At 36.8% G+C, this 62274-nt stretch overlaps 2 protein-coding genes and 1 long non-coding RNA gene across 3 annotated transcripts; 2 read left to right on the top strand and 1 right to left on the bottom strand.

Moving 5' to 3' along the window:
* The first annotated feature begins 8431 nt into the window (after window positions 1-8431).
* On the top strand, window positions 8432-14362 carry LOC110460399. Its single transcript, XR_002464008.1, has 4 exons — window positions 8432-8582; window positions 8822-8876; window positions 11207-11524; window positions 12772-14362. It is a non-coding gene; the product is annotated as an uncharacterized LOC110460399 (long non-coding RNA).
* A 13236-nt stretch (window positions 14363-27598) lies between these two features.
* LOC110460400 lies at window positions 27599-36935 on the top strand. Its single transcript, XM_021513276.1, has 7 exons — window positions 27599-27755; window positions 28326-29373; window positions 30051-30343; window positions 31916-32053; window positions 32405-32503; window positions 32899-32990; window positions 35374-36935. The coding sequence occupies exons 1-7, from the start codon at window positions 27602-27604 to the stop codon at window positions 35491-35493; spliced, it is 1944 nt and encodes a 647-aa protein (XP_021368951.1). The 5' UTR covers window positions 27599-27601; the 3' UTR covers window positions 35494-36935.
* A 5680-nt stretch (window positions 36936-42615) lies between these two features.
* Window positions 42616-57802, bottom strand: LOC110460394 (alkaline phosphatase-like). The gene is made up of 10 exons (XM_021513269.1): window positions 57363-57802; window positions 50795-51015; window positions 49916-50090; window positions 49063-49232; window positions 48391-48513; window positions 47356-47452; window positions 46808-46948; window positions 44913-45104; window positions 44238-44360; window positions 42616-43470 (listed from the first exon to the last, which is right to left on the bottom strand). Exons 1-10 carry the CDS (start codon window positions 57415-57417, stop codon window positions 43187-43189), a joined length of 1581 nt encoding a protein of 526 aa, XP_021368944.1. The 5' UTR covers window positions 57418-57802; the 3' UTR covers window positions 42616-43186.
* Window positions 57803-62274: the final 4472 nt, after the last annotated feature.

Consider the following 62274-nt stretch of genomic DNA (forward strand, 5'->3'; position numbering starts at 1 on the left):
AGATAATTTTCACGTATCTGTATTCATATACTTAACTCAAATAGTATTTATGCATTCAAATTTAAGTACACAATAAAATTGTAATACGGAGAAGCGCACTAACAAATGTATATCTTAACCGTTTCTGGATGAATTGAGCAGTATTGACATAACTGTTGCATTGATCTACTACTTATGATGTACTTGAACTATTTATTTATATGTATACGGTTTATTGTAATCAGACATGACTCAACACGTATGACTCCGTTTATAATAGAAATCTTATTTTAACCATGAAACAACAACAAAATGAAAAGAAACAAAAAGCTCGCCTAACGCGAAAGTATTGCTCTTAAAACATAATGTACCCAGAGGAAAAAAAATCTGGTCTGGTTTCATCACAGGCACACAATACCGTTTTGAGGGAGATCGGGTAAGAACATCATTTTGCTTGTTAAAATGAATATAAACAAGGAATTTCATTACCCAAAACGGAAATGCATTTTAATGTGGCTCAGCGCAGGTTGAAAATACGTATTTTCTTAAAAAATCATCTTGTCTTCAAATTTGTTCATTTAAATACCTATTTTCAACCCCAGGCAAGCCCCATTGGAAATACATTTCCGTTAATTTCGGGTATTGAAATACATTTTTATCACGTGTACAATGTATGTAAACAAACAAAACTGACTTTCCTCACCCGATCTTTCTCAAACTAGCTGTGGTTTAATGCGATGTTTAAATCTGCAATGGAACAATGGTGACAACAACCATATATCATTCGATCCTGCTTTTTTATGGGATTTTCATTGAAATATTCAGCTGTGTATTTAACAAAGAAACATTTAGTTACTTAGAAAAGTTGTTAATTTCATAACGTGAGGAATCAAATGCTATTTGCAGCTCGTCCTAATTATTAAGTCTATCATTCCCCTATAGCTAGTTGATGGTTTAAATACCTAGAGAGCAACCCAGTTGCTTGCCTGCCGTTGATAAACTAAAACAGAAAGACCATACATCTCTTTCTACCTCTTGCATAGGGTGATTACATGCATATTTTGACGTGGTACTTAATCTTAAGTTTCCATATATAATTGTACACATGGAGAGATTGATTCCGCTTAACAAACCGTGTGTGGCAACACATTGACATTTAAAAATATTGATTATTTTAATCGCCGTAGTTTCGACATGTTATCTTGCGGTTTCCTGTGCTTTAGTGACCCCCCACACACAAGTTGGTAATCGCTATGTTGCACCTATTCATCCTAAAAAGATAACATTTTTGATCTGTCAAGATGTAGTCAAGATAAACAAAGAAAGCCTAGGTGTTAACCGGAAAAACGTGTTCAAACAGTTGATGCTATAGTTTTACTTTCACTTTTGGTTAATTGAATTAATATCCATGCATTAAATTGCATGTAAAGCTAGAAGGTTCAGGGATCTCGCTAGACAATACAGTCCACTGTAGTTGCATACATATACAATCTCCTCTTAATTTTGTTTTGGATGTAACTGAAATAAGACCGGGTAAGGTCACTGACCTCTTTTATCATTTGAGAACGATCAATTTGTAATCGGAGTTTAATGTTTCAAATCCCGTTGTGTTTTTTTTGCTTTTTACTCTCGAGACACTTTTGTTAATTTTTTTTTTTTTTTTTATTTTTTTTATTATTTGTTATTAAAAACAGTTATGGAAGAGAAAAGATTAGTTTAACTTTTTGCCATAGCGGTTAAAGAAAGCTTTAATACATTTTAACTGTTTTAGGCAGTATACGTGGAATCTTCACCGGTAGAGATCTTACTGCGGTATCTAATTCAGCATTGGACTGTTTTTGTATGGTATTTATGATCTATTTGAATGACTCAGCTTTGCAAGCAAACAACATAATGCGCGCTAGCGCACTATGATTTGTTTGCTTGCAAAGCTGTGTCATCCAAATAGATCATAAATACCATACAAAAACAGTGCAATACTTATATTTACGTTTTCTCTGCCTCTTATGTTCTTTTTTAAATTATATTCTATATTTAGAATTAAAAATGCCCGCCTTATCGACAGTCCACACAATTTCGTTCAATAGTTTGAACAGCGTATTGTCGCGTGCTGATTGGCAAACAAAGTAGTATTTTGAAATTTTAACAAACACTTCAATTTTATTCCACAATTCCGTATCAATACAATTGCGTATGATATGTCTATAGGGAGATTTAAGTTTATCAATAGAACTCTGAGCTGAAAGCTAGATTTGAAATTGTTTCGATTTTTCCCCGGAACAAATTTCGCACATTGACAAATACAGTGAACACCGTTAATCCGACCTTACCCTCCACAAGGGAGTTATTTTTTGAAGTTAATTCCTTGCCATCCTTGTAGCCGCATATTCAGTTGCCTTCGTTGTCTCCCTTGCATTCGAATCACCTATGATGGGCTTGGAGAAGGTCATATTTAAAAGGACACAACGATAGTTAAAAGGCAAACACTGCCGCAAACAATGATATGGGATGTAAGGACTTTAATCCATACCCCGTGTACACCAAAGACAGCAAAATAACACTTGTTCACTGTTTTTGTGTGTGTTTTCATATAGAGATAAGTAAGACATGTATCAGATTGTATATGATGAAAAAGTTCTAATTAAAGTGAATATCGAATATTTGTATCCTTGTTATTGACAGGAAAATATGAACGTTGTAGGAACGATGCAAAGAACAGTTTATCTGGTTGAAAATCTTATCTGAAAGCGCTATTAATTAGATATTTTAAGACAGTTTATGCCTCGTTACTGTCCTGTTTGATGACATAGTTTTATACAGCTTCCTTCGATACTACGGTGGGGGAATAACTGTCTATCCTTTTTTTAGATAATTTTCACGTATCTGTGTTTCATATACTTAACTCAAAAAGTATTTATGCGTTCAAATTTAAGATCACAATAAAATTGTAATACGGAGAAGCCCACTAACAAATGTATATCTTAACCGTTTCTGGATGAATTGAAGAGTATTGACATAACTGTTGCATTGATCTACTACTTATGATGTACTTGAACTATTAATTTATATGTATACGGTTTATTGTAATCAGACATGACTCAACACGTTTGACGCCGTTTATAATAGAAATCTTATTTTAACCATGAAACAACAACAACTTGAAAAGAAACAAAAAGCTCGCCTAACGCGAAAATATTGCTTTTAAAATATGATGTACCGGGAGGAAAAAAATCTGGTCTGGTTTCATCACAGGCACACAATACCGTTTTGAGGGAGATCGGGTAACAACATCATTTTGCTTATTTAAATGAATATAAACAAGGAATTTCATTACCCAAAACGGAAATGCATTTTAAATGGGCCTAGCGCAGGTTGAAAATACGTATTTTCTTAAAAAATCATCTTGTCTTCAAATTTGTTCATTTCAATACCTATTTTCAACCTACGGCAAGCCCCATTGGAAATACATTTCCGTTAATTTCGGGTATTGAAATACATTTTTATCACGTGTACAATGTATGTAAACAAACAAAACTGACTTTCCTCACCCGATCTTCCTCAAACCAGCTGTGGTTTAATGCGATGTTTAAATCTGCAATGGAACAATGGTGACAACAACCATATACCATTCGATCCTGCTTTTTTATGGGATTTTCATTGAAATACTCAGCTGTGTATTTAACAAAGAAACATTTATTTACTTAGAAAAGTTGTTAATTTCATAACGTGAGGAATCAAATGCTATTTGCAGCTCGTCCTAATTATTAAGTCTATCATTCCCCTATAGCTAGTTGATGGTTTAAATACCTAGAGAGCAATCCAGTTGCTTGCATGCCGTTGATAAACTAAAACAGAAAGACCATACATCTCTTTCTACCTCGTGCATAGGGTGATTACATGCATATTTTGACGTGGTACTTAATCTTAAGTTTCCATATATAATTGTACACATGGAGATTGATTCCGCTTAACAAACCGTGTGTGGCAACACATTGACATTTAAAAATATTGATTATTTTAATCGCCGTAGTTTCGACATGTTATCTTGCGGTTTCCTGTGCTTTAGTGACCCCCCACACACAAGTTGGTAATCGCTATGTTGCACCTATTCATCCTAAAAAGATAACATTTTTGATCTGTCAAGATGTAGTCAAGATAAACAAAGAAAGCCTAGGTGTTAACCGGAAAAACGTGTTCAAACAGTTGTTGCTATAGGTTTACTGTCAGTTTTGATTCAATAGATTATTATCCTTGCACTACATTGCATGTAAAGCTAGAAGGTTCAGGGATGACATCTTACTATTATGTTAATGACATAAACAAGTGTTATACACCGATTCTCTTAAGGACCCCTATCTCGCTAGACAATACAGTCCACTGTAGTTGCATACATATACAATCTCCTCTTAATTTTGTTTTGGATGTAACTGAAATAAGACCGGGTCAGGTCACTGAACCCCTTTATCATTTGAGAACGATCAATTTGTAATCGGAGGTCAAGATTTCAAATCCCGTTGTGTTTTTGTTGCTTTTTACTCTCGAGACACTTTTGTTAATTTTTGATCTTTTGTTTTTTTACAATTTTTATTATTTGTTATTAAAAACAGTTATGGAAGAGAAAAGATTAATCAAACTTATTGCCATAGCGGTTAAAGAAAGCTTTAATACATTTTAACTGTTTTAGGCAGTGTACGTGGAATCTTTACCTGTAGAGATCTTACTACGGTATATGAATATGTTTAAAATGTGAAATGTGCAAACATACATCCTCGGTCCTATGTTTAAAAACGGAAGTGCGATTTGCACTTGCTGGGACTGAGAATAGAACAACGCATGGTGACATATCTATAATTAACACTTAGTGTTAGACTCAGAATGTTAGTATGCTATTGTAGGTTTTGTAGGTATTGTAGGTATTGTAGATTTCAGTATTAGCCAATCAATATCCGGTCTTTTTATTTAAATTTTCGTTAACCGTGTCATCATTAGACTTAGAGCAAGTTAGGTTTTCCTAAAATGGACATCACAGTTAAAAACTTTATATATCACTAACAACAAAAATATGTTTGGGGGAAGACTAAGCTGGTGGATTGTTTTAGTCCCCGAGGTTTGCCGTGACCTTAGTAGCCACAGTAATCTGTTTGGTGTATTGGAACGGTACACAATTTAAACAATTTGCTCATTATTATGTTGAAATCAACCAGAATTCTTTTAATTATTGAAACTCTTGATAATAAGGCCCTTCTTAGTTCCGCCCTTTTTGTTTCTCCATTAATTTCGGACAATTTCAACTACAAACTCATTTGCCCCTAGTATCACCAATGAGTTCCAAAATATTTTTTGGAAACCATATCTAAAACCATTATTTTCAAATGTGCAGTTTTGTGTAAAACGTTCATCTAGCATAATGTTAAAAAATAAGAATTTCCAATACTGTAAATTTCTGCGAGAACAAATCACTTAGAATGGACGTATGTAGATTATGTTTTAAATCGTTTAAACCCATTGAGACTTGTTTGTATCAACCAGTATTTTCCTTTTGTCAATGGAGGTCAGACGGGTCCTTATTGAATAGAAAACATAAGATAACGGTCATACTATAAATTATGGTCTAGTCTGTTTTGTTAAGGTCTTGCATCATTAGGCTGGTCTGGTCCTATCTGAATGGTGCCGCCTCATGGATAGGATACCACATCGTATTCTATTTTACTTTATCTTTTTTTTCATATCACTTCATATAGAAAACATAAGTTAATGTCAATACATCCATATTTTGTTTATTGAATCGATTGATTAGTCTGTTTACTGTAAATCTAATATGTATGCATCTTTGTAGCCTTTGTCTTAATCTGTTATCCGATATCTTTGAACAATCATAAGACGTTGTGGAAAGGATGGGCAGCAGCACCATGGGTAACTTGCCTCTTGTACCAAAGCCCCTTTATTATGGTGATAGGAAAAATAATATTTTGCATACAAAATTAAGGAACCGTTTTAGTACTTTGAAAAGTGACCTGTTTCGTGTTAACCTTTTTGATTACCAACGTTGTATATGTGGCTTCCCTATTGAAGACACACACCATTTCTCTTTTACCTGTGATAAATATAACGAACAAAGAATTAAGCTTTATCGTGAACTGAATGAATACATGCCTCTTAATTTAAATCTACCTTTATTTGGAGATACATCTGTTTCGGAACAGGAAAACATAACGATATTCATGCATACTCAGCAATACATTCGTGACTCTAACAGATTCTAGTACCCCCCCCCCCCTTGTCCCCTCTCTCCCTCTCTCTCAATTGAACCATAATATCCACTCTCTCTAAGAGGAAGATACTATATGTCATACATTAATAATGATGAGGATGTATGTATTATAATTACAGACTATTATCCCCCCTGTCTCTTCCCCCTTCCCCCCTTTTCTCTCTCTGTCTCTCTCTTATAATTTCAATTTATAAATTAAAGCATTTAAAAATGAAATAGTGTATATATGTATATTAATTCTGCCATCTTGTTGTACTATTGTAAATATATGCTTGTAATTTGCTGGGAAAGGGCTTAAACTAAAAAGCAGCACCACAAAACACTCATTGTTGATACATACCGCTACATGTATTAATATTGGCACAGCCACCTTTCTCAATACACAGTTAAACATGTCTTGATTTGAAAGAAATCGATGAAGTAAAATGTCAGGTTTAATTCAGAAGTCAAATGAGCTATATCTCTCCATCGGAGTAGCACGCGTGTACCAGTGAAGTATGTTCTAATGCCATACCTTGTTTAGTTGTACGCTAAGATAACAAAATCTTTCTGAGACCAAAATGACCTACAGTGTACAGCCCATCCTCGATACTCCAGAGTTACGCTCACTTTCGCTCTTTGCACCCCTGGAATATATGGCAAAGCAAAATTGAAGTCGTGTGGTCAGCATTTTGATTGGTTTCAGAAAACAAAACCTGACCAATCGCTAGGCTGATACCTACCCTTAGAAGGTTTCAACGGAGCGACACCCACTGATACGCCTAAGGAAAGAGGATGCCTGCAACCCAATATATTGCATCCACTGTGACCATTATAACGAAATAATAGAACGACCGTATTCGAGGATCTGAAAAACCCGTCAATCCCAAAGGGTCCCAAAGCACCGAACGATTGTACGAATGCACTTAAATGAAAAGAAAACGATCCCAATGTCAAAGTTAAAGTTACACACATACAGTATATATGTGTGTGTCACTTAATCTGTCTGTAACATATATGGTAAAAAAAATGTTTAAATTATACGTATATAAATTCAGTCCAGAGAGTACAAATGGTGAAAAAAGGTAGACAGATTTAGGTTTCTGTAACACACTAGTAAATCCGCGGACCAGACAACAACATGAGGTTTGAATGAAATCTCACATTAGTTTCCTTATTCAGAGGAAACAAGGGGCCAATATGTATATCATGAACATAAAGATGTCAAGACAAACAAAAGTCATTTACAGCGGTAGTCCTTATTCCCTGCTGAACGTGTAGGATCATATCAACAACCAGCTTACCAGATGTGTGTTTAATATGACCGGGTGAAGTGCTATCGGCGTGGTATTTCTAGAAATTAGCCGCCCCGCAAACACCTACATTGCACACATGAGGGTGCGTCCTTAAGGATTCCCATACCACAACCAAAATGTTACAAGGCATCCATTATGACCATTGATTTGATAAACCGTTTCTGAAAAAATATGCATGAATTTTTTAGCAATAAAAAATGAGGTCGGAAAGATTCAAGGGAAGTAAATTAAAGTGGCCTAGGCGCAACACAGTCACTTTTGCTAGGAAATTAAGAAGAGGTTATTTACATGTACGAAAACGTACAGTTGGCCAGGAAACTTTGAATGACATCTGTTAATATGACACCAAACCCAATTATATTAAATCAAACAAAAAATGAAGGCGAAGAACTTGATATGGTAAACGTATTTGATTTTCACTTGAAAAGCACAATCATAACTGAATTGCAAATTGAGGAACAAAGACAACACCAATTTGAGGGAACATACACACAAAAACGAGGTTCTATAAGGAAAATTGAATGTAGAGATCCATTGAATCATTGTGTTTCCACTCACCAGGTAGGTCAATTGGTTAGACCCAACATATACAGATCTGAGTTCCAGGGTCATTGCCGTCATGTTTTTACTCAGAACAAATGCATTTTTATTCTTATCAATTATCGTTGTAATTGTTTTTTTAAAGTTCCACGAAATGTGTCTTTCTTAACAAAAACATGATTGATCAAAGCGGTCGGGTAAGCATATTGAAAAACAGAAGGTCGACAAATATTAATTAAATATTAAATAGTATAAATAAATATTAAAAAAAGGGTGATAATCAATATGCTTTCAAAAGAAACATATGAATTCTAAAACGTTTATCTAATGGACCTACTCGATTGGACAGGAGGTGTTTGTTTGCATTGTGATTGGATAAGAGGACTTCCGTTATTGTTGTCCAGACTGCCTTGGCAACGAACACTAGACACTTGTTATGAGGTCTGTATTATATCCATTACTGATAGCAGCCACAACACACGAGACGCCTTACAAAGGTATGTTAACAACTTCATCATTTTAGGGTACGATTGATTAAGAACTATGAATTCGGGTGTGTAATTGTATCTCAATGTACATTTAAATGTAAATACCTTGGTTTGTGGTACAAGTTATTTTTATATATATCTATTTCTTTTTATTTGCTCAAATGCTAATGTAGAATAACTGAATTTCATTCCCATAAAAAAGCACGGGTATTGGTTAACATTCGTATGAATTCCTTTCTATGTTGTAGACCAATATGAAATTGACGTGTTTCGTGCTAGCGGCAGTGTTCGGAACCGTCGTTTGTAAGTTTCGACTTGTAAAATATAGCTTTGCAAGAAATTCATGTTTTATTTTTAATTTGGATAATTAAAACATACAGGTAGTTTGTGAATATTTAACAGTCTTTTCTGTCCAATTGGTATGTTAGCTATTAGTATATGTAGAAATATACTTAAAATTCTTTGGACAGAAATAGCAACAATATATATATATATTTGTCAGTGTCAGCCCAACCCAAAAAAATACAGAAATAAGTAAGATATCTTGTTGTTTTGTTTTTTTGTTTCGAAAATAATGATGAATGATTATTTATATGAAATGTATAACTATGTGTTATACTTGCTCGCCTGATATAAGTGATAAAGAAGATGTAGATTCAGTTTCAAAATAATGCTATAGATTAAGATTATGGCGAAATATAAGACAAGACAAACATTGTAAAGCACATGTCGCAAAATAAAACGATAACTTTATGTATAATGAATCAACATTGATGTAACACAATCGATTTAATACAGTGAAGTTAACATGAATCTGAAAACACGCTTGTGACGCGCGTTACCACTGAATTCACTATCTTATCAGGATTTCAAGCACAGGGACCAGTTTATTGGAGCATAGACAGCTTAGCGACAAAACAATTTAATATTTGTTTGCTCCAACATGTTATCAAATTAACATCTCCAATCTATGGTATTTTATCAAAAATTAAAACCATTCGTACCAAAGCATTATGAACAAAAATAAATTATAATGCTACCACATATTGCAAGATTTAAAAATAAAAACGGTTTTATGAAAATGTTGTGAAGCTAAGGTCTCGATAAACAACCTTGGCCAGCTTTGAGATTTATCGAATGCTAGGTCAGTAACTATAACAACTTTGACGGTTCTTATCGCTCGTAATGTCGTTTATATAAAGCCCTATTTTCTTCCTTTAGTAAAATCGTACCAAGAACTCCATCGACAAAGAAATGTTGTTATATTTAATGATAACGATTTATTGTTTATTTCGGTATTGATGCAAACATTTATTTATTTAACGGAACAGCATCGATCTTCCAATTTTTTCTTCTTACTACGTTGAAAAACCCCAAAGTTTACACAAAAAAGTAAACACTAAGGGTTGCCCAGAGATAATTAATATTCATAAATTGTTTCAAGATGGTTCTTAGGCCGGTAGTCTAGTGTTTATACAAGCATACCCATATCTTCGAAAGACCTATGAACTATTTTTTTCTATTTTCGTTCCTTTTTTTTTAAAGTGTCTGTTTTCTACCAATATCCACCAACGTAGATCAATTTAATAACCAATCTGAAAAAATGCATTTACATTATATTTGCTTGTTTGCAAAGATTGCAATCCACCCAATCCCAATTATTATTTCTTTACACGATAGAGTTATTACGATTGTCGGTTTGGTAATTACTCAATATATACGGGATGGCAAATGCCATATCTAAGTCGTTGAATTTGTTTGGTCAAGCCCATAAATGTAGTTTTATTTCTGTTCAATTTTCGGAGAACATTAAGGAATCACCATAACGTCATTCCGGAAATATAGAACGGAACTGCTTTCTAGTCTACCCTTAACACTAAGCGTACCTACAAGGCGTCCTGTCTCAATGTAACATGGTTTATGTAGGACTTTTGTTTTGTGGACCAATAGAAGAATGCATTTAGCTTTCATGTAAGGACTCGGTAGATATGGGGTATATCTTGCGTTAAGATAATGAACAAATTAATATGTATTTTGTAAATGTCCATGAAAGCATAAAAGGAAGGATAAGTGTCATCGACAGGATCAGCCATCTTATGTAATATATTGTGTGTGATATTGATATTCTACGCGAAGGTGAAGAATATGGGTCAGACTAGAGGAATCCGAAGTCTGAAATGACATCCGGCACCTGAGGGTAGAGAATCCATACCCCGTACACCTACATCATACATTTTCTCCTATCTTGTAATCGAAATTTTAGAGAAACACAACAGGCATTGTAAAAACTATGCTAAACATACACAATTGTAGCAAAATGTATCGATAAGGTATATAAAAAATAAGTTCATGTTTGAAAGTAAGGTATTATGTAGAACATAGGTTTACCTCACATTTGAAAATACCTACAAAACCTTCAAGGCAAGCCTTTGCAATAACTCGTATGTTCTATTTACTTGTTATTTGGCGGAGGCCTGAGCCGGAGGGAAAGGTTGTCAAAGTCAGTCAAACAACGTCTTAACGATCATTCGATTAAGCCGTCGTTATAAATGTCGCCATCTGATTATGACGTCAGAGATGTAAAGATCAGGGTATGAATTGAGCTGATATTTTATCATTATTGCCCATAACAGCCACAACAAACGATACTTATACGACAACAACAACGTCAATACCATCAACAACAGGTGCGCCTTCAACAACACCTCAAGCGTCGACCTCAAGTAGAGGTACATCTTCGTCTTCAATTGCAACTATAACTACGTCTATACCATCCACAACAAAAACTAGATCCCTGTCATCAGAAACAACCAAGACAACACCAACTACTACCTCAGCACCAGCTACAACTTCAGAACTTGCTGATACAACAATACTAGCTAATACAACAACACCAGGAAATACAACAACACCAGGAAATACAACAACACCAGGATATACAACAACACCAGGTAAGGTGAACAGATAACATATATATATATCAATATGTGTTGGTGAAATTATAGTAAGTCCCCTAAACACAGTTTTGTAATTTATTTGTTTTAATCCGTTCGAAGAATTCCTTCTTTTTCTTCTTCCTCCATTTTCGTTTACGGAACACAAGAAGGTGGATCTCTGAAAGATGGTATGGGTATTCGTGAATAAATGGTCCTGATACTCCCTTCTATACATTCACAATATCGACATGCATCGTTAAATACTTATATTTGTTCTTTGATATGTTCAATATCTCCTTTATGGGAGCATTATTTAATTCTGCTGTTCATTCAAATAAAGTTGAAAATAGAAAATGTTGCAGACAAGCGCGACAATAATTACACAAAGATGATAAGATCAAAGTTAAAGTTACTATAATAAAAAAGCCATACCGTAGCGTCATTACACAAGGAAAAGTCTCCAACTCATTGTCCATAATACAAATTACACTAGTAGTGCTGATACATCAAAATAAACTCAAGACAGGAAGAACTGCCATAACAAATATAACTTATGATAATATGCATGAGATATATATGCAAGACTCATTTAATGCGCGGACGTATATATTCACTCGTGCGCTCCGCGCACTTGTGAATATATATTCGTCCGCGCAATAAACCCGTGCTTTCTGATTTGTTAGAAAAACACAAGTGTGTGGTCTTGCTTTTATCACATACCTTCCGTATTTGGTAGAGATTGATACAAAGATTTTATAAACTTTGATATTTTGTGAAAATACCGGGAACTTTTCAGATCGCCATGACAAGGGGATTCCCATAAAAAGTAGTTCCGGCTAGTAGGTAAATACAACATTCCGTATTGCACATGTGCAATACAGAACGTTGTGTTTCATGGTCTGAAAGTTGCTTGTATTCTTATAACAAGATTCAACAGGTATGTGATAAATTGTGTAAATGAATAAAGATATTTTAATGCAACTGTTCATCACATACATGTATGACGTGATTTTTTATATAATAGATATTTATATAAATATAATAAAGAATGTTTTTGATATTGGGCTGTTTCACACATAGAAACTATAGGATATTTAATGAATTAATCGATTTCATAAAAGCAATAAAATATCCAAATAACAATACGGTTATAATATACTTTCACGCTGTAATATGTACGAGAAAACCATAGTTTAAAAAAATGATGATACAGTAATATCATTTTTTTTTTATAATTCAACACTATGCATATTTTTGTTAAGATTACAGTGGATCCACTAACTATGGGCTGTCCCCACTACTCCTGTTGTCTGGACTTATAATCACGACGTTCCTGTATTCGTGATTGGGACCTAACAGACAGAGTGGTTGATATTCTGATGACAGAGACTTCGCCTTATAAGAAAATGACGGATTACAGCCACTTTCAGTTTTAAGTTCGCAAGCAATGGATCTCCTGGCAATAAATGCTATATGATTGTACGTTATTATGCTGAACTGTAAATATGTTCAATTTAATTGATAGGGCTTTGGTAATATTAACTTCACATATGCATAAAGTATACCATTGATAACTGTGTTAGATATATCGTGATTTTGTCCATTGTATGTATAATACATTGTATTTCAAATGGTGCACTGTATGTCGAACATTGTCTACGATTAATTTTGATTTCACTCGCTCACTCACTCATGCAACCACATACTTATACACTCACTCACTCATTTACCCGCCCATTTACCCACGCATCCACTCATCCACTCCTTGATTCACTCACTTATCCACTCACCCACTTATACACCTACTTATACACTCACTCACTCATTTACCCGCCCATTTACCCACCCATCCACTCATCCACTCCTTGATTCACTCACTTATCCACTCACCCACTTATACACTCACTTATACACTCACTCACCCATTCACTCATCACTCGACATTCACTTCTATTTGACTTATAATGTTCCAGAACGTGTTTATTAACAAGTATGTAGAGTAAAGGCTTAAATCTGGGTAAAGTCAACGCTTCCAAAAAAAAGAGTTAAAGATTAGTCTACCAACGACGTTTTGTAATCGTGTAGGTGAAAAGTAAAAAAATCATAAATGTCTCGTCTGCATATTATAATGAATTACTTGATTTGAACGTTCAATATATAATCTGTATGATTTCTTTGCCTATATACTAGCATATACATTTATGAAAAAAAACACTTATTTTTGGGGGATAAACTAATTGCAAAATTATTATTGATATATAATCGAAATTTCGATATGATTATTTTGTCGCCTTTGGACTATGTTCGAAGTAGTATAGATATTGAAAAATGAAAGTTATAGCGATTTGAATTAAGTCAATAATAGTCGTTTCATTATCATTAATATTTGTTTATTTATTTACTTGATTTTACGACAAATTTTTCCGTTTTTGCAAACTAATGTTTTACCTAAAAAAACTTGTTAACGTAAGGGGAGATAATCGTTCAGTTGCCAATTTTGTAAAGGTTTGTATATACTGTTGCTAGTTTCAGGAGCCGTAGCTCGTTATTATCCGATTAATCAATATTTAAAAAAGGTTTTAGTATCATCTGACTTAAAAGGATTGTTTCAAGATTATTAAAATAGTACGCCTTTAAAGTAGAATTAATATCGTTGCGCTATGGTGGAAAAAGCCCATTCGGACACTGGCACGTCATTCGTTAATTGTAATTACAGTTTTACAGTATTACAGTTGTAAGAGGAAGTATGTACAGACTATTCATTATTAGGATACAATCATAATTGATGGCAATTGAATTGCTGTTTTAACTAATATATTATTTTAAATGCTTTTAATAATTAAAATTGATGCAACCAAATTTGTGTGTTATTTTGGTTCGTACAGTACGTTGCTATATTGATTACATCATTTAAAGATTGACATTATCTAGGGACCATTTTATGGCATCAAAGATACACTTTGTTAAAGAAATAAGAAAGAGAAAAATATGATTTAAACCTTGCGGAAATCGAATTATTACCGTAGGACATATGCTAGGTAATGCTCCGAAATATTACCGTGGGACAGATGCTAGGTAATACTCAATTGTTTTACCGTGGGACAGATGCTAGGTAATACTCAAATGTATTACTGTGGGACAGATGCTAGGTAATACTCAGATGTATTACCGTGGGACAGATGCTAGGTAACACTCAGATGTATTACCGTGGGACAGATGCTTGGTAATACTCAAATGTATTACCGTGGGACAGATGCTAGGTAGTATTCAAATGTATTACTGTGGGACAGATGCTAGGTTACACTCAGATGTATTACCATGGGACAGATGCTAGGTAATACTCAAATGTATTACCGTGGGACAGATGCTAGGTTATACTCAGATGTATTACCGTGGGACAGATGCTAGGTAATACGCAGGTGTATTACCGTGGGACAGATGCTAGGTTATATTCAGATGTATTAACGTGGGACTGATGCTAGGTAATACTCAGATGTATTACCGTTAGACAGATGCTAGGTAGTACTCCGAATTATTACCGTGGGACAGATGCTAGGTAATACTCATGTGTATTACCATGGGACAAATGCTAGTTAATACTCAATTGTATTACCGTTGGACAGATGCTAGGTAATACTCCGAATTTTTACCGTGGGACAGATGCTAGGTAATACTCAGATGTATTACCTTGGAGCAGATGCTAGGTAATACTCAGGTGTATTACCGTAGGACGGATGCTAGGTAATACTCAGATGTATTAACGTGGGACAGATGCTAGGTAGTACTCAGATGAATTACCGTGGGACAGATGCTAGGTAGTATTACCGTGGGACAGATGCTAGATAGTATTACCGTGGGACAGAGGCTAGGTAGTATTACCGTGGGACAGATGCTAGGTAATACTCAGATGTATTACCGTGGGACAGATGCTAGGTAGTATTACCGTGGGACAGATGCTAGATAGTATTACCGTGGGACAGAGTCTAGGTAGTATTACCGTGGGACAGATGCTAGGAAGTATTACCGTGGGACAGATGCTAGATAGTATTACCGTGGGACAGAGTCTAGGTAGTATTACCGTGGGACAGATGCTAGATAGTATTACCGTGGGACAGAGGCTAGGTCGTATTACCGTGGGACAGATGCTAGGTAATACTCAGATGGATTACCTTGCAGCAGAGGCTAGGTAATACTCAGGTGTATTACCGTGGGACGGATGCTAGGTAATACTCAGATGTATTAACGTGGGACAGATGCTAGGTAGTACTCAGATGTATTACCGTGGGACAGATGCTAGGTAGTACTCAGATGTATTAACGTGGAACAGATGCTAGGTAGTACTCAGATGAATTACCGTGGGACAGATGCTAGGGAGTATTACCGTGGGACAGATGCTAGATAGTATTACCGTGGGACAGAGTCTAGGTAGTATTACCGTGGGACAGATGCTAGATAGTATTACCGTGGGACAGATGCTAGGTAATACTCATGTGTATTACCATGGGACAAATGCTAGTTAATCCTCAATTGTATTTCCGTTGGACAGATGCTAGGTAATACTCCGAATTTTTACCGTGGGACAGATGCTAGGTAATGCTCAGATGTATTACCTTGGAGCAGATGCTAGGTAATACTCAGGTGTATTACCGTGGGACGGATGCTAGGTAATACTCCGAATTATTACCGTGGGACAGATGCTAGGTAGTACTCAGATGTATTAACGTGGGACAGATGCTAGGTAGTACTCAGATGAATTACCGTGGGACAGATGCTAGGTAGTATTACCGTGGGACAGATGCTAAATAGTATTACCGTGGGACAGATGCTAGGTAATACTCAGATGTATTACCGTGGGACAGATGCTAGGTAATACTCAAATACTCGATTGTTTTACCGTGGGACAGATGCTAGGTAATACTCAGATATATTACCGTGGGACAGATGCTTGGTAATGCTCAGATGTATTACCGTGGGACAGATGCTAGGTTATACTCAAATGTATTACCGTGGAACAGATGCTAGGTAATACTCAGATGTATTACCGTTAGACAGATGCTAGGTAGTACTCCGAATTATTACCGTGGGACAGATGCTAGGTAGTACTCAGATGTATTAACGTGGGACAGATGCTAGGTAGTACTCAGATGTATTAACGTGGGACAGATGCTAGGTAGTGCTCAAATGAATTGCCGTGGGACAGATGCTAGGTAGTATTACCGTGGGACAGATGCTAAATAGTATTACCGTGGGACAGATGCTAAATAGTATTACCGTGGGACAGATGCTAAATAGTATTCCCGTGGGACAGATGCTAGGTAATACTCAGATACATTACCGTGGGACAGATGCTGGGTAATACTCAGATGTATTACCGTGGGACAGACGCTAGGTTATACTCAAATGTATTACCGTGGGACAGATGCTGGGTAATACTCAGATGAATTACCGTGGGACAGATGCTAGGTTATACTCAAATGTATTACCGTGGGACAGATGCTAGGTAATACTCAGATGTATTACCGTGGGACAGATGCTAGGTAATAATCAGATTTTGTAAATAGGCCAAAATCACCCCTATGTGTTTATCTGACTTGTCGGATCGCCCGAGTTTCTTGTCGACGTCCCCGAATCAGCCAATGATCACTTGACGGCTCCAGTTATAAACAGCATTCTTTGTGCTGATTGAAACATTCACTTCTGTTTCAAATTTAGCATATAAGAGGAGAAAACAATACTGGTTTAGAGAAAATCATTTATTTACAATAACACTTGCAGCGTAAAACTTTGTTCAAATGTTAAAAGTCTGCCGAGTTCAAATTCTCCTTACTCAAATTATCCTTACCGTCCGGCCAATCATTCGGCATTTAATATCAATTCCAATAAAATATTGTTGACTTTTAAGCAGCAAAGTTTATATAGACTGTCGTATTTAAGTGTTGTTAAAATAAAACAAAAACATATGCTTAATTTACAATTTAGATTAAAGTAATATTTCCTTTGCATCAAACAAATTCTCCCAACTAAATCGCGACGTTATAGCACATGCAGATTTCATTCACACAAACAACTGCCAACAGTTCACTGAGACATGTCACACAGTATCGTCATCGTCGGAGTCAGTTATTGGTAGGATTCGTCGGTTTTTCCTCGGAGGTGAAGTAACGTGAGAGGAAGTAGATTGGGATGATAGTCGAAATGAAATGTTAAGTGTGCCGCCAGTAATATTCGCCCCAGAAAGCATCCCCGTGGTAAGATTTTGATAGTCTCCAGATGAAGTTTGAACAGGTGCGACCACATTTTCATTCCTGGAATGTCCTACTTCACAACGAGACAGTGTTGATGATGCAGGTTTTGATGACAGAGATGTTCATTTTTACGCTGATGATCCATAGACCCCACTGCATACTTGTTTACACTGTTTACATGTTTGTGGCCACTCCACTGCATGATCGTCGTCGGTGCTACGCCAGAATGCAAAAAAATGTGCATAGAGTTTTTCGGAGGAATAGGTGTTTTTTTCTAACAAGGCCAGGATTGTTTGCCATTGTTTTCAACATCACAGAAAGTTTATTTTTCCAAACTGGCTGATTTTTAAACCACTTTTTACCGTTCTCGTTGTATCACCTAGGTTTGATACAAACTGACAGAAAACATCAACAGAAAGTTGTTGTATTACTGTTGTAAGATTACATAGGTACAATGTATGTGATAAAGAGGTGTAACTGTACAGTTGTTTACATATGTTTAAGTAATTTCCAGGTTAATTAACTTTGTAGGGTAACTGCGTTGATCTGATGCATTTAAGTCAAAATAACTAATTTGAATACCAGATTTCTGTTTTGATTAATTCTTTGTTCTGATCCCTGTACGTAGTGCATACGTATTGTAGCTGCTGCTCCCATTGTGCATGATCGTAAGAGGCAACTAAATTTGGGATCTTATCTTTTCTCTTCTTTCTAAACAACTTTCTTCTTCCTAATGTCTCCCTTGATAATGTCTCACTTTTAACCTTTAGTTGAGCGTTCGCCCCTGTGAGGAAGGCTTTGGGTTCTGTCCCCTGGCCGAGACATACCAGAGTCTGTAAAAATAGTATTTTCTACTCTGCTAAACGCTCAACAATTTAGGAGTGGGACGACTGGTTCGCCCGTTGTCAGTATTATGTGACCGGGTGGGGTGTCCCGCTGGGTGTCTTCGACAGTATGTTTCAGTGAGGTAGCACTATAAAGTCGGCATCAGTTCCGCGCTATTACAAGGAAACAAACACGAACATATTACAGCCTCCCAAAACATACACGCCATACACTACATGCATGCATCTTGCAATCAGGGAAGGCCGTCCTTAAATGACCATAGTTGTTGATAGGACGTTTAGCAATACTAAACCTTCTGTAAACAGTCCCTTTCACATAAATAAATGTTTCAGGCTGTAAAGAATAACAAGGATAATACGCATTATTTAAAAATACAAAACAATGTTAGAAGCGAAAATGTATTACCTGTAAAAAACAATTGCATGGATAGTGATGCAGAGTAACACTTAGAAATATCAACGATTCATTATCCCAGATAGTGTAAAAATAACTTTTTTGTGGTCCATAATTTCGATGGAATTTCTCAAATAGACTTTAGGTCTAGTATCCAACACAGAAATAGCTCCGGTACATGAATGTTCGTATTTGCAATTAATTTCATCAGTTTTATTTTCGTGGAGTAAAAACGTTTCCGCGAAATCGCAAAAGCTATGACCTCCGAAATATCAACATTTGCATTATATTAACACAAAAATGTCGGAAGTCTCATCAGCATATAATTAATGGTTTTGTACAATGAAAGAGAAAGGGAACACTTTAATACGATTTTGTTTAGTTTTTGTTTTTATTAATGTCCATTCGAATATTTCGATTTTTAGAAAATACTTAAAGGGACATCACGTGAAAAGGCGTTTTTTTTTAATGAAAGTATATATTGTATGCACTTCCACTTATGTTACCTCGCTATCCCCATATTCATAGTCCGTTCCAAATGTCCAGTTTGACCACTTGAATTGTTCGGGAAAGCCCTGCTAAAAATAGCGCCGATAACGTCACCTGACTAGGTAGTAAACACAAGTGGTGCGAGCGAGAGGAAACGGTTTTCAAAGGGGCCCCAATAGAGGGGCCGTCAGGCAACTGCAAGTTCTTACCGCACTATGAAACCAAGTTATATGATTTCTAAGTCCGTATTCAAACTTATTGAACAGTAATTATTCATCATTAGAAGTTAATTGCACACTTGCTAATGTTCAGAATTTAAATTTATTTAGCTTTAAACATAAATTTGTTGCCAATAAAGTTAAACAAGGGATGGGCACAAGTTTTTACAATTTATCACAGCCTTCTCCCGTCATACATTTACAATTAAATGTCAACAATGATAATAGGCATAAACATAAAGTGGATATATTCAAATATAAATTGAATTTAGTACCGGAATGTGGCCGGTACAGATGGTACGGGGCCAAACACTTTCCCTACACCAAGGGACAAACCTTTCTGATTTTTTTTTATATATTGCCGGGGCAGAGGAGGCCGGGTATTCATACTAGTACTAATTTAAATCTTGCATGTAAAAACAAAAATAATTGTTTAATTCAGCAATATAATTAAATCATACCATTTTATTGAACCCGGTAATATTATAAATTATGTAAATCCACGGACTTAGATAACACGTATCTCGGTGACCCAGAAAATACGCCGTGGGCCATCACAACAGTTATCCCTTGGAGGGCCTCATGGCAAAATCAAACTAACCAGTCACTTATCCCTTCCTTTCGCATAAACCACTGTATAATTATAGAAACACAAAGTAAACTCTCTCCAATACATGCCCATTAACATATTAAACTAAGTTCATCTGTGTTCAAACTCAGACAAAGATACTAGCGAGCTTAATAGTTTTAGATATTTATTCATAACATAAACAGCGCTAGCATTTCTGTCGATTCCATTTCAGCTTAACCGGCTATCCGGAAGAATACATGCACCGTACTAACTGCTACGGCAGTTATTTTCTCCTTTGAATACTGCCCACCTGCAATAATGATTCCGTAACGTACTCCTTGCGCTATCTTTTGACCATTTGGCAACTTTTCGTTTCGTAGCTGACACGGTACAACACTTTTCTTTCGCTTACTTCACACGGCCAGTCATTTTGTTTACAAAGAAATGGTGTGCTATGTGCATGCGCTAGTAGAGGGAAATCCCTGAACAAAACGTTGGTCAGACAGGTAGAAATACCGATGATTTTCTTAGATTTTATCATTTTTATGAATCTATTTCAGGCAAATCCGATCGTTATGCTCCATAAGGAGTCTCACTTCATATGTTTATGTAATATTTGAAAAAAAGACAAAAAATAAAGTTACTTCACCGTGATGCCCCTTTAATGTTTATCAATACACTTATCTAAGATTTTTTTTTCATTCCTGCACGTTTTCACGACATCTTAACCTTTTCGTGACATTAGCTTACAAAACGTTACAGCTAAGTCATACCTATTTTGCAGTTAACCATGACTATACTATTCCGTCTTTGCGTATTGCAGAGTTATCTCCTCTTGAGAGCAGGGATTGATTGTTACGTCATTGGTTTGTGAGAGTAACATTATCAATTTTTGAGAAAACGACGTAATTTTCCCACACAAACCAATGACGAAACAATCAATCCCTGCTCACAAGAGAAGATATCTCTGCAATACGCAAAGACGGAATAAACACATCATTTCATAATAATAGTCAATGACCGCATACCACTCCTCACAAATACATATTAACACGCTATGCCATCCCCCACACATCGACAACCCAGAAAAAGTTAACACAATCGAATTCTAACAGTCATTTTATCACCAACATTCTTCTAGTTATCTCTCCAATTCGAACTTCTTAGTATTCTATGTTGTATAAAGAAACGTCTAACAAGACGGGAACGAACATGCAGTGAAATTGTTAGACGGATTTATCAGTTAGAAAGAATGTTTCTAAATACACCTGCGCTAAAATCGATAGCGTTATCGCTCACATAACCCAGAAATACGCTTTCTCGACAACAACTGACCTTTCCAACACCAAAAGCAAACACTGTATAAGGAATATAAATCACTGATAAAGTTTCCAGGGTGATATATACTTCTTGATAAATAAAACGAAATTTGAATAAGGGAAACTGTTTGTTTACAAACCAATCGTAATTTATCCAATGCAAAACAAACAATGCTTTCTCAGATTTCGAAGAATTTGTATTGATTAAAGCAAAATACCAACTTCATACAGGTAATAAAAAACTGACCGATATGCTTAAATACCACCCCATACGCACACGTAGCGGTTGGCAACTCCTATCCCGTTACTATAATTTTCTATCGATTTGCAATCTTATTACTTTCGCGTCACGGGGAAACAGAAACATAAGACATATACGTATACGCTTCGTTAAGACAAGTGTACATGGAATGGTATTTGTCATTGAATGCGCATGTCTAGTTATGCTACAGTAACATAGACTAATCGCTGCCGCACGGGGTTGAAAATGGACTCCTCTTTATTTATTTTTTCTCTTTAATCTAATTTTTCCTTATCGTTCAGCCAGCTGGAACGCCCCATACAACTGTCATTGGAGGTTCCCTGTATCGTTTTTTCCCTTTAAACAGTAGCATCCCCGTTAACTTGCGTTTGGATATAACTGAAGCGCACACTGCTGGGTCAGCAAACGTCCAGGGTTCGAATTGTGGTTTAGCCCCGATAATGTTTTACACCCAGAACACTGTTGTAGATTATCTGTTGTGTATTCCATCTTTATTACTTCAAATAAAAGTCCCGTAAGGTATGGTTTCTTTTCAGTTAAGTTTCAATTAAGTGGAACTGGCTGACAACGTAGTTCGTAGGTTGTCTCAAAGCGGTTCACAAAATATTATGCATGGTTATAGGGCCTTTGCAACCGGCCAATATTTTTCTCAACTCCCTGGGGAGCATACAGCCGGTGCTGCCATTTCAGCGCTCACATCTAGCATTCAACAGCTAGTGCTGCCCAACCACGTACTCATTTACAGCTGAGTAGACTGGAACAAGCGGAGCAAAGTATCTTGCTCAAAGATACAACACAGTGCCGTGCCGTGACTCGACTCGACCCTTCGGTCACGAGCCCGGCGTCCTACCACTAGACTACCTTGCTTCCTACCGTATACATGTATACATGTTTTTTTGTTTACAATATAATTCTGATTTGTCTAATCCATTATAAATGTAAGGGTTAATGTCGCTGCATTCATTTACACTTCCATCATAAACAAGGGGATTTTATAAATCACCATGGTTACTATATTTACATGTATGTCATCGTAAAATACAAAATAGATATATTTTAACGAACAAAATACCTCAACACAGCAGTTGAGTCTTTTAACACTGTGCTTTTCTCTGAATATTATATAAAGGCTAATAATTGTGAATTGTAAAAATAACATATGCATACGTATATATATATATCAAAACAATTAATTTTCGATTTGACCATTGATGTCATTACTCTTTTCATCTTTTTACACCAAAAAACTCAAGCTCCGTTGGTTGAGTACATCATCTACAGTAAATGATATGTATCAACATCCATGAAAATTTCAAGACAGTATTTTTATTCTGGGATCCAAGATGTATGACGTAATAGAAACGTGACAGAAAAATACAATGGTGTAACTGACGCATTATTTGAATGTTTGTCAATTGTAAGTTATGTCATTCCCTGAAATATACCTTGAACCATATTTCTGAAAATTAAGTGTTATTGATATCGAACATTCAGATCATTTTGAGATGCTTCCTCAGACCGATTATTCTTCTGCTTCATTAGGCCATATTTTGCCCAGAACTTGCAATGTATCCGGTTGGATTAAAACAGGTAAAATAACGTTTCCAGTTAAATTGATCAGAAAAAAAGGAATAATCGAAAATCATAAAATGTTTCACAAGATATTTTGTAAAGAAAAATACAAAAATCTTTTACTTACGATTAATGTTTGAAACTGATGATTTAATTAAAGTATGAAACCGAAGGAATTCGTCAACACTCGTTGGTAACTGGATAGATCGATACATGTTTATTTGAGAATGTCGCTTGATACGGTGGTTGTATCGAACACTTCTACAGCCATGTCTAAATATAGATATTAAAACATTTACTGGTATGATATCTCAGTTTATAACTTTTTTCTATCACTTGAAGATATGACGCAAAATGTAAGGGGTTCTATAATGGTATATTCATACTGTTAAGTTTTGTTTTTGATTTGGCCATTCTAGTTTAAACAAAAATTGAATTAATATATAAATACATGTGTGTAATACACTAAATCATTATTACCCAGTCTGTTGATAGACACCTTAAGGATTTCAAAAAAGCTGCTAATTATCCATAGTTGATCGATACTTTGTACATAGGCCTGTCATCTTCCTTGTGACATTTCACAGTTTGTGTCTTGGATGTGTGTGCGCAAGGTTCGTTGCCATGGTAATTCAAGAGCTATAAAGCTTATTTGGTAAGTTGAAAGCAGACCTGTGCGCTAGTTTTGTAGACAGGAGGACGGTGTCGACCTTCAATACAGCCAAGTAAGTTTTTTGCTTGTATTCCATAGTAACTAGTCTCAAATAGTCCTCGTTATGGCACGATGTTGATATAATTCATTTTGTTGTTTTTCATCAACATTATTTCAATAATTATGTTTTTAAATGCCACATTAACCTACCATGTTTTTTTTGTTTTGTATTTGATTCAAATTTGCTTTCAAACAGATACAGATACCAGTAGGATTGATTATCATGTTTCCCATGTTTCCTGTTAATATAATATCGAAATAACCTTACTATATCATCTATGATATTTTGTTATTTCATTTTTCATATAAAATCCAATCTTGTTTTTCCTTAACATTTCTAAACCTCGATATTTTTTTCCTTTTCAAAAGAGGCTGTGTAGAATTTACCTTGGTACGGGGAGACTCTACCTCAAATCAGGTCGTGTAGGATTTATTAAGATTCTGGACATTTACTTCAAACGAGGCAGTGTATGTTTTACCTGGATACCACCTGAAGACTCTCTTTGAGAGAGTACGGCTTGTATTTTAATGGATACTGGACGAGTCTACTTCAAAAGAGGTCGGATAGGATAACCTGGATACAGTCAGATACCATTTTAATGGAAGTCGAATAGATTTTACTCATCGACGTATTAAATAGAAACGTAGGTAAATACTGTATGTTGTAGTTTAAAACGTTTTATTAGCTCACCTGATCCGAAGGACCATGGTGAGCTTATGCAATACCGCAGTGTCCGTCGTCCGTCCGTCAACTTTTCCTTTAAAACGCTACTTGTCTTGAACGACTAATCAGATTTTGACCAAATTTGAGCAGAAGCAACCTAGGGGAAAGGGGAACACATTTTGTATAAACGGTGGGTATGGCCACTCAGGGGCCTGAGGGGTGGGGCCCAATAGGGGAAACATAGCAAATTGTTTAAAATCCGTCTTCTTCTGTAGGAATGAAAGGATTTGGTCCATATTTGGTCTGAAGCATCTTTGGGTGAAGGGGAACCAATTTTGTATAAACCGTGGGTCTGCCCCCCCCTAGGAGCCTGACGGGCGGGGCCCAATAGGGGAAACATAGCAAATTGTTTAAAATCCTTCTTCTTCTGTAGGAATGAAAGGATTTGGTCCATATTTGGTCTGAAGCATCCTTGCTTGAAAGGGAACCAATTTAGTATAAACCGTGGGTCTGGCCCCCCAGGAGCCTGAGGGACGGGGCCAAATAGGGGAAACATAGCAAATTATTCTTTAAAATCCTTCTTCTTCTGTAGGAATGAAAGGATTTTATCCATATCTGGTCTGAAGCATCCTTGGGTGAAGGGGAACCAATTTTGTATAAACTGAGGGTCTGGCCCCCAGGGGAATGAGGGATGGGGCCCAATAGGGGAAACATAGCAAATTTGGTATGAAGCACCATTGGGTCAAGGGGAACCAACTTTGAAAAACGGTGTGTCTGACCCCCTGGAGGCAGAGAGTCGGGGCCCAATATGGGAAATAGAGGAAAAACCTTTAAAATCCTTCTTCTTCTGTAGGAATGCATGGATTTTATCCATATCTGGTCGGAAGCATCCTTGGGTGAAGGGGAACCAATTTTGGATAAACTGAGGGTCTGGCCCCCAGGGGAATGAGGGATGGGGCCCAATAGGGGAAACATAGCAAATTTGGTATGAAGCACCATTGGGTCAAGGGGAACCAACTTTGAAAAACGGTGTGTCTGACCCCCTGGAGGCAGAGAGTCGGGGCCCAATATGGGAAATAGAGGAAAAACCTTTAAAATCCTTGTTGTTCCTAAGGGATTAAGGATTTTATCCTGATTTATTCTGGAGCATCCTAATGGGCCAAGGGGACTCATTTTGTTTATAATTGGTGGGTATGACCCCCCTAGGGGCATAGGGATGGTGCTCTGTTTGAAGGTTGTTCTCGCTATATCTCAAGTACTGGATGGATCTTTCTGAAATTTCATATGTACTTACAGCACCTACCAAGGAGTGCTATATCTTAACTTCATGGCAATTATTTCAAACATATTCAGGTGAGCGATACAGGCCCTCTGGGCCTCTTGTTTGATTTGAAATACGATTTTTTTTTTTTAAATGGGCAAATGTGAACAATTTATGAGACGCTCTACATTAATTAAATTGAATATTAGCTGTTAAATAACGGCGTTAATTCGACTACAAATGTAAGATCGTAAATGTGAATACGAAATACGTACACCGGTATTCATACTCTTTGTGTGTATCTATTGATATTCATACTCTTGTGTGTATCTATTGAATTTGATTTTAATGTTTGCCTGTATGTAAAATTCAATACTTCATTCAGTACTATAAAAAAGACACAAGTCTTGCTTCATATTTTTCTAATAACTAAATATTACCAGATGTCAGCAGGAAAACCTATTTCTAAATTTAGATACAATGTAAAAGTTATATTAATCTGTGCTAGGTTTTTAGTAAACACATAAAACCAATTAATTACTGCAACCTGTATCACAGGTCACTGGGCAAAATAAACAGGCACTTTCTTTTTTGACAATACGATATCTTGAGGCAAGATATTTACCTGACCTAGTACGGCTAGGTAGTGACAAAAACAGTATTATAATTGTAGTTTAGCAGAAATATAGTAAATTTAGTATAAATGAAGTACAAATGACGAAGATAGGCTAATGTTGCATTATGAGTGCAAAAACAAAGTGCTTGTAGCCACTATTGCAGACGATAGTGACAAACGAGAGTGACAAAGTAGATATGACTCTTAATAGGTTTTTAGAATTTTTACTTTTAAGATAATACCTGTGTGTCTGTGTATATCCCATATTCCATTGTATTAGCTGTTCTTTTCTAGATAACTTCATTATGTGTAATACTGCACACAATCGAAACACTTAAGACACCTGATGTATTATGTATGCATGTTTGTGAGATAGAATGTAGGCTGTGCTCTGTTTAAACACAGGCATTCATAAACAACAACGATCTACAGTGCGTCTGGCAGCCTTTTTGTTTCGGATGTGCAGTTCAATGTATACATGCAAAAATATATTTCGTGAAAATCAATTATTAATATTATCGACAAAAACACAAAAACTAATGTCCTACACATTGGTACGTATATAGAATGTCTGCATATACGTGTGTAGGAAGTCAATTGAATGATTACTCTCCGAGCTTTTAAAAAAATGGGTTCGTTAAAAGAGCCGAAAAGAAGGGAATATTTTAAATTTTTGTGTTGTGGGGATTTATTTCATTTCTTTTGCCGTTGTTATACAAAACTAATAACATTCTTTTTTTTAAATACATTATTGGTGCCGTCCATCTTTAAGCTTTTACAGCTAGTTATACAGTGCAATGTAATACATGTATGACCTGGTAAGAGGTCAAGCGGTTAATATCACATACTTTTCTATATAATATTAACGTAATCATTGATATGTTTCGTGTTAAATTATATTTTGTGATATTCAGGCTTACCATCATGGCAAATAACAAAATACAACCGGTTCAGCCTTCCTCGGGGAAAAAACAGTCGCCTTCAATGGAATCGCTGAATGAATCTCAACTTAATGCTGTCATCATGGATATGTTACATGTCAACGAAAACTGGAACAGATGTGAGATCATTTGTCGCGGTACGTTTTTCACTTTTGTTTGAAAATTATAACATACATTGTCTCATGTAAAATTGGAACATAACTACACAATAACAGCCCTTTTTTTTTACTATCGTTTCGTTGTTTTTTTTTTATATAATTTATGATTTAAGTAAAATCTGCATTTTGTAAAAACAGACCAGGAGTTTTATTTCTTGGCAATTTTTTAAGGACCAACCACATGTGTGTGTGTCTTATGTTCATCTTTAAGATTCCTGATTTTACAGAATCAGATACAGATATTTTGCAGTTTAAAATTGTTTTAAAGTTAAGATAAACTCATATTTTGATACTGATTTTTGTAATGGATGTTGAGCCAATACTGTATACCTTGACATTAACGCCGCAAGTTTAATTTTTCACCTTTTTCGACATCTGTCAAAAAGGTGAATTTTATTATGACAGCGAATATATTTGTATAGCAAATACGTGTGAAGAGCGAAATTAAGACTATGCAAATATAAATTTTACCATAGAACGGAGAAAAAATGACAAGGCGAAAGTGTACAGGTGTACAATGAGAAATCATTTAATTATTCCATTCCGCAGGAAATCCAATCACGGACGCCGGGAAGCGATTACACATGTTCAAGATGTTGACAGTTGTATTGGTTCCAGTAGTTGTACTTACTGGTATGACAGCCAATACCTTTATTGTCTCCCTTGACAACTACATCAGCTTGTCAAACATTCGGAATATCCTCTACTTTAGTATTGAGTTAGGATGGTTGCTACGTATGATGCAGCGAGAACGTGATATCAGCGCCCTCTACATCAGTAGTAAGAGTCCTCAGACGAAAGATTTCTTGTTAGATCGATACCCGGATACTGATGTCGGACTCCAGAATCTGTCTTTTTGGCCTACCAGCGAGACGATCGTCAGGAGAGAATTCCAAACAAAGGAAAGTTTTCTATCCTACCTCAACCGACATCGATATCAATTGGAATCGTACAATCGAACATCAAAAGACGAAGTGGCGTTTTACTCCGACAGCATCGAGGTCTTCATCAAATGGTTGTACCAGGCGATCGTTGAAGCGCGTTCTGGAACGGTATGGCCAACGCTGGTTGCGTATCAGGAAATTGTGGTTGCCAGTGAGTACTTCGGGAGAGAAAGAGGACTAGGGGTATCATTTTATGCGATAGGTGGCTTTTTGACTCGAGATGAATATCTTGACTTTGTGGAAAGTCAGGATATTGCTAACATCACATTTGAATCTGCAAGGCGATATTCAGAGCTCGCTTACAGTATCTATGAAGACACACTTCTGCGGAATTCAAGTGTAATTCAGCCTATCAATGAAATGAGAAGCGAAATAAGGAGTAATAAGAGTTCAGCAATCAAGGGATCGTTCAAATATGCGAACTGGTGGTTTGAAAACATGACTGTTTACCAGGACACTCTTCGAGAGGTACAAATCCGCCTCGCCTCGGAAATCGATGAGATTTTGCGTATGGAAGCTGAGGAAGACTTGCGGAATATAGTTTTCATTTCTGTCGTGTTCGGGATCATCCTGATCCTCTGTCCACTGATTGTGTTTGCTGTGTACTCACTGACCTCGGAGATCCAGAAGTACTCTATATCAATTGCGAATCGGTAAGAATTTTATTTAATTGAGAGGTATTGCGACAACGTCAGATGACGACGGGTGCTTTTGAAACGCAGAATATGAATTGCAGTGAAAAATGCGAGAAGCAAGTGTGCCGCTTTATATGAAATTACGCTTTAAATATCATAAAAACCGCTTAAAATATCTACTTTCAAACAACTGTTTCTATTGTACTTTTTTAATTAACTTTTCATTGCAACTGACAACATGTTATGTCTTTACATACTTGGATACTGACGTGTAATTGATAGTCAGAAACAAAATTATCGAAGTTTGAGATGTTTGCGAACCTCAAATTGACTGTTGTAAACTTTGGCGATTTAAAGTTTGGCCATTTTAATGTCGAACCGTCAAATCACCAAAGGATATCTTTGTTATATCTAAACACTGTATGGTATGTTTGCATAACTGTGGATATATATATATTTCTATACGATGTTTTTCATTTAGTCGGTAGTAAAACTTAGCAATAATTGAGTTGGTGTACAAATGTCAATATAAGCGTAACTTTGTTACTATTTAAGATAAATGCTTGCTATTCATAGTTTAAAGCGTCTGAATAAATACATAATTTTAAATTTATCAGTTTGTAATACATACCAAAACTAGCATATGCTGCTTTAAATACCTCTACCTATCACGATATGCAATTATTTCTTTACAGAACCAAGGCTCTGAACAAAGAAAAGAAACGCACTGACACTCTGCTGTACCAGATGTTACCACGTTCCGTTGCCGAACGGCTGAAAAGAAACGAAGAAGTTGGGGCCGAAAATTACCCTGATGCAACTGTCTTATTCAGCGATATTGTTGGGTTCACACAGATCGCTTCGCAGTGCTCCCCAATGCAGGTGGTCGACATGTTGAATAGTCTCTACCTGTGCTTTGACGAACGACTGGAACTGTTCGACGTGTATAAAGTTGAGACGATTGGAGACGCTTACATGGTCGTATCTGGTACGTATTATACAAATATCACTTTCAAAATTATTCTTTATAACCAAACATTAGATACCAGAATTAGGAAAAAGTCAAACAAAGTAAGCATATACAACAACATATTATGACCAATTCGTCAATATTTTTCATTTGTTGTACAAAAAGTTCTATGCAGAAATTAATCCGATATAACGTTCATCGTTGGCCTTTTTGTTTTAAATAATAGCTATTAAAACTGGTCTATCATGAGTTAGTATTCCTATTGAATACAAATACAAACTGAAAGCAGTGTTTTTTTTCGTATTGACAAGTTTTACTGATGACGTCAGTAATAATGCTAAGGCAGTCATAACTCCACAATTTCAATCCTACTCAAGTTAGACTCAATGCAACTACCAAATATAACCTGTTTCATTTTCCGATGAATTTGACCAGATTAACATTGCCTGTGCGTATGATTTTGCGAAGGTAGATAACTATTGACATGTTTTAACAAAGATACCACTTACTGATATTTCACATTTTTATTGAAGCAACACAAGAAATTGTTCAAACAACTAAAAATGATCAATCAGCAAAATAGTATCAGCTCACGGTTGCTAGCGGTAGTGACAAGTAATGTACTGCCCTAGAAATTCTCCCTGCAGGTACCCATTACAACGTAGATCCACAGGGGTTCGTTAAGAATGTCTGAAATAGATATATCATGCTAAAACTGATATGGGTCACAGCACACATACACATACATATAAATGTATGTTTATGTGTGCTGCGACTCATATCAGTATAGCATATGTGTATAAATGTATAGTTTATGTGTGCTGTGACCCATTCACCTGGCTACACTTCGAGCTACAGTAGTAAAAATATGGCTGCCGTAGACTCGCAGCTGAGCCCGTGCACCGCGTCTAGACATTATTCTTCCGCGATGACGCATCAGAAAATTTGATATCTTTTGAATTCATCAACGAAAACTAAATCTGACATTTAAAATATGGTTTTGTGTTTTGTTTCAACACAAGTCGGCTGTATTGAACTATCAATGTACATCATCATGTTGTATGATGGTCCTTCAATGACGGACTATATGTTTTACATTACGTCATACCGTAGACTTGCACAAGCTCCAGAACCTAGGACAAACGATCAGAATGGTCTTCACAAGTTCCAATTATTGAGAGAAAAAACATAGATTGAAATGTAAGTATTGCATCTAGCTTTGGTCGATTCCATTGGGTGATGAATTCAGTTGGTCTTGAAACAAATTCAACATGAACTTCTTCGGAATTTGTTTCAAGACCAGCTCTATTCATCACCCCATGAAATCGACCAAAGCAAGATTTAATCCTTCAATGAATACGTCAATTGTGATTTTGATTTCAGTTATACCAACTGAATTGATTTTAGCTGTATATTTAACAGTTTTGAATAAAAAAAATTATCAGGGGTATATGAAGCTATTTGCATTTTTATATTCACGTGATTTTGATTACACGTGCAAGAGTTTTCAATATAATTGTATTATATGTATCCCAGACTAAATGTGCTATTCATTCGTTGTACCTTTGTTCTGGGTATGACTGATAACAGGTGTACCGAAGCTTAATGGCCGCCGTCATGCTGCAGAGGTAGCGACCATGGCCCTGGATATTCTGGAACATATTGACCGTCTAGAAATCCCTCACTTACCCGGGACAAAGTTTAAGCTGAGGATTGGTTGTCACTCAGGTACGAACTCCGTCAATGTTATTTTCCCTGCCAAATTTGCATACATATATTAAACAAAATATACTTCAAGGTATAACATGGGAATGTTCTGTCTAGAATACCATTACACAATGAATCATTTTGTTTATGCCTCACGAACTTCTTGAAAGTTTATTTTCCAAAAATCATTGGGCAAAATAGAACGCCATTACTAAATGCAGTTTTAAAATTGTTTTACCATTGAAAAAGTACTTGCGATCTTTGTAAGAATGTACTTTATCTATTTATACATTGAACAAATAATGTTTTGATACATACAAAATATACAAAACTCCCTCAAAGCTTACCTGTCGTTGTCACCTGGTATTTTAGGTCCTGTCGTGGCTGCAGTAGTTGGTACCAAGATGCCTCGCTACTGTCTATTTGGGGTTACCGTCAGCATAGCCTCTATGATGGAGTCTCTTGGAAAAGGTAATATGTCTCTCCAGAATCGGTGTAATAACGTATGTTTGTATTAAGTAAAAGTGTCGTCCAATCCTTTTTAAGTTGGGTAATGAATAATCATTAGGATGCAACTATAGTGTCTTTCATAATATGCAACTGACACCTACAGATTCAGGGGTTAATAAGTCTCGCTTATATATATGATGCATAATACGTTCAATCATTTTTTATATGAATTGAAGTATCAAGCATATACATTTATAACATGAGAACAAAACAAGATTCGGTATTCGAGTCGCTCTTCTCAGTATTGTTCCTGTCTATACAATCAATTCAAAAACAATTCAAAAGGCTCTGTGATGTTGACTTTAAATAGTTGTATCTTTTCTGTGTATCTTTAATTATTTTTGTGATTTTTTTAGCAAATAAAATTCACATCAGCGAGTCAATGCATGACCTTCTGAGTGAACTTGGTGGTTTCCTTGTTGAGCAGAGACACGATCTCCCTTTGATGGTAAGCTTTAACAGTGTGTACCCATGCTTTTCACTATACGTTAACAGTGTGTACCCATGCTTTTCACTTTACTTTAACAGTGTGTACTCATGCTTTCCACTAGACTTTAACAGTGTGTACTCATGCTTTCCACTGGACTTTAACAGTGTGTACTCATGCTTTCCACTATACTTTAACAGTGTGTACTCATGCTTTCCACTAGACTCTGACAGTGTGTACTCATGCTTTCCACTATACTTTAACAGTGTGTACTCATGCTTTCCACTAGACTTTAACAAGGTGTATTCATGCTTTCCACTAGACTTTAACAGTGTGTACCCATGCTTTCCACTAGACTCTGACAGTGTGTACTCATGCTTACAACTAGACTCTGACAGTGTGTACCCATGCTTTCCACTAGACTTTAACAGTGTGTACTCATGCTTTCCACTAGACTTTTACAGTGTGTACCCATGCTTTCCACTAGACTTCCACAGTGTGTACCCATGCTTACAACTAGACTCTGACAGTGTGTACCCATGCTTTCCACTAGACTTTAACAGTGTGTACTCATGCTTTCCACTAGACTTCAACAGTGTTTACTCATGCTTTCCACTAGACTTCCACAGTGTGTACCCATGCTTACAACTAGACTCTGACAGTGTGTACCCATGCTTTCCACTAGACTTTAACAGTGTGTGCCCATGGTTTCCACTAGACTTCAACAGTGTGTATTCATGCTTTCCACTAGACTTCGACAGTGTGTACCCATGCTTTCCACTAGACTCTGACAGTGTGTACTCATGCTTACAACTAGACTCTGACAGTGTGTATCCATGCTTTCCACTAGACTTTAACAGTGTGTACTCATGCTTCCCACTGGACTTTAACAGTGTGTACTCATGCTTTCCACTATACTTTAACAGTGTGTACTCATGCTTTCCACTAGACTTCAACAGTGTTTACTCATGCTTTCCACTAGACTTTAACAGTGTGTGCCCATGCTTTCCACTAGACTTCAACAGTGTGTATTCATGCTTTCCACTAGACTTTGACAGTGTGTACCCATGCTTTCCACTAGACTTTTACAGTGTGTACCCATGCTTTCCACTAGACTTTAACAGTGTGTACCCATGCTTTCCACTAGACTTCAACAGTGTGTACCCATGCTTACAACTAGACTCTGACAGTGTGTACCCATGCTTTCCACTAGACTTCAACAGTGTGTACCCATGCTTTCCACTAGACTTTAACAGTGTGTGCCCATGCTTTACACTAGACTTCAACAGTGTGTACCCATGCTTTCCACTAGACTTTAAGAGTGTGTACCCATGCTTTCCATCAGACTTTAAGAGTGTGTACCCATGCTTTCCACTAGACTTTGATAGTGTGTACCCATGCTTTCCACTAGACTTTAACAGTGTGTATTCATGCTTTCCACTAGACTTTAACCNACCTATGCTTTCCACTAGACTTTAACAGTGTTTACCCATGCTTTCCACTAGACTTTAAGAGTGTGTACTCATGCTTTCCACTAGACTTTAACAGTGTGTACTCATGCTTTCCACTAGACTTCAACAGTGTGTACTCATGCTTTCCACTAGACTTCAACAGTGTGTACCTATGCTTTCCACTAGACTTTAACAGTGTTTACCCATGCTTTCCACTAGACTTTAAGAGTGTGTACCCATGCTTTCCACTAGACTTTAACAGTGTGTACTCATGCTTTCCACTAGACTTCAACAGTGTGTACCCATGCTTGCCACTAGACTTTAAGAGTGTGTACCCATGCTTTCCAATAGACTTTAACAGTGTGTACCCATGCTTTCCACTCGACTTTGACAGTGTGTACCCATGCTTTCCACTAGACTTTAAGAGTGTGTACCCATGCTTTCCACTAGACTTTAACAGTGTGTACCCATGCTTTCTACTAGACTCTGACAGTGTGTATTCATGCTTACAACTAGACTCTGAAACAGATGAATGAAGTGTTTTTGTTATTGTCTTAGACACATGCGTTTCATATCAATTTGTAATGTCCTAAATACCTACGAACTGAAATACAAAGCTAGTCTTGCATCTAGTTTGTTTAATTTTGTATAATTTATCAATCACAGGGACTTTAATTTATGATAAAATCACATAGACTATGTCTTCACCAGTAATTGGTAACCGATGGCATGATCGATTGGAATAACGGTTTTTTAAATGCATTTTAAGGAATAGGATTCATCAGTTTGGTATTAATAACGAATGCTAAGCTTGTTTCGAACAAAAATAGGAAATATTGCTTGACAAAGGAAACAGACGCTTTCGAAAGATAGCAAAATAAGTTTTCGTTTCCTGTTTGTGTTCATAGCAAACATTTAAAAGGCATTTTTATTGTATTTTTTAATCCTTTCAGCTGGAAAATGAGCTGAAAAACGCCATCCGTGGCAGGGTAAGGACATACTGGCTGCAGGACCACGAGGGTGGCCATCGACTAGGTTCTTTCAACTCTCTTTCATCTTTCGAATCTCGATGAAGTGACAAGTTGTCACGATGTCTGGTGTTGTTGTCATTTATCATAGGACGCTAAGATTTTAAAATCTAATTTTAAACATGTAAATAGCTGACCATTATATATTTGTGTGTTGTTCAACAGAATAACTGCACATCTGATTTAACGAGGCTATACACAAAGGTCCCGAAAACAGACATAGTATGTAAAGCGTCACACAGAAATTATTTGGAAAGTTAACAATTTTGCATTAAGAGATTCAACGGAACAAATTCAGTGGAACATTTGAAACAGATCTAAGAGGCAAAAGTTGACATTGAAAAAAGAATATCCTTTGGGCGCTTTTATTTCCCCTTCTAAAATATAGCATGCTCTCCTCCTATTGGTCTTATAACTTTTATATCCGTTTAAGTACATAAGTGGTTAAATGTGTCCATGCTTTATGTAGTACTTTTCTATTTGTTTCTTCCCTGGGTGTTTACTCTTTTATATATAAAGTATGTGAATCATTATTCAAGATTGAGTCCCACCTCACTTCTCGATAGCAACATTACATGAACCGATTATATCTTTATTCACTCCGTTCTGCTCCTAACCTTAAACTTAAGTCAGGTCGGGCACATAATAAGTTTCTTGAACTCATTGCATATTCTTTTATTCTTACAACTGTATGTGTAGTAAATGTTAACTACATATCGTTGCAAATAAAAAAATGTACAAGTCACCAAGTTTCCGTAGTAACACGAATGCTATCAGCAATAATGCATGTTGAAAATAAAGGGTATATGTTAGTTAGTAAAGGGATGCAATTGCGATCTCATTATTATATGAAAGAACTTATCATTATTGTTGAGGTGTTGAATATAAATATATGAGCGAGTAGAGATAGATAAATAAATTAAGCCATCTAAAGAGCATACCATCGCTATTTAAGTATACTTGTGACAAGTGTAAGGTATAAGGCATTCAATCGCATTTACTTTCAATTCAACGAACACGTTGATTCGATTCCACAAGACACGCAATGACTGACAGTGGCGTGCTATTATAACCTTATTGTTTTTTGGCTACCTTTGATTGCTTACACACATAACATCTCCAGCACAAACGCAGGCATATACACATAGGGAGATATTAGCAAGGTGGCATAGGACTAGTAGTTAGCGACCGATAAGGCAGATCCTGTCAATTCCTCAGAATTGTATTGGTTTGCGTATTTGCTAAGTTTTTTAATTGTATATATATGTAGTGTAGAGCGCATTAGAGTGGCTTATGTAAGCAAGATAGGGCGCTATATCGAATGCTGTATATTATTATTATTATTACATAGTATCTTACATATGTCAGGTATGTTTTATTGATATCCCCTAAAATCATATTATACTTATGTATCAATACTTTCTTGTTATATCATATATTTAAGCAATGATTGTTTAAGCAAATGTTGTTATGCCGGTTTATGTAAGTTTGTCAGCGATAGAAATGTGTGTTATAGGACCATAACAACATTTGCCAAAATATTCAATATTTATATTTACAGTTTGATAGAGTAGTTACGTTTTATTTAGTCACTTAGAACAGTTCTTGTAACAGCAAATGAAGTCTTGACAACAATGAAATTGATGACGTCACAACAGAGAGTGATGACGTTACAATAGCAAATATTGCTATAGTCTCACAACAACATTTGCCTTCTCAATTCATTGCAATGGATGGATGCAGAGCAAATGTAAACATTGTTTAATGTTATTTTCACTTTGTAATGGTCTTTTTCTTTCTTTCTCTCTCGCTACGTCAACGAAACGGACATATAATTATCCTTTTTTCCTTGTTCGTTTTGGTGAAATGTCATGTATATGGTTGTTTTTGAGAATAAACTTCAATTTGAAAAAAATAGTGCTCTTTTTTCATTTTTACGGAGTGATGCTAATTTTTAGGCAAAGTATTTTGCTTACTTAGAATTCCCTAGTTTGACTCAGGACTCTCATATTGATCCTGTATGACAAGTTTTGCACGCATTTGACGCCATGTGTTGCGTTGGTCGATTAAATAGGTTCTTCAGAATATGACCAACATTCTGTATATACATTTTGTAAAAATGCATTTTTATTTTTCTCCAAATTTGTCCCCTGTTTATTATCTCGTTTTCAGTTAATGAGCAGCGTTTTGTTATGTGTTTGACCTTTGAACTGAAACTAAAATATCGGGAGAAAATATAAATGAAGTTGAATATTTCATTAGATAATAACTGAGAGGATTTTGTACAAGAATTTCTGACCATATACTTTCATAATTTGTATACGTATTGCTATTGAGTTCTATAGTTAACTATTGGATATAAATAGAACAGAGATTGGTTCTGAAATTAAAATATGTTCAAGACCCAAAAAATTTAGTAGTTATTTCAAATGTTCTCCGTTTGAACGAAGATTTCTTGAATTATGACTAAAACGTATCTATAAAACACTGGCCATACTGTTCTACAATGTTCATCCGCTATGTATGGCTGCTTTACAAAAACGGTTACGATGTTGAGAAATGTTCCTTTATGTACCCTAGCAAATATAACCACTCGCAAGAAAACTTGTTTTCTATTTCCCACACTCTTGAAAAAAATACCGACTTTCTGTTCTCGTGATTCACAGAAAAACATAAGGTTCGGTTCTTTGGTATTGAAACATGTATATTACTTAGTACAAACCTTCATGCTAACTTGTGGTATACATTCAGACACTTGTGGTATACATTCAGACACTTGTGGTATACATTTAGACACTTGTGGTATACATTTTGACACTTGTGGTATACATTCAGACAATTGTGGTATACATTCAGACACTTGTGGTATACATTCAGACACTTGTGGCATCCATTCAGACAGTTGTGGTATACATTCAGACACTTGTGGTATACATTCAGACACTTGTGGTATATACATTCAGACACTTGTGGTAAACATTCAGACACTTGTGGTATACATTCAGACACTTGTGGTATACATTCAGACACTTGTGGTATATACATTCAAACACGTGTGATATACATTGGCTCAGAATGTAGGCTTGATTTGTGAGAATTAAAAGTGTCCCCAACCCTTGCTCTAATTTTATCATGACAGTAGTTGCGTAAGTAACACTTTTCTCCGATTGGTTAATTGTAGAGAGGTAACGCAGTTAAAGCAATGACACAGGGTTTATCTGCTTCACCTTCTAACAGTGAATAGTAAATCCTGATGGAAATCTATCTACCTTGTATATACATGGGGCAAAGAAGTAATTCTAACAGTCTGGACAAGTTAAGGTTGCCTTTTCGTAGCGATCCGCTCCTTTATCAAGACACAGTGAAACAGAACATATACATCATATTACACGAAGGTAGAACTGATATACTATAATTGAAAATATAGCTTTTATATAAAACCAATAGTCCCCTCGGCTAAAGACAGCCGAAGGCAGCAATTAAGCTGAGAGCATCGCGGACAAGGCAATTTTACCGTCTATATTACTTCTTTGACCCATACCTTGTATATACATGTATAAATGTATGTTGAAGGCAAGAGTTCATATTATTTTCGTATCTACGTACATTGTAAATATATTTTAAATGATACACAACACAAACTATACCATAAGTCAGAAAAATCTTAAAGAAAACCAAGAAATGTAAACAACACAATGTATTTATCAACCCGTTTGTGCTATTGTATTTCTTGTATCTAAATCTAAAGTGATTGAAAGGTATTTATATATACATGTACACATATATGGGCGAAGATCCTTTACTGTTCGCGACAACATCCTGGTACTTCACAGTCTCACGTGTTTCCTTGACTACCTCAGTGACGCTGGTTTGTTTAGCATCATAGCAACCTCAAAAACACCGAGGTACGTTATATGTTGGTAAATGTGCCTATGTACAACCAATGAAAGCATACGTAACATGTATTGTCATGTATTATTTGTCAAGTTTTACGTATTATTACAAAAGCTCTCAAATGGAATGATATTAATGTTTTCGCGTTCATGGTTCATGTACCAATTTGTCCAAATTGAAAACCAGAAAACATGCATAGTGATATTAAATTGTATATTTATTTAATCTTCACGAGCATCTGTGTCTGCGTTTTTCCAGTAGGGACAGGATCATATCTGCGACCCCTGTAAACGGTTATATGGAGAATGTAGCCAGTAACAGACTCCGCCAACATCCAAACGTTTGCCCGAACTTGCAGTGTTTTGAAGGGATATACTGAGTTATTTCAGTTCTATTCTTTTTATTTACTGATGATTCGTTTATGGTGAGATTTTGAGATGGTGTGAAGTGTCGTTTAAATTGCATGGTCACACGTTGGACGAAATGTTTGAATTTGTGGGGGTGAGGGGTGTTTTACGGGTATGTTTGTGAACGTTTGAATAATACATGTATGTACATCGTATGGTAGGAACTTGATATGAGTATTTGAGGAACTCGAACGTTTTCATTTAATTTGAAACTTTCAAAGAGAGGAAGACGTACAAGTCCTAATATAACCGTATTAGTTGTTCACCCTGTCTAGTTAAATTAATATGCATTAGCTAGTCTTTGATCAGGCTCCAGATTAACAGTCTCGTAAGGCAACGAGAGTATTGGACGCACACTATAGATATAAAAATCGATTCTATCTTTTTTACCTCTACTNGCTATCGTTGGTGTAGAGGGAAGGGAAGGAGGAATGACAGGTGGGCGGGAAGGGGGGAAAGTATATAGTCGTCGAGATAGGTGGGGTTGTTGGGGGAGTAGTCAAAAGAGTATCCTGGTGAACTGAGTGTTCATTACCATGTACATGTGCTAGACGTGTTTACATAGAAATTAGTTACAGTTTGATTGTTCCTTTGAATTCACACATGTCAACACAGTGTAAGCTTTATTTGAGCCTTTACATGGTGTATTACTAGTTACAATGAACTACAAAAACATACACCTGTAATGTTAAGTCTTTATTTCTACCCGAACAAACTTAGAACACTACATACGCACAAAGACGACACCACTCTAAACATTGAGATAGTTTTAGCCTATGGGAATATTATATGTGATGTAATATATTACTGTATCAAGTTTGATTCGAACTTATATCAAGGTATACATTACTGTACACATATCATTGAAATGGTCAGATACCTGTTTGTTTCCAAAACTCATTTCCGTAATAAATTAAAGGAAAAGAAAAGCAAGAAATATGAATTGGAGGCGAATTCCTTGGGGGGCATATTGGTTGGTCCCGGAGGTTCCAAACATGGTTGTATGTCATGGATCTCAGGAGGATAAGGTCGAAACCACGGAGCAAACAATCGAGCCGCTATTATTCCGTCGAGCTAATTTGCCGGAACACGGAAACGCCGTCTATGACGTTATTTAAAAGTTGATGACGTCATTGCTATTGTTGAACTTCCGGATTTCGGAAAGCCTACAAATAGGCTCTCTGGCATTCAACGGTAGTAGCATAGAGCATATTCCGTCTTTTCGTATTGCAGAGTTATCTGCTCTTATGGCAGGTATTGATTGTTACGTCATTAGTTTGTGTGAGAAAATAACGTCGTTTTCTGAAAAAATGATGACGTTACTATCACAAACAAATGACGTAACAATCAATACCTGCTAATAAGAGCAGATAACTCTGCAATACGAAAAGCCGGAATAAATAGGCTCTGTGGCACTCCAAGGGTTAAGAAGTTTTGTGTTAATAACAACGTGTGAAATAGAATCTTGTACTTTTAGATACAGAAATCCGGGATCAGTCTACTTTGATTTAATATGTATATTTTAAGAAGTTTTCTGTTTGAACTTGCTCACATTATTGATGTCCGGTAGTAGATAAATAAATGTATTTGCTTCTACCTGATGACAATTAATAGTTTTTTTTACAATGCTCTACATTTTTATCTACACTGAAAAGATATTTGCAACTTGAATATTCAACTACCTCAGTAACATTTTAAAACGACATTGAACTAGACGTTAGTGATAGTTTTACCTATAGTGGGATTGTTTGATTGTTTAGTGTGTATTTTTGTTCTTATTAAGAACATCTTACCATACCAATAAAGAAAATATTACCGGGAAAAAAATAATAAATATATAGATATAAAATGTAAATAGCCAAATTATGAGCATCCTCCAATTTCAACCCCTCGTGTGTCTAAATTCGGCCTCAATTCCACTCATAACGTCTTTATATGTATTTAGGTTACCAATAAAACGCAGTGTTGATACAATTCCGAAAGCAGTCTCTATATATGTTGACTAAAATTATAACAAAATGTGTATAAATAAATGAATAAATATATAAATAAGATAAATGAATATTCAAAAAAATACCAATAAAAATAAACTTAACAAATACAACCTCTTGGAGATATATTTATCAGACGGTCCCATTTGGTTCCCTTCTAGTAAAACATATTAATGGAAAAAAATAGCAATACTTAATAAATATTATCAAAAAAAATAAAAAATATAACGGATTTATTAAACAATGGGTTGAAATGTAGAAATATTTTTAGCATGTAGCATACCTTTCAATATTGAATTATGTACATGTATAACTAACATTTATCAGCAAATTCATTAACAATAAATGATAGTCATGCAGTTTGTCAAGTCATAATTGTTATTAATAAATCTTGAACATTTCATTTCGATGAATTGCAATTTTTGAAAGAAACAAATAAAATATATACAAATCACTTAATTTAGTATTTAAAGTCTTAAAAAGAATCATATCTTTGTTTCAAAAAAACAGCTTTTTTGCTTTTACTGCAAAACCTAAATATTGTTCTGACGATGTTAAAAGTTCATGTGCTGTCTCTTGACCTCCTCCCAATACCTTCTATAGAATAATATATGTATCTGTCAAGTGATTATAACTATCTCCATGCTGTGAAGCTCTGTTTGCTTAATGTCTCATCAATTCTCCAACAACTCTCATATGTCTCATATGAGATGTGAAATACATTCCTTCGTTTTTACATTACAACAAAACCAAGAAAACACTTAAATCTATATATGAAAATGACAACGCCATACCATGTGTGATAAATACTCGCTGCTACGACAGCAGGTAAGCAGTGCGTAGGCTTGTCCGTCAAAAAACAATTAACACGTTCCACAAGCGTCCTTCTGTTTATCACAAATTTTGCCGCAAGAGATGGAAATCAATATTGAAAGCCTGCTGATTTACACATATGAAAACAAAATCCTTCAGCTTGGTGCTGGAATTTATTATGGTAAATATTTTTAGTCACCTTAAGCTGAACCTTTCAATAGCAAGGTTTATTTATTTTAAGCGAAATACATTTCTTATTCAATGTGCATGATTTTCTCATGACCTTTAGCTCATGACCTTTAGCCTTGCCAATGAGCGTGACATTTCTACTGATCAATATTCTCTTTCCCTATTGCTAAGTTGAGCAAGAAGTAACAGCAATAAGGAGCAGAGATTCATTATTGTCATTTCAATCTTAACCTGGCATAGCGTGCGCCGGCATCAATTTTAATAAATTCAGTTTAGCCACCCAATTCCAGGTCGATGAATCGCAAGCTTAACCGTAGTTGTTGGACAGAAGTTGTTTATAAAGTATACGACTATAAATTAAGACAATGCGTTACGCTCCTGCATCTATTAACATGTTTTAGTTTCCTAAACCGTGATGCCTATAACACATGATCAGTGTTACATTCATATAAATATTAGCTTCACCAGAAAGTACGTTACAAATAGTTTCAAAACAGAATGTGTGCTGCATACAGCTCCAGTGTTTTCGTAACTTTGTATATTGTCACATCGATGTTTGTTGTTCGCGACACAAGCGGCGTACGTCATCACGTGCGCTATGTAGTGTTGCTCGTGCACGCCGTGTATCAAGTGTGACATCGGACCGCGTGCGTAGATGGACACGTCCTCACCTCCGTGGGTCTCCGAGGAACGTGGAGCTGCGGCCACCTGGAGATAATCGTTGTCGGCTGTAACAGGAAAACTGATGAGTTCAGAACGGAGATTTGTAAGCGTTGACTTCCGGTTCATCAAAATATTATTTAAGGATTAACTTGAAGATATACTTTTCATGTTATGGAGGTATAACACAAAAAAACGGAGTGTACTCTAAATAAACCGCGAAGCGGTTTATGATGAGTGTACACTCCGTTTTTTTGTGTTATAGCTCCATAACATGAAAAATATATTTAAGTTAATCCTTACAATTTAATCTACTATACACAATCCCTGTGGAAATCCACTTTTATTGATCCACTCTTTTCTTTTTGAAATTATTGCGCTGCTGCATCAGCCAATCAAAAGCGACGTTACAAACGGCGACGTCATTCTTTTAACGTTATGGACTGATAACATAAATTTTTAAGCCAATGAAAATGCTTGTTACAAGCAAGATTAAATTATATATAAAATATTGACATAAGAAAATGATGAGAAACATTTAAGACGAAGACTTCGGCATGACTTAATTTTTGTTCCGACAGTTTTAAGGTTCAACAATCCCTCTAAAAGATGGTATAGTATGTTCACTTTAACTTTTAACCCCCAGATATGTCATATAAAAACCCCGATAGATCATCAGAGTCCTGATACGTAATTTGGATATTTTGAACTTATTTTTCAAAATGGTATATCGCCTCCATGCATTTGTGTGTGCATGTCCCTATGGCACAGGCTGGCCAGGCGTTATTAACCCCTTAACATACAGAATAGGTGTTATGCAGTGCTACCTACTTACTTGTATCTACTGCGGATACGTTGGTCCTGTTACCCCAGTCGTAGCTTACGCCATTACCGTACAAAAGAGTGGTAAATGGTATGCCATCTTTAGCCACGGATTTCTCGCCTACGTCTATGACACCTGCAAGACAAAACAACAATCGAAGGAGTTGCTTTCAGACCAATAGAAAGAAACATTTGTATAAATTAATATCAAGTAGAAAGAAACATTTGTATGGATTAATATCAAGTTCATTGACTTATTTGTTAACATACGTAATGTACTACAATTATCTTTTTCAATGTAGCCGCCATATTGTTTACGTATTTATCGTTGCTAGGTAACACGTACCCAATCTCGCGAATTAACAGGCTGTGTTTTGTAAGCATCACGGATTTTACTGTGGTGTACCGGATTCCGAAAAAACAACATATCGTTTGCTTGCCAGTGATGCCTTTATCGTGTAATATCTTTAAGAATCAAAGATGTCGTCACTTCGTTCTAGCTTACGTCTGAGCTCAGGCGAGTTCTTTTTACAATTCCCTACATGGAAAATACTGCGTAGTTTCTTTTTATCTAAGGAACGATTGTGATACCGGGGTCAAGTCATTACTTAGATACAACAGCCTCGGTTCAGATATTACGTTCAGATAATATCGTTTGCCTAATTAAGGAATTCAAGAAATTACGTACCTAATATATCGTTGCCTCGTTTCTGGTAGCCGGCGATGCTGAACACGTGTGAGTGGTCAGCTGTCACTATTATGAGGGTGTCGCTTTCATCTGTCATCTCCGTGGCAACCTTCACTGCGTCCTCGAAAGCCAGTACCGAGTACAGCGCCCGCTTAGCGTTGTTGTCGTGGTGGGCGGAGTCTATCCTTCCATCTTGACAAAAGAGGACATAGCAAACTTCCTACTGTGTTCAACTTAACAATACATTAAATTAACATGTGGGGCGGCCGACTTTGCTTATACATTTGTATTCACGAAATTTTACCAAATAACGTTCCGTAGTTTTGTAATATCAATGGAATGATTTGACATTTGACCTGTTGAAGTTAGGGCGTGACAGCTTGTGTGTAAAACATAACACACGGTCTGTCCATTGCACACTTCAGGTAATTACAAACATGGCATTCGACCTTAGAATTATTTTTGTGATTTGGACATTGAGTTTACGTATATGTGAAATACGTGACACGTAACGCTTTAGTCTTTATCGGGTTCGGAGAGAGATCCAATGCAACGAAACAAAATACAACCGCGATAAATTGGACAGGAATTGCGGATCTGTGTCTCAATACCGTGAATAAGAAGTCTAAGCGCCTGGTAATATAGGCCTGAGCGCCTGGTAATCAGAGGTCAGAGCGCCTGATAATCGAGGTCTGAGGGTCTGCTTCAGAGGTATGAGCGCCTGGTTATCAATGGTCTGAGTGCCTGGTAATCAGTGGTCTGAGTGCCTGGTAATCAGAGGTATGTGTGCTTGGTAATCAGGGGTCTGAGCGCCTGGATATCAGAGGTCTAAGTGGCTGGATATCAGAGGTCTATATGCCTGGTAATCAGAGGTCTGAGCGCCTGGATATCAGAGGTCTGAGCGCCTGGATATCAGAGGTCTTAGTGCTTGGTAATCAGAGGTCTGAGTACCTGGTAATCAGAGGTCTGAACGCCTGGATATCAGAGGTCTGAGCGCCTGGATATCAGAGGTCTAAGTGCCTGGATATCAGAGGTCTAAATGCCTGGTAATCAGAGGTCTGAGTGCCTGGCTATCAGAGGTCTGAGTGCCTGGTTATCAGAGGTCTGAGCGCCTGGATATCAAAGGTCTAAGTGCCTGGATATCAGAGGTCTAAGTACTTGGTAATCAGGGGTCTGAATACCTGGTAATCAGAGGTCTGAGCGCCTGGATATCAGAGGTCTGAGCGCCTGGATATCAGAGGTCTAAGTGCTTGGTAATCAGAGGTCTGAGTACCTGGTAATCAGAGGTCTGAGCGCCTGGATATCAGAGGTCTAAGCGCCTGGATATCAGAGGTCTAAGTGCCTGGATATCAGAGGTCTAAATGCCTGGTAATCAGAGGTCTGAGTGCCTGGCTATCAGAGGTCTGAGTGCCTGGTTATCAGAGGTCTGAGCGCCTGGATATCAGAGGTCTAAGTGCCTGGATATCAGAGGTCTAAATGCCTGGTAATCAGAGGTCTGAGTGCCTGGTAATCAGAGGTCTGAGTGCCTGGTTATCAGAGGTCTAAATGCCTGGTAATCAGAGGTCTGAGTGCCTGGTTATCAGAGGTCTAAATGCCTGGTAATCAGAGGTCTAAGTGCCTGGTTATCAGAGGTATGAATGCCTGGTAATGAGAAGGACCCAACCCCCGTCTCCTCTTATACAAAATTTTAATCTCAGACGTTTCCGCCATAATAGTTTGTGCGTGTTACATTGTAGAGAGTATTTCTCCAAAGATGATGCATATGCAATCTCTTATGACATGTTTATGGGGCCCATATTAAAACCTATAATTTGATCTTCATTCGATTCAGCAGAAAATCTTTAACAATGTCGTTTTTTTCTGAACCACTCAAGCAATTGAAGAAGTATACGTACCTTCAACCATTAAGAAGAAACCATTTTTGTCCTTCTGAAGGACCTGGATGGCCTTCTTCGTCATTTCCGCCAGGGATGGCTCTCCGTTTGTCCCTTTGTCTCGCTCTGACTCGTGTTGCATGTGACCCGCCTCAAACAGTCCTGTGGAATACATAAAACAGTTTAGCGTGCTACAATGTATCAAACACGCGCAGTAATAAAAATGTATGAAAATTAATTTCCTGGACCTTAGAAACTATCGTTATAGGAAAATCTAAATTCTGATGCTGCACAGGATCTTGCAATGTGCTCAAAGAAATGCAGATTTTGTTGCACTGGAAAAACGTTAACTGTTATTAGTTAAGCTGAAGGTCAAAACGTATTTCATTTCATATTTTAATAACAATGCCCTTTAAAGCCAGGTTGCTCGTGAAATAAAATGCAAGCTTTTGAAAGTACATAAAATAAAATAAAACAGAAACGCGACGTAGTGAGAGACAAATGATATGTATTTATTGAACCAGAAATATAAAGTATCGTCAGGACAATTAACATTTTGGGATAGCTACCCAGAATATAATCCGTCTTAGAGGCGTCGATAGCATCAAACTGGGATTTGTTCCACACATACTCCGCGTTATCACCTTGGTGCTTCTCCTTCCATACCTGTAATTGAATCAAATGTAATAGGTTTATGAAATTCATGAAATAATTAAATAGGTTACAATTTAACAGATCTCCTAAAGATAATTTCCGGGTTTCAAGTTTTTTTAATTTTTTATTGATAATCATATCTGGAACTAATGGAATTAATGGAACTACCTTGCAAAGTTATGGAAACTGGAAATTCTCTTACATAAAAGCTTTTTTCCCAAAGGTAAATGCTTAAGTTAATCAACTTTTTTTTTAAACTGGGACCAGGTTGTTACTGAAAATAATTTGGTATCCGGATATGTTGGCCCCGGTGCGCTCTAAGATTACTTTAAAGCAACTTTAAGATGAAAAACTTTAATTTTGAAATAAACCTACTTGATTTCATGAAAGTCAGTGTTGAGAGAGTTAAATTTGAGTCAAGATTATTGAAAGCTAATGAAACAATTTTGATTCATCGATATTGTATTCCCAAAATATAACTCTATATAATATATCTATTATATGACAAGGGCCAGGCATAAACCATGCTAGGCCGTATTATTCTTAGTTATTTGGACTTTTACCAATATAATTCTGTTTGATTTTTGGGTATAAGAAACATCTAATTTTAACATTTGATACATCATATAATTAAGCATATTAACACCGGTACAACCGAATCCACACAAAACCAGTGTTCCTGAGATAACGGAAAATCAGACGCACTGTAAATTGATTCTGGAGATCGGTACTTTACAACTTCTTACGCGAAAGGTCTGCACGTCCCCTTTTCCACAGACGTTATCAGTCGTCTGCTATCATCATGGAGTGGATTACAGCAGGTCAGTTATTTTCAATTGCCATTTAAACGTGATATTTTTACATTATAGGCACATATACCCTGACATATAGCTTTTACCTCTAGACGGAATAATAGAAAGGGAGGTAACCCTTATTACATGTACATATACCTGTGTAAGATCGATACCATCAAGGCGTTGCCATTTGGCGTTCTTTCCGTCAACATCCCTGCTGCTTTCTGGATCGGTGTCATTCATCGGCAAGAAAAACCGGCGTCCACCTCCCATCATCACCTACAAATAGACAGGTTATTCTTTAAAACGTAAGATACCTTTCATACAATATGCAATGATACTTCGTGTGGAATAGACACATGTAAATATAGTAAACTGTATAAAGCTGAATGTTTGCTGTCAAAGGATTTTCTGTGATTTCTCCTCAAAACTGATGAAAATGAGAGCATTGTAAATAAGTCGTTATCGGTTATAATGAACGATATGGTAGACTCCTGTACACAACTGATGTGGACGAGTCGGCAAACCCTTGTTAAATCAACTGCTGTGGACGAGTCGGTTAACCCTTGTAAAATCAACTGCTGTGGACGAGTCGGTTAACCCTTGTAAAATCAACTGCTATGGACGAGTCGGTAAACTCTTGTAAAATCAACTGCTGTGGACGAGTCGGTAAACCCTTGTAAAATCAATTGCTGTGGACGAGTAGGATTAGTTATATATATATATATATCATTCGCGGTGTTTTACTTCATATTGGCCATGGTATACAAAACTTGATGAGCAGCTACATTGGTCACACGCTTAATACAGGTTTGGTACAGATCTCACCTTGGCAAAGCTATTGTTGTAGACGAGTTGGGAAGCAATGTCCGTACACCCTCCCGTTACCCCAACCATCGCCGTATCCACCTCCCAATCACGTTCCGGGGATTTTGCGTACGCACTAGCGGGCGTAGCGTGTGTGATCCTCGCTGTTGTGACCACGCCTACTGACCGTCCTGTAAAAAGAAAAAAAATATAAACGATGACACAAAAATGCATTGTGCAACTATCTATCAGTACAATGGCAGAACATTCTGGAGGGGCTGAGGTCCTTACTTTCTTAAAACCTGGAAAACCTCTGTAAATCTGCCAATGCAGTACACCACCTAATACAGTCCCGCAAGAGGATTAAACAGCACGTGACCCTGACGTACCCAGTTCTAGGTATATCAACTGTACATTGTTGCTGGTTTCTTTGTGCAGAGCGTTGTCGTCATATATGACCTATCTAGCCATTGTAAAGTCTAAAAACTCCGAATGTACACTCTAATGACAGTGCTCCACGTAGTAAAAGGAAACACACGTGATTGTTACCGTGACTAGGACTATTCTGAGGACCACTGGCAATGTTCAGCAGTGCTTTGACGTGTTATGCACTAAATCATTATGTCCTTCTGTGGAGGGCTCTATAGTCTTACTATGTCAATGGATCGAAAGGGATCAAAACGCTTTTGTATTGCTCAACAAAACATAGGCGCTCAATAACAGCGTGAGATGTATTTTTCTTTTTCATTTTATATAAGGAAGAAGGACAGTTGCTACTTTGAAATAAAAATTGGTGATTCAAGTATAGTCTCGAACATTCCATGGGAATATATTCACTCTAACGATATGACAATGGACTGCAGGGCAGACTTACCATCCTCTCGAAACCATTGGAAAGCACATGGCATTTCGTTGCCGAACGTTGAAGAACAGTTCTTTGCGATGGCGCGGTCGTTCAGGCCAACAATGCGGTAGTTTGTCTTTTCTCCGCACATCATGGCGGTGGCGGTGGAAGCCGAGCCCGTAGTCTGTTTGTCATTGGCATACGTCTGCAGAGGAAATAAAACATTACACGTTAAGGTAGGCTTACTGTCGATAGTACTTTATTCTAGATCTCTGAGTGGTCGGGTGGCGCACTGAATAGCGCACTCGCCTCGCTTTCACCGTCGGGGTCCGATTCCCCGATCGTACGTATGGGGTCATCAGCCCGATCAAGTGGATTTTCTTCGGGGAATCCAGTTTCCTCCCAAATAAGGACCATGCGCGCTACCATCTGGGCTTTTTTGACTTTAAACATATTTTATTGTCCAAATATTGGCACAAAAGGATCAGGCACAAGTTATTTCAACTTATGAAGCCGTCTCCTATTGACATAACACATTTACAGACAAGTTCTAAGTTAACAGACGTTGTTTTGCAGTTGTTGTGAAAAGCCCAAAGATTATTTAGATTTGTTACGATAAATATATAGGCTACATAAGTAGATGAAATGTTCGCTTTACAACTCGTTAAACTGATCGAAGTGTGAAAGTTTTTCCGTTAATAATGGTTCTGAAATCTTTATATTCTACAGTATAATATATAAAATATTTTTCCCATGTAGATTTTTTATGTTCTGAATACATTACTCTAGGCCTATTATACAGATTGCCTGCTAAATCTGTTTACACTTTTAGAACTATAACATATATAAAAAGGTCTAAAATGTAAATTTTACATTTCTCCGGGTATGTCACGATAATTGTTAACCAACCTTTGAAAGTCCTACATTAGGGAATTTCTCGAACTCGAGGACGGTCTCCTCGCCCGGTTTCCCTTGTGTTTGGCCCCTAAGGATCCTGGCCGCCGTCACAGTGGACACGCCCATCCCGTCGCCTATAAACAGGATCACATTGAGCGCCTTGTTGGTGTTGGGTTTCCGGTTCAAAGCTTTGTCGAGTTCCTCTTGTGCTAGCTGTTTCCAGTCTGTGGAGTCTGAAATTCACCCACGTGTGGTTTTAGACTTTATAACAATTTTTATTTTGATAAATTCTTATAGTTTATTATTGTTTATTTTTCGTCCGGTTTATATTTCTTCAGGTTTATATTTCGTCAGGTTTATATTTCGGTTTATGTTTCGTCAGGTTTATATTTCGTTAGGTTTAGTCAGGTTTATATTTCGTCAGGTTTATATTTCGTCAGGTTTTATGTTTCGTCAGGTTTATATTTCGTCAGGTTAATGTTTCGTCAGGTTTTACATTTCGTCAGGTTTATATTTCGGTTTATATTTCGTCAGGTTTATATTTCGTTAGGTTTAGTCAGGTTTATGTTTCGTCAGGTTTATATTTCGTCAGGTTTATATTTCGATTTATATTTCTTCCGGTTTTATGTTTCGTCAGGTTTATAAATCGTCAGGTTTATATTTCGTCAGGTTTTATATTTCGTCAGTTTTATATTTCGGTTTATATTTCGTCAGGTTTTATATTTCGTCAGGTTTATATTTCGTCCGGTTTTATATTTCGTCAGGTTTTATATTTCGTGAGGTGTATATTTCGTGAGGTTTATATTTCGTTAGGTTTTATATTTCATCAGGTTTTATATTTCGTCAGGTTTATATTTCGTCAGGTTTATATTTCGTCAGGTTTATGTTTCTTTAGGTTTATTATTTCGTCAGGTTTTATATTTCGTCAGGTTTTTATTTCGTCCGGTTTTATATTTCGTCAGGTTTTATTTTTCGTGAGGTGTATATTTCGTGAGGTTTATATTTCGTTAGGTTTTATATTTCATCAGGTTTTATATTTCGTCAGGTTTATATTTCGGTTTATGTTTCGTCAGGTTTATATTTCGTTAGGTTTATATTTCGTCAGGTTTATATTTCGGTTTATATTTCGTTAGGTTTAGTCAGGTTTATATTTCGTCAGGTTTTATATTTCGTCAGGTTTTATGTTTCGTCAGGTTTATATTTCGTCAGGTTTATATTTCGATTTATATTTCTTCCGGTTTTATATTTCGTCAGGTTTATAAATCGTCATGTTTATATTTCTTCAGGTTTTATATTTCGTCAGTTTTATATTTCGGTTTATATTTCGTCAGGTTTTATGTTTCGTCAGGTTTATGTTTCGTCAGGTTTATATTTCGTAAAATATTTATAATAATAAAACCATTATACATGTATATATTGCGTTGACTTTTTATCATTGTGCTTTTACCAAATGGGATTTCATTTATGCAAGGTATTACTATGTGTGAGGGTCAATGATTAAAACAGGAAGTATGTTGAAGTCAAGGAACAGCAAATAGACATTGGAACAACACTAGATATAGTTTGGTACATGAAGATATCCTTACTCTGCTATCGGAGTAGGTCGCAGTTTTTTTAATAGAAAAGATCCTATAATATAGCACTGATGACTACCGCTTGGAAGGATTACTGTGTGTACAGTAACTGGGTAGCAATGACCTATTCTCTGACCTTCATTTTTTAGACGTACAATTTAATTTTAGGTCAAATCTACCTGTATATAGCCTAACCAAATCGCTTTGACCTTCATTTTGACCCCCTGTCGAATTTGTTATCAGACTGTTTTTGTGGTGGTATCCTGGTTGTCCACATGGTCAAGGCAGGGTTTGTCTTTTTCCTTGGATGTTTGTCCATCATTAAAAAAGTAAAAAGCTAATGGAGGGGTCGATAAAGTAGACGGTCAGACGCCGTAACCACTATAGACATCGAGCCTCCGACCCAGCTAATGGAGGGGTCGTTGTAGTAGACGGTCAGACGCCTTAACCACCATAGGCCTCGAGCACCCGACCCAACTAATGGAGGGGTCGTTATAGTAGACGGTCAGACTCCTTAACCACCTTAGACCTCGAACACCCGACCGAGGTAATGGAGGGGTCGTTATAGTAGACGGTCCGACTCCTTAACCCCCTTAGACCTCGAACACCCGACCGAGGTAATGGAGGGGTCGTTATAGTACACGGTCAGACTCCTTAACCGCCAAAGGCCTCGAGCCCCCAACCCAGCTAATGGAGGGGACTTTATAGAAAACGGTCAGACTCCTTAACCCCCTTAGACCTCGAACACCCGACCGAGGTAATGGAGGGGTCGTTGTAGTAGACGGTCACACGCCTTAACCACCATAGACATCGAGCCTCCGCCCCAGCTAATGGAGGGGCCGTTATAGAATACGATCAGACGCCTTATTAACAACCATAAGTCCCTAGCCCCCGACCCAGCTAACGGAGGGGTCGTTATAGAATACTATCAGACGCCTTATTAACAACCATAAGTCCCTAGCCCCCGACCCAGCTAACGGAGGGGTCGTTATAGAATACGGTCAGACGCCTTATCCACCACAGTCCTCGTGGCGCCGACCCAGCTAATGGAGGGGTCGATAAAGTAGACGGTCAGACTCCGTAACCACCATAGGCCTCAAGCCCCCGACCCAGCTAACGGAGGGGTCGTTATAGAAGACGGACAGACTCCTTAACCACCATATGCCTCGAGCCTCCAACCCACCTAATGGAGGGGCCGTTATAGAATACGATCAGACGCCTTATTAACAACCATAAGTCCCTAGCCCCCGACCCAGCTATGGAGGGGTCGTTATAAAATACGACGAGAAGCCTTATTAACCACCATAAGCCTCGAGCCCCCGCCCCAGCTAATGGAGGGGGCGTTCTAGAAGACGGTCAGACTCATTAACCACCAAAGGCCTCGTGCCTCCAACCCAGCTAATGGAGGGGCCGTTATAGAATACGATCAGACGCCTTATTAACCACCATAAGTCTCGAGCCCCCGACCCAGCTAATGGAGGGGTCGTTTTAGAAGACGGTCAGACTCCTTAACCACCAAAGGCCTCGAGCCTCCAACCCAGCTAATGGAGGGGACTTTATAGAAGACGGTCAGACTCCTTAACCACCAAAGGCCTCGAGCCTCCAACCCAGCTAATGGAGGGGTCGTTATATATAGTAGACGGTCAGACTCCTTAACCACGGGAACAGATGGCCTTACATTATACGTGTACATAGATTTTGAATGAGCTTTTAACACAACAATCCCGTGTGATTAAGGCTTTCGTACGAATACAAAGTTCGGACCTGTCATTGTTACTTTATTCATCCGACTTAAAACGTCGAATTTCTCTCAAACATGTATCGCAGCCCAAAAGGTATATATACTTTCTAGAAAACTTTTGTCATCTTTTCAAAGAAATATTTGAATTAAGTAATCTTACTTTTTATGCAGGTAATATAGTGTGAATAATAGTACTTGTTAGTTCAAATAAATCAGAACATTACAAAATTATGGCTTAAATAAAAATCCTTTATTTAAAATTTCTGAAACAAAAATTACAAGATCTTATGTCATTTCATACAAGGGAGGTAACTTGTAAAATTTTACATCTCAGATTTGGCCCCGGTTCATTGGTTTTACAGCTCTTGTGCTATTAAATCTACCAATTAACTTATAAAGATTCAGTTAAATTAATTACCGTAAAACAAAATCAGCGATTTCTTCCGTATACCAAACATTAATATAAATTCTCCGAGACAACCAACTTGCTAAGAATTGTTTTCTGTAATTCAGTCGTACACAAGTTTTAGATAGGATAGATACAAGTAAAAAACATAGATGACGGAAAAAGGCTGGATATTTTTTTCATCTCAAGCTACAAATTGTCTCGATGACATTTCCTTACTGGAAAAGCGTGTACATGTATCAGAGAGGCTTCCGCTGAGCGACATAAAAGAGAGAATGTACACGTTTGACTAAAAAAAATGGGGGGAGGGAGGGGGGGGGGGATCGTACAATTTTCACGCACGTCTCTTGAAGGCGGTTTATGAACTTTGAACTACAGTACTATTTCATACACCATTAAAAAGCAGGTTACATGTATGATTTTGTTTTTAAACATCATATCCTATAGGGAAACAGCCATTACCAGAACACGCCGGAAACATTCGCCCTCGTTGGGCTTTCTGACAAAGATCTGTAATGTTTTGTGACAGTTGTCGCTGGCATAGATAATTTAATTATGAAAACCTGCTGTAAGTGACCAGTGTGACAGTGGACACGTGCTTGACCACGCACTAAATAACTGACCATTACTCCGTATAATAACAATTAGACAGATACAAACTGAGTTCCACGTGTCCAACTAATGTCCAGAAAGCTCCGTTAAAGAAACTGTATTTCAGTCATACCTGTACATAGTGTAAAGTACGTGACGTCACACCGTCGTTATTTACGTGAAGTTTCAAGTTATAGGAGGCAAACAATAACCTCATTGTGGTGATCAAATATTATATACAGCCATTCCGATGAGGTTCGCTATTTACATAAAAGTTCATGTTCAAGTACAAAATCTACATTTACGTTGTAAGAAAATCCTTTTGTTAACATCGATATTCCCGATGGGGTTTCCGATGTTCGAGAAAGTTACGAACGGAAGCCTTTGAACTTGGAAAAAAAACCCACTTAGTGATTAGCCGATGGGAATTATTAGATAATACATGTATATGGAAATTATATTCCCTGTAAAGGCCAGTTTATATTATACAAATGTAGTATATAAAATAGAAAATACTTTTATCTTTGCCTCTGTTTGTAATTGAATCAAATTGTTTCTGCTTAGTCGATTTTTCTCTTTTTATAATTGAAATATTAATTCTTCTTAATTATGTATGCATAAACTGCATATTACATGTATCCTAGCCCGGAATTATTTCAGCCACTCCCATTTATATAAATAGTGTTATCACAAATGGTGTACAAGAAAACTAGTTGACGCAAGCGTCAAAGTTGGGTCGCAATCTATATCCTACAATGTACATGATAACATTGTACAATGTAAATGTGAACATGTTGATATGATATTTTGTTCAGCAGTTGATTTTACTTCATTATTATTTTTTGTGGACAGGAATTCTACAAAAGAATAATGTGTCCTGGTTTCCCTTTGACCATGCTTTAGATGTTTTGATGATATTGAACAATAACAAACATATTCCATGAAACTCAAAAAATGGCAGGATTTTTTTGAATAAATATTTAGATAATGTATGGAACTTTATGATAAAATATAATCATTTGCACTGGGTTGGCACATAGACATACTGAATACAAGTCGATTGTCTTTGAATAAGTGAATAGTTGCTTGGGACAAACCCAAAGTGGATATTTTCCAATGAATGGAACATTTTTTGAAATTAACATGTGATTGTTAACTGGAATTTATGTTTTATTTGAATAGAAATGGATTTGTTAAGTATTCAATGTTATTGACAAACTAAAAGAAACAATATGAAATGTGAAGATATGTTTATATGTAATAATAATTAACAGATCCTGTCAGTACGTATGTAAACAAATAGTACAGTGTATATTGATTTCAGTTTTTGACATTAACATCAATGGATTGTCTGTGAAAACTGGAGAGAAAAAAATATTAGGTCATGTGGTAATACATGTAGGATTTTCTCGGCAGAAGGCAAATGTGTATTGCAGATGAAAATATAACCACCTGTGACAAGGCTTAATAACAGTCCCGCTAATAAGCAGAGTGATCGTCCACACTTAAAACAACATGTACGTGTGCTACACAGGGCCATGTAGATCGTCATGATACATTATCCTCCTCTAACTACCCAAAAGGAGAGGTTGGGGAGGAGTGTGATCAGGACAATTCAGCTACGCGTTATATAGCACAACACGCATGAGACATAGTGATAAGGCTTAAAAACAGTCCCGCTAAAATGCATGGTCTAAACACGGGTACTTGTGGACACGAGTGTGATTTTTCCATTAAAATGTTACGTAACAGACGAATACATTATTTGTATAACAAATAAGCATGCGATTGTTATACAATAATTCATTCGTCTGTTACGTAACATTTTAACGGAAAAATCACACTCATGTTCACAAGTACCTGTGGGTAGGATAACGTAGTCATAAATAAAACGTGTACAGTGCAATCGTTACTGATGGTTAAACAAAAGGATCTTTTCGTATAAAAATTAAAACAACATCTTGTATAAGCAGTGATACACTATGTAAATATCCAAGTTAAATTAATTTATTTAATAAACGATGTAAACAATTTCATCACAGTTCCGCAGCAAATACAGATATCCTCATGAATAGCGCTGTGCGGTATAGACGATGAATGGGACATAGCTAGCGATAACGACTTCAAAAAGTCCCGCGGAAACGCATGGTCTTACACTGAACACTTATATAAGTAGAGTGTTTTTAGTCTAGCTAATTTTACAAATGTGCTTCAATCAATTACATATGTACCTCGTAGCCCTGTAGAAACAGATGATAAATGACTTACCCACTAAAACGCATAATGCCAGGAAAATTAAGACGCGCCTTGTCCAGTTATCCATTTATGTGTGTTACGTAATATGTTGGTAATTATATTGTTCGTCCCTGACTGGCACTTCACTGGTCAGCTGGCGATGTATCTCACTGACTCTTTGTTCCGTAACTCCTTTCGTCCCCAGTCCTGTCCCCCGGTAGTTATTAAACGGGTGAACAGATTTCCTGTCTAAATTTTAAATGATCAGATAGAAAATACTTCCGTCCCTGTTCTTATCACAAACGAATATCACAAAAGATTTATCTGCAACTTAATTCGCGCCGTTTAAATCACTTCTCTGCTCCTCCTAGTTCCTTATACTTTGATATCTAATTCAGCACTTTTTGTAATTACGTTCGTGACTGATCATACAGTATTTACACCTCATAAGGATTGCATCACACACTCTTCTCGTCCCAGTCCTTATCCCTTAAGTTCATGCAAATTAATAGCAGATTTTGTCCTTTTTGTAACTTTTTTCGTGCCTGATCATATTTTAACGGTCAGACGGCTTAAGCTTGAGTCACTAGCTTTCATCGTCCCAGGTCTTACCATTCTAGGTCAGTCGGAGGAATAGCTATGGGCGCCCTAATTTTGCTGCTGAACTTTGGTAACGGTTGCTATGGTCACTGAATCACATGTAATTAGAAATCCGATCCAATAGTGTAAATATGTTATATTTAGCGGTAATTTATTCTCAATAAGTATGAAATGATGGGGGTTTGTATTACGTTCCCAACCAGCTGGGAATCTGTGATAAAAATCAGCTGCCCTCTGATATATAAATATATATACTGACCCTCGAACTTGATACGATTCCTTTATTGCATTGTTTATAAACCGTCTAATGTTCTTTGACGATACAACTGTTCATCGTCCTGATCCTTCTTCCTGAATTTATCTTTATTTTCAACACCATCCCAATCCATCTTAATTAGAGTTATATACTATATATAGCTACTGTATACACGTTCTATTTTTAACGCCGACAGAACAGTGAAATGAAACCCGTAAGGGCGGATTCATGTAGGCGCGAAACCCGTCATCCATCCACGTTCTATTTCCCATGATGTCAGGAAGTCTGCAACGTCATCGTCTTTAACTCATTTTAAGCATTCAACTGCAATCTGTTCCGTGTTATAGGACCATAACCTGGAAAATGAGGCTGTTTTATACTTAATTTTACCTTTTTCATTTTTAAAATTTTCATTACAAAGTTAACAACGCACTTTTGAATTCGAATTTTGCGGTGTTTGTTGTCCTGAGGTCGAAAAGACATTTAATTCAGGTACGCAAATGCACAGAAAAATGCGCATCAGGCAGTCAGATTGCAACTTTCATTTGCAAGTCATAATTACGCACGAGTTTGAAAAAGACATACAGTACATGATTAGGAATAAGATTAATAGAATAGGGTAAGACATTCGAGAATATCATTCCGAGGTTGGAGATTTCCCTGCCACACGATCAAGGTAGGGGATGGATGTTTTTCTCCTACCTTAATACAAGCGGTGATTGAATGAAATATCAGCGTGGATTGCATGTTTTCCAGCAAACCCAGAGTTTTCTTCCATGGTTTATTACTGTTGACGTGACGTCATACTATTGTCAGACTTATATCGCACGATTCTGTACGAGGCTAACTCCCCTGGGGATGACTAATATAATCTTCCCCTACATTGAGGGTGTGGCAGAGAAATCTCCAACCCGAGGGTTGATGTGTTTTTGGTTGTCTAACCCGAGGCTCTGCCGGTTGATTTAACGTTCCTGTTATGCTCTGAGAGGAAATGGACGTAGTTCATATCGAAGCTCCAAAATCGTAGGTCATCGGTCCATATATTGGCTTATATAATTTCATATTGTGTAGATTTTGCCTGATACATTTTATCATAATCAATACTGTTTGGGTAAAAAATGCAAATGTGAAATACTACTGTATTTCAATGTCATATCTTTGATAATTATGATCACTTGTCAGGGACCTGGCCGTATAGGCGGCGCCGGACACACTCATTATTTTGATAATACATTTTTCTTGCAAAAAGAAACACAACACACAACTCCAACAACCCAGGTGGTGTAGAAAAAGATGTGGGGTGGTTGTTGTGGTATCTGTGCTGTAGCATTCAAGCGAGGTCACTGTGTGTCAATGACACCGGATATTGCTATTAGGCAGGCGGTGATCACACGAACTGGGCTTCTGGGGCGTTTTGGATCAATTCCTCACATTGTCATCAATGCCGTTCACCACTGAGAACATTCCTTTATTGGTCAATATTTCTTCTAGACTTGCAAACACGCCGTCTGGTATCGGTGAAAACTCACGAGTGATACTTATCACGTGTCTAAATTAATATTTGCAGTGTTTTTTCGTACAAATTTCACTACCTATAACTAATTTACATGCTTTACATACATTTATCGTGTTTCCGAACTTGTCGTAAATTATGGGAATTATGCTGACATAATTTCATAGCATAGCACGGCGACTTGCAATTAACAAACATTTAAGTTGCCGTACAGTTCGCCGACATATTTTTGATGACATTTCATTTAATACAATGCTTTCACTGACACAATTAATGATAATCTTTATCTAGTTGTAGGCTGTAACATATGTTGAGGGCAGTGCATGTAATACAAATGTTAACTCAGACACATGACAGATATCACTCGTGAATTGTCGCCGATACCAGACGACGTGTCTCAAGCACATAACAGCCTTGTTCATACGATGGTCATACGACTGAACATGACTTCCATAAGACCGTGCCATGACCAATATTTGAACTTCCGGTTATGTCACATTGCATAGTTAATTGTGAAAAACAAAATAACAACTAGCATGCCTCCTCGCAAACGTCGTTCCAAATCAAGCCACAAAGGCACCAAATCGGGCACCAAAGGTGGTAATAAGAAGCCTCAAGTGGATGTGGACCATGTGGACCCGACAGAATTACCGGGATCTTCGGAACATCATATGGGGGAGACGGATATCAGCGCCAAACAAAATGAAAATGAAACTGCTGACATTTCAGCAATTGGGAAACCCCATGAACCCCTGGATTTACCTCATGAGGATATACCCCAGGACACACCTCTTTCTAGTCCAAGAGGTCCCAGTCCTCCTCCATCCTCTACATACAGCAATGACGATGATGTACAAGATGTAGTTTTAGGTCATGTTCAATAATAAATACTCTGGCACATAGGTTTGCTGATATTAAATTATGCGGAAAAATAATAAAAAAGGCTTTTGTGCTTTGAAACACATTTAAGGTGGTCCGTCCTTTTTGAAAAACCCATGTCATTTTTTTCTAATTAGGCTTATTTTCTTGCATGTTTTACGTAGATTCCATATATGAAAAGAAAAAAGGGGGTTCTCGACTTACTTTTTGAGATATTTCCGCTGTAAGGTAGCTACTTTTCTGCAAATTTCCCCCAAAATATGAAATTTAAGTAAGAATTTTTTTTCTATAATATTTACAAAATTTGAGTTACCACAAAGTTGAATATTTTTTACACATCTCGTGATGTACTATCAAAAGCAGAGATAAAACAAAAATGATTATATTTGGTATATTTATGCATTTTTCATGGCCATCTATTCTCTTCAAAATGCAATTTTAACAAATTTACATCGAACGAATGCATTAAAACAAGCAAAAATGCGATCAAAACCCATGTCAATTTTATAAAACTTTTACAGAAGACAGCCAAGTATATATGATTTTCGGTAAGCATACAAAAATGTGGGGTTCCCGGTGAAAATTTTGCAATTTCGCTCACTGGAAGTTAGAACTCCATTCCCCCACCCCATTTTGCCTATTCCTATTTTAATGCGTAAAAGGCAAAATTATGTCATATTATTATCCAGACCGTCACAAATATAATATTGTATCGTGTCCCCACACTTATATTTGATATACATTAAAATCAAATAACATTAATGCTCGGAACTTTAATAAAAATCAATTTTTCGAAGTTCCGATTCGTATTCCGGATCGATATATCTTTGGACCGCCTCCGGGTCCGGTTTTATTCACGAAATTATATTTCCGTACACAATTTAGCGCACCATTCCAAACCTGTTGTGCTTGATTTTACTGTTTGTTGTGTAGTTCCTGTATATTTGCTACCATTACCTAGTCTACATCTGATTATTGCTGTATATTTATCTTACCATAGACAATAGAGCACAAAACACAGTGTTACAGAAGTACGAGCGGAATATGTCGTTTCCGCGAGACAGGTTTCCGGAACTAAAAATAAGTTTCGCAAATTATTTTGGTCATGCGTCTTACACTTTTTGTATACACTGAGCATTAAATACTTCTGACATTCAAAATGTTTTAAAAGCTGATTTTAATATATGACAATTCAATGTATAGATGTAAACAATTACATATGTTAGACATATTACTGTTACACTGTGTTTTCATACATTCGAGCACTTGTCTACCTTGTTATTACTCTTTTGGTCACACAGAGCATTTCTACAGGCTGTTAAAGCAGTTCCAGTAGTATAGTTCACAGCAAGTGATTGCAGAACTTGAGGACATCACATGTCATGCTAAGATCTAGACAGGACAGAGTAACAAACTAAAATAATATCTTGCATCAGAATCAGTAGTGGAGGCATCAACATTGGATGGCTTAAAGGCCAGGTTGAATACCATCCCCAGTTACACATCTCTAAGACAGCTTACCAAGTATACATTAATGTACAAAGTGTTTACTTTTTAGATTTAATATTTTTTTCACTTTTTGAGATGCACTGAGTCAAATACATTCAATCCGAGGAGAAAAAAAATTGTAGTTCCCAGTGTGGGATTCTGCGACTACATGTAATATGAGGAGGAGCCTGGAGGTGGGGAGGTGGTTG

This window comes from Mizuhopecten yessoensis, unplaced genomic scaffold, assembly GCF_002113885.1.
Source record: "Mizuhopecten yessoensis strain PY_sf001 unplaced genomic scaffold, ASM211388v2 scaffold10383, whole genome shotgun sequence".
Taxonomy (NCBI): domain Eukaryota; kingdom Metazoa; phylum Mollusca; class Bivalvia; order Pectinida; family Pectinidae; genus Mizuhopecten; species Mizuhopecten yessoensis.

Coding starts and splice junctions, on each gene's coding strand:
- LOC110460400 (XM_021513276.1), top strand. CDS start 27,602: ATGGCAAATAACAAAATACAACCGGTTCAGCCTTCCTCGGGGAAAAAA. Junction 29,374..30,050: donor TCTATATCAATTGCGAATCG/GTAAGAATTTTA, acceptor ATTTCTTTACAG/AACCAAGGCTCTGAACAAAG. Junction 32,991..35,373: donor GACACGATCTCCCTTTGATG/GTAAGCTTTAAC, acceptor TAATCCTTTCAG/CTGGAAAATGAGCTGAAAAA.
- LOC110460394 (XM_021513269.1), bottom strand. CDS start 57,417: ATGGATAACTGGACAAGGCGCGTCTTAATTTTCCTGGCATTATGCGTT. Junction 47,453..48,390: donor ATGGTATCGATCTTACACAG/GTATATGTACAT, acceptor ATTCAATTACAG/GTATGGAAGGAGAAGCACCA. Junction 44,361..44,912: donor ACGAGGCAACGATATATTAG/GTACGTAATTTC, acceptor TTTGTCTTGCAG/GTGTCATAGACGTAGGCGAG.